The sequence below is a fragment of the Eucalyptus grandis genome, chromosome 2 (genome assembly GCF_016545825.1).
Source record: "Eucalyptus grandis isolate ANBG69807.140 chromosome 2, ASM1654582v1, whole genome shotgun sequence".
In the NCBI taxonomy this organism is placed as follows: Eukaryota; Viridiplantae; Streptophyta; class Magnoliopsida; order Myrtales; family Myrtaceae; genus Eucalyptus; species Eucalyptus grandis.
The window spans coordinates 48672322-48726453 of record NC_052613.1 but is presented as its reverse complement, the minus strand read 5'-3'; the positions used below and the strand labels follow the sequence as shown (position 1 = coordinate 48726453).

At 38.9% G+C, this 54132-nt stretch overlaps 3 protein-coding genes across 3 annotated transcripts; all 3 read left to right on the top strand.

The window, feature by feature from the left end:
- Positions 1-27693: 27693 nt before the first annotated feature.
- On the top strand, positions 27694-29714 carry LOC104433306 (probable galacturonosyltransferase-like 3). Its single transcript, XM_010045995.3, is given in 2 exon segments — positions 27694-28286; positions 28289-29714. Coding segments are annotated over 2 exon segments (1065 nt in total). The 5' UTR covers positions 27694-27922; the 3' UTR covers positions 28990-29714.
- A 4677-nt stretch (positions 29715-34391) lies between these two features.
- LOC104433305 lies at positions 34392-34538 on the top strand. The gene has a single exon (XM_010045994.1). It carries the CDS (start codon positions 34392-34394, stop codon positions 34536-34538), a length of 147 nt encoding a protein of 48 aa, XP_010044296.1.
- Positions 34539-41847: 7309 nt separating this feature from the next.
- Positions 41848-48357, top strand: LOC104433304 (receptor-like protein 4). The gene is given in 10 exon segments (XM_010045992.3): positions 41848-42119; positions 42122-42272; positions 42275-43006; positions 43591-43741; positions 44118-44189; positions 45107-45175; positions 45687-45755; positions 45888-45965; positions 47296-47501; positions 47815-48357. Coding segments are annotated over 10 exon segments (1884 nt in total). The 5' UTR covers positions 41848-41882; the 3' UTR covers positions 47934-48357.
- The last annotated feature ends 5775 nt before the right edge of the window (positions 48358-54132 follow it).

The following is a 54132-nucleotide window of genomic DNA, read 5'->3' as shown; positions in this document are numbered from 1 at the left end:
GAGGGCATCTGCCCGAAATCACAAGCCTCTTCTCCTTGGCACATAAAATGATAAAAACCCAACTCCAATCTCCAAACAGCAATAATGGTCTGCCTAAAGGCTCTCTATATTCACAGCTCATATCACGAAAAGTGGTCGCTCTCGGTTGGCCGACCAATCGGCACGTATATCTCCTTTCCTATAGAACGTTGAAAAAGATCAAATCAAGTACCTCTTAGAAACCCTCGGCCGACTGTCCCGTGCGTCCCGCTTGACTTTTCTTTCCGGGACCAGAAAACAACATGCGTAGCCTCCCCTCCCTAACGTCCAGGTGTTGATTCATTATTGAATAAGTTGTCATTGGACCGAGGAAGACAAAGAAGCCGTGTGGTTTCTGCTTGTCTCTCGTGTCGTGCATCATTCCATTTCGTTTTCCATACAAAATGAAGCAGCTCCCTTCTGTGCAAATATTGAATGTTAGTTTCACGTGGTCTTCTCCCTATGTTCTCAGGAAACAGATTAATAAGAAGTAATCTTTGTTAGATAGATAGATAGATATAAATGCGAACTCTTACCATGGACGCAAACCCTACGTGGATGTATCATACATCATGTATGTTAGATATGATAAATGAACTATATGATTCTAAATTCAAATGTATTTAACAAAAAAAAAAAAATTCAAACCAATCATTTGCTGAGGCATTTATTCATTTCCAACTTAAGGACATGACTCTTGAACAACTGAGTCGATCGAGACATGTAAGCAACTTGAACGGTAAAAGAGAAATTTGGCTCAATGAAAAATTTCGATTCTATGCATCATGATACTTTCAATACACAATTGTAAAACTAGATTTTGTATCAAATGCCGACATTAGGTACATTTGATCAAAATTTTGGGTCGGAGGTATCTAATCAAATTTCAACTTTGTCCATTGAGGGAATGAAGAAAACCAATTTCCATAAATAAAGTTGGATAAGATGATCTATGTAAACTTCACGTATTACCTACATAACTGAACTTTTCCATGTATTATCAACCATTTGTAAAACTTGTACAAATTATTCTAGATCGAAGACCGACCTAATATGTATGTTCTCTTTCGTGAATCATTTATCTGAAGCTGAAGCAACCATTTCGGGCCACTATAATCCACTTTCTATCCTGGCCCAATTTCAGGAGTGAAAATTCCATTTCATCATCCAAGCCCACTTGAAAAGCATCAAGGTCCAACTCTCATGATTTCTGTCTTTCACGACTCATCACATGACCATGGGTCGCGAATTCTCCTCTTTGATAATTCACGGTACGACCGTAATTACTAATTAGTAGGCTATTTAGAGTGAAAGTACCTCAGCACCGAACCGGGATTCCCGGCTCCTGAAACCTAGAATTGGTTGGTTTCCAGCCCCAAGGCAAAGACCTACCTGGGTTCCTAGAGTAGATGTCCCAACATTCATCGATTTAAAAATGCTTCACACATGACTGATGTTTTCTTCATGGTATTGAACCTAATTTGACACTACATGTTTCATCGATGTAGTAAGAGTCCTCGCTAAGTGCTAAATGTGTTCTTGAATAATATTGAAGGAATTAAAACATGAGTGACTTATCAATATTCTCATTTTCTCAATTTATCCATGAAATATCACCATCCCTCATCTCCAGTACTTTACAATAAATAGGCCTTGTGCTATATTGTCCAAATTTATCCATTTTCATGGTAAAGGTGTCCCAAATTTGGTAAAGGATTTTATTTGTTGCAAGTGTATATAACACGTGGTAAAAATGATATAAAAAAAAAAAGATTCATCATGCAGTAAATGTGTGTCAAATCATGCAAAAAACTCATTTTTATGGTAAAAATGTCCCAAAAATGGTGAAATGATTTTATTTGTGGTAAAATGTATAAACATGCTAATGCAAAAAAAACTTTAACACATATGGAGAATTGAATCATGGTTTTCAACTGAAGAAATAACAATATAACCACTAGGTCAACATACAGTTTTTTAGCGAAATGGTGCAACACAAATATTCTTTAAAGATAAAAAGTGATTTTTTTTTTTTTACAATGCAAAAATTGGACCTGAACTACCCAACTCTAGAACTGGCTCCAATTACGTATGGTCCAATTCTTGGTTCCAAAAAATCAGAATAGGGAACCGATCACCCCTACTAATTATCATAGCTCTTACTCATATATGAGTTCTTGGGATCTAAATCTAATCCGCAACCAGTGGTTTTTGAGCCGAAAGCATAGGAACATTGTCACCATAAGGTCAATCCCAATTAGGGGTATGGCTTATTGATCAAACTCATTCACCCAAAGACATAAGTCTCATTCCGAGAAGGCCTTTTCAAAATGGACTTGTAGTTAGGTGAAACAATAAGGAAAAACGAATCATTCCGATGACTTTACGAAGGAGGGATCCCATTTCATGACATTCCATAGTCCCATGTTGGATTAAAAGGCCTTATTGAATCATAATCTTGTATGATTGCTTAGAGTATTCCTTTTAAGAGGTTAAAAGCCGCTCTAATCGATCTTAAACCTAAAAGACCACGAAAGCTAACTTTCGCCTGCCTGCTTTAAGGTTTTTTTTTTTTTTTTTTGGTTCCCATTCTACTTTGAATCATTGTCCTCCAACGCAGCCTCGAACGCATGTTACCAAGATGTTCTATCGGCCCAACAAGTCAAACCGAACCACATCCGTATTGAAAATAACCAAGAGCCACAATTCACGCCGTAAATTCTATCCATGGCTAACGCACCTCGCTGACCGATTGCACGCAAGGACTTCTGGCCCCCAATAGCCAATAGATCACATGACAACAGGGATGATATTCGTCCTCGCATGTCCCGCTCCGCCCTAAATTTCAAAACGCCCGTCAATCCATTTACTACAACCAACGTCCACCGTTGACCCGGTGATCCAGGCACGTGTTGGGAGGAATGCGGGACCCAACTGCCTCGGGTCATCGTTTAGTACTACGAAAAGAAAAACAAGGGTATCTACATTACACTCGCGGCGAAAAAGTCGTGCCAGCTTTCATCTCGCCCCATTGCACCCGTCACGTCCGTTACATATAGCACTTCGCTTCTTAATCGGTGCATTGAAAGCGAAGATATTTCCTCATTAAGGGTGAACTTGCTTCGAAAAAATAAATAAACAATGTGGAAAATATTTTCTTAAGAAAAGTAGTTTGTGTTGTTTACAAAAATGAATAGACGGAGAGTATTTTTATTGTTTGCGAAAAGCGAAAAGCGAAAATGTTCAAATATAAAGCGTTATCAATAATGAAAATATTTTTTATTAACTAATTATTTCAAGTGATACATGCTACCATTTTAGGGAATTGTTTTCATAACATAAATATCTCAATTTTTTTGGTGATATATAAAAGGGGAAAGTTCTTAAAATGGTTAATACCCTAAAAAACTTACAATCGATACACTTGTAACAAATTTATCAAAAATTAATTTTTTGACTACTAAAAATCCCAAACTGGTATACCGTTAATAAATTTTTCCCAAATTAGTATACTTGTAACAAATTTACCATGAATATATAATTATGTTAGACTTTTTATGAGAAGTTTTAAATTGAAATTACTATTAGTGCTATTGATAGAGAATCTCAATATAATTAATCAAATTATTAATTTGAATAACACGTGACAATTGACCGGTGTATCGATTTATGATTTTACTCTCTGTTTGTAATGATTATACAATTTTTATGATTTTTTTATGATATTAATCCAATTTAACGGAGAGTATATTTGTCAAAAATGTATTGGTTTGGGGTTTTTGACAATTTTCCCCAAATGTTCCATAACCACAAAAATCTTCAGATCCAGTCTCCCCAACAAAGATTTAATCATTGGCTGAAACATCATGACTAAAATTTCTCAACTTCGTATCATTCATGAAAAAATGTTTTAAGTATAAAGACCAATTCTCTAAATACGTCAATATCCAAAGACCTTTTTCTATTCAAATGAGTCTATTAGATCTAATCATGCAAATGTTGTTAGAATCTTATTCAGAATCTCATTATGAATTTTCCCAAAAATGTCTTCATCCTTAATGGAAAAATCTAGAACTCTTTGTTCGCATTCCCTTAAAAAAAAAAAAAAAATGAAGATATCGATCTAACCAAGGCGAATCATATGAGTATGAAGCCAAAACACCTGGCTTCTGCTTAGAATAAATGCCTTATTGAAATCTCAAATTCTTAATGGTTGCAAAAAATTTTATGTCAACAAGCGTGCTAAGCAAAACAGATGAAATATGCAACTGGTAATAAACTATCAGTTTTTTAACATTTTCCTTCAAGATGACAAATTTCCTATGCCTTCGAGAAATTCCATAACTGGATTATCAAAAGCTCATATTTATTCCAAATTTGATCTTAAAGCCAGATTTTGGTAATTGGGCTCTTGAAGACAGGCCCAAGATTGGGTTTTGTATTAAAAACCAGCATTTTCATTGGAATGTTATTCCTTTTGGCTTAAAGGTGGCTCCATCTTTATTCCAAAAGACCATGTATCGAATTTTCCAACCAATCTTGTCAAGTGTAGCAATATACATTGATGACATCTTACTTTATAGCCTTGATGAAGAATCCTACTACCAACTCCTTGGGCAGTTTACAGACATTGTAAAGGAACATGAGATTATGCTTTCTTAGAGAAAGATAAATATTACCCAAATAGAATTCGAATTCCTTGGTATGCACCTTAATAAATGTACATACTATCCAGAGCCACACATTGCTTGGGGCTAAAGTTTTCAGAAGAGAATTTTACAATAAAGCAAGTTCAACAATTTCTTAGGATAATTAATTATTTCAGAGATTAGACTGATGATCCCACTATAATTAATGCTGAAGAAGAATCCCCCATGTCACGCCCCGATCCTCCAAGCACGTGCCCATCCCTCTTTGGTCGATTAAATAGTGACATCCCATGACCCATCGCCGACCCATTGATTTTTAAATACACATGCATAAGCAGATAAATAATCTCCATATAACAATTCAATGTGATAGAAAAGTAAGGTCACCATTCTTTGAAAATTTCAACACACATTTATACATATCATATTGATTTATGTACATTACTAGCCGATATTTACAAATTCTATAACAAGGTCGACTCTTCAAAACAAGCTATCCTACGATCAGCTAGTCCGACTTGTTTGTTGATTTGGCAGAGTCCACAGGGCTAGGGTAAGACAACGAGTCCTCTACTGCACCATCCAGAGGATCAATCGGATCCTCGTCTCGAGCAGCCTCAAGCACTACCAAGGGGACATCGAAAGATTTGAGATAGTCTAATACCGAAGGGATTGGTACGGAACCATGCGCTGAATCAGTTGGGTATCTCCTGAAATGGAACCTCTTCGATCCAGACCGTGGTTACAATTAGGTCGTACACCCAAAAACCTTCGGGATCGAGGTAACTGGAGACCTGCTTTGTAATTCTCACGGGATGACCATGTAGTTTGGGGGGAATCTCCATCTAAGGACTTGAAAGGTTATTCCACAATAGGGTGAGACAACGTCTTAGTGAGTTCTACCCTCTAAGCCCTAATTAGGAAGAAAATACGCCCTAAGGGCTACCTAGGCACAATCACGAGGTAAAGGACTTACTTGGGCCTCCATTTCTTTATGCAAATCAGTTCAATTCATAAACTCGCAATCATATCATCCAATTAATTCAATCAATGATCGACTCATCAATCAATTGACTCAGTCGATTACATGTCATCACGACTTTTTCTTGGTTAGCTCATCTTATACTATTTATAAGTCCGGTCATTTCAGGACTGCTCATTGCTAAGTTGATAAATATATAGTATAGCTTGCTTATGAGAAGATCGGGTATACTACTTTCTGCTAAGTTGTCATATCGTCCATAGGCTGATATAGTATACCAACAATACTCAATCTAAACTGATAAGGTATACTACTTTCTACTAAGCTGTCATATCGCATGTAGGCTGATATAGTATACCGGTATACTACTTTCTATTAAGCTGACATATTGCCCGTAGGCTAATATAATATACCATCCCAATTATACAACCAATTCAACATTTTTATCGTTCCCCATAATAATAGTCGTGTGTGGATACACAGTTGACCTTAGCCAAAATATAATAATTTCACTTTTTGAACATCCTACCAGTTTCACAGCCCATAATATATTTTTTGCACTGTAAACCGACACCCGGTGATTTTCTAATTAATTACTGAAATTAATTAATTTTGGGATAAAATATCCCTAACCACAAATCACCTTCAATTCTTACAAATTAGTAGTCAATTAAATAAACAGAATACACAATTGCAATCAACACAAAATTTCGATCACCGGCTATTCCAGTCTTATTTCCGGAAAATAATTAATTAATTAATTAATTACGGAAAATAATAAATAAATGCCAATAAATAGACTTAGAACTGGAAAAGCCTAATTGGAAGCCGAAACGAGCTCCGGAAAATTACTAAACCACTATAGTTAAATACTCAAGTTTGTCTAGGCTCTAACTACACTAATTATCCACCTAACATACATCGATAATTAATTAAATTCAATAAACAGTTCTAACTATCCACCTAATCATAGCTTAGTCTAAACTAATTAACCTTTAAGTATAACTAACTTACTAAATGAAGATTAGTGAGGTAAACTCACCTGATTAATGATCCGCTCGGATCAAAACGACGGGGTCGTGACAAGGAACGACAACCTCCAAAGCAGGCTTGTTAACTGGGGTCGGGAACAAGCCAAAACGGGCTTGCCAAGCTCACAAACCTTTGCTGGTTTGGCTTCAAAATTTAAGCCTAAGGAGCTGCAACGGGGTTGGTTCGGGCATGGCTCAGCTAGAATCAACTACCGCGGGTGCGAGTGCGGGCCGTGACTGAAACGGCCATGAACCGAGTCGAGTTAATTGCTAGTTTTGCTTGAACATGATTGCCATTTGAGTCACAAATGGGCTTGATGTTGTGGCCGAAAGGAGGAGATTTGGTGGGATAGAGTGCGCTGCAGGCGAGGACACGTGAGTGCTTTTCTTGGGCTGTAAAGGCGGGCCAACCTGGACGAATTATGGAGCGTTGGCAGCTGAAGACAACTTGATGGGGTTTCGGTGGGGGCAGGAACATGCGGCCAAATGAAAAAAACTAAAGAAGAAGAAAAAAGAGGCAGGGGAGTCGTCGAAGTCACGGCCAGCAAGAAGTCCAAGGGAAAAGCAAGAAAAAGAGATTAAAAGATAGTAATGCAAAATATGTCAACTGTGAGGGGGAGAAGAACCGTGAGAAAGAGAAGAAAACGTGCACCGAATGAACATATAAGGAGAAGGTGGGGGGGCCCATCGATCAAAATTCAACACAAATGAAATACCAAAGCAAAGGACCGTCAACTGAGGAAGAGAGAGATCGAAAAGGGAAAACATGTGGCCGAAGGGGGGGTATGCGTGAAGGGCGTGGGGCCAAAGAAAATGGAGAAAATAAAACCATGTCACGACCCGATCTCGCCGCCCCTCGAAATGTCGAAGGAGGGAAAATGTCGGATTTAGGGGTATTTGATCTCGAGAGTTTCCTCACAAGATCACGAGCTCTCCCAAGCTCATACCTCGCGTGACAGCGGATTTATTTATATGATATAGGTATTTAACAACCTAAAAAAATATATAGGAGTCGTCACTAGCCTCATTTTGGGGGTCGGCTAGAAACCCAATTGAGGGTCAGGAGTATTCATTCAATTCCTACGTAACCAGATATCTAGGTTCGGGGACTTGGGTTACGCTAATTTTGCTATTAGCACCCTTTCGGTACCTAAACAGTATGTTGTGTTTTTTCTAACATGTTAATGCATTTCTTTTTATATTTTCAGGATCATCAATTCTATACTAAATGATCATGCATGATGTATTACTTTCATTCTATTCTAATTCTATTCTATTCCTAAGAAATGAAAGGAAAACAATCGATGAAAATTAAATCACAAGACATGAAGTAAACAATCAAGGGAAAACAGTTAAACCTAATCATGCAATTCTAAAAATGTAAAAGAGAAAACAATTGGGAAAAAAAGAAAACCAGTAACTCGTCGGGTTTTATACAATACATGGAACCCGAGACATATGTTGGGAGAGAAATGAATATTACATAATAACGGTCGGAATGGACATCGACCTACACCATCTTCACGGATTCTCCACCTTCGGAATTCTAATCTAATCCTAGCCTAAAAAAAACTATAACTAGGTGCGTACAAATGAAAGAAACAATCAAACACATCAAGTAACCAAAAAAACAATACATCATATCAAAATTAATTGTTTAAAAGAAGTACAATGCGAAGTCAAGTTTCGAGTGATATCCTAAAGTTCAGCATTGATATGTGTCGCACCAAAACCATTTATCAAATGATCACATGCAAAACATATAATATGACAGACATCCAAGTCATATAACATTGGTTCTCAATTAATCAAACAAATGAATTAGCTGACAAAAGATCATTCACCAAACAATATGCATCATTGAACATGTTCATGCTACATGTATATCCATCTAATCTATGTTTAATCCACAACTTTCAGCATGTAATCAGAATTGTAACTGAGCACATGAGATTATAAATTGTGATTGTTTGATGACAAATCGCCATGAAATTGAAGCCATATCTTACCGCAGGCACGTATGAGTCTTCTTGATCAAAATGGCATCAGTTCACAACCAAACTAATCTCAAATTGGAATCAAATGCACACTCAATCATGGTAACAACTTTCATGGCAAAAGCTTTTTTTTTAACGTGAGCTACATGGAAATTAAAGAAAATTCAAGAATGCATAATACCACGTTGGAATTGCAGCAAAATATCAGGATGTCATGACACATTAATAATGATTTGATCTAAAAAGAAAATCTGAAGAATATGAAATTTTACCACAGCGCGAACAAAAGAGAGACAAACAACTTTTGTTAAGGATCCAATCTTAGAATTCCTTAACAAGAAAATCATAGAAAAATAACGAGGTCAGCTTTAACAAGGGAAAAACAGGGGTTATGAATTTCATTTTATGACAGATTTCTATCATGTGAATCACAAGAAAAGTTAAGTTCAATTGATATGCAATTCATGTGAAATCAGCATCATAGGAACAAATTTCACGAGGAAGCTTCTAAAAAAATTTTAACACGTGAGTTTCTAAAAATTCAAGAACATGAACAAGTCAATCAATAATAGAACATGATAGCATGTTGTTGGAGAAATCTTCTTGAAGTGTTTTGAAGTTGACAAATCGTTTCTATTAGTCTAGTCTAAAGGCTTGCAGACTCTGCTATGTAAAGTCTGAAGACCTTGGGACAGCCAGACTCAAGACTCAAAGTCTATCTTCATTGACAGTCTCTAATCCGTTGAAGAAAGGTTATCCGTAACTGGATGTTTCGTTAAGGATTTAACCTTATCAACTCGGAGAAGATCTCATGGCTGGAGAAGACATAAACGGAGTCCTTTGATTGATCGAAGATTGATTCGATAATTGAAGATCTGGTGATTGCCTAAATATTATTGGAAGGTTCTGCTTATGGAAACCGAAATCCTGATTGTGTGGGCGAACAGGATTGATGGGCTATCAACACGTTCCATTTATAGCTTGGACAATCTTCCTAATTGATTCCGTCCAACGGGTAGATTGGAAGAATTCCTTTGATAAGTGCCAACGGGTATGATGGCATAAAGGAGTATATAAGGAAGACTGTCTTAGTTGTTCAAGGAGTGCGCGATAGAAGAATTCCAAAGTCTGAAGCTCCTTTTTGTTTAGACAAATCCTTTGAGCGAATACTTGTATACGAAAGAGAGAGTCTATATTTGTGAGAAATCTTGAGGAGGTGTGGTAGAACATCTACACTGTAGAATCAAGGCAAAGCTGTGCTGTAACCTCTTTCTTGTTCATAGTGGAATCCAGCGAATAGGTTGTCAGTGAAGAAGAGTGGACGTAGGCTTGATATAAGCCGAACCACTATAAACCGCGTGTTCAATTTTCTCTTCTCTCAGTCTTACTTTGACTATCGTTTCATCCAACTGTCTAGTATTATGCAATTGCTTGAGAAAAATTCTTTATATACCTATTCACCCCCCTCTAGGTACTCATACTAGCAATATCAATTGGTATCAGAGCCCGTGTGCTTACTTTATTTGAAGTGTTTTACTTCATAGTAAAAGATCCATGGCTAGTATGCTAGCACCGTGGCCGATGGAAGGGCAAAGCAATACTAGACCACCCTACCTTGATGGAAAGGATTACAACATCCGGAAGAACAAGATGAAAGCTTTCCTTCGATCAAAGGATCCTCCGGAATGGGACGTTGTAGAAAAAGAAATTACTCCTACCACCGCATCGCCTCTAAAAGAGGAAAAGAAACCGATGAAACCAGCGGAATGTTTTAGGAAGAAATAATCAAGAGACAAACACTCGATGCAAAAGCAATTTACTCCTTATATTGTGCTTTATCACCAACTGAATATAATAGAATATCTTCTTGTGGTACAGCAAAAGAAGTTTGGGACAGATTGCATATCACCTATGAAGGAACAGATCGAGTGAAGGAAACTAGAATCAACATTCTTCTCGGTCAATACGAAGCCTTCAGAATGAAACCAGGAGAATCTATATCTGACATGTTTAGTCGTTTACGATATTGTGAATGGTCTTGAAAATCAAGGTCAACCAACTTCGATCCCATGAAGGTAAACAAGCTACTTTGCGTGGACTCTCCAGGATTGGAATCACATAAAGACTTCGATAAGAGAGACGCAAAGAATTATGCCACTATCTATCGACGAGCTAATTGGAACTCTTCGGTCTTATGAAGTGGAACGGATCAATGAAGATGAAGATCCAAAAGGTAAGAAATCCATTGCATTAAAATCAAATGATGATTCGATGATACAGATTCTCAAGAAGATATGGACGATGAGGAGCTTGCTCATGATAAGAAGATTCAAAAACTGAATAGAAAAGGAAGAAGGTTCAACTCAAAGAAACAAAGCTTTCAAAGACAGCAGACCAAGTCTGTTGATGATGAGGAACCAAACAAAGACATAGTCCGCTTTGAATGTAAGAAAAAGGGACACATCGGACTCCAACTGTCCTCTTCGAAGAAGAAGAAAGGAAAAGCTGAAAGATTTCGAAAAGCTCTCAAAGCCAAAAAACTGAGTGACACACGGTGTGAAGAAAGTGATAATGAATATGCCAATCTATGTCCGATGGCACAATCGACTCGAGACTGGATCGACTCGCACGGTGAATTTGAGGCAAGTGATATTAAAATTCTGTCAAAGTTTCTAAATATATTGATGAATTATATCTTAGTCTTAAGACTTCTCTCAAAAGAATTTCCGAACTGAAAAAGGAAAACTCAGCTCTAAAACAAAAGGAAAATGTTTTAGTAGAAAGAGTTAAAAGTCTAGACTTGACTATTTCCAATCTTAAAAAAAAATAGAGATAATCTTTCAAAAGAAAATGTCTTTTTAAAACAGACTTATCAAATATATCAAAGAAATTTTCAATAGGGTCCGAAAAACTTGAGAAAATTCTTTCAAAGACAAAGACCTTACTTCAATAAGTCCGGTCTAGGAATGTCGAAGAAACAATTCCCCGATTGATTTTCCTAAAGTAAAAGAAAGAATTAAGAAAAGACTCTCGAGAGAGGTTTACAAAAATCACTTCAAGAAAGTTTTTGTAAAATCTGTAGGAAGAAATGCTCTAAAATGTTCAAAATGCAACAGTCCGGATCACTTTGAAAAAGAGTGTCCTATGGTTTGGAAACCGTTAAGAGAATATGGGCTAATACCGCTTATGTTACTAACACAAAAGGACCCAAGAAAGTTTGGGTACCAAAGAAAGCTTGAGACTCTTTTTTAAATGCAGTCACCGTCAAGAAAATGTAAAGTGGTATCTTGACAAAGTGGATGCTCAAGACACATGACATGAGACTCAAATTGTTTTATAAAGATTGCTCAAGTAAATGGTGGAAAAGTTTCATTTGGAGGAAACAGCAAAGGGAGTATAATGGGATTTGGAACTGTGAAAATTGGAAATCTCACAATAAAAGGAATATGTTCTGGAATCAGTAAAGACTCTACTCAGTCTTTCATGGGTCGTAGACATGGAAACATTTATCTTCCGGATGTGAAACCAAATGAATCGCAATGTTTTATCTCAATTCAAGACGAAGCAATCTTATGGCACGAAAGCTTGGTCATGTCAACATGAAGCAATTAGCCAAAATCTCATCAAAGCAGCTTGTTCGAGGACTACCCAAATTACCTTATCAAAAGATCGATCCATGCACTCCATGTATTCGGGAAAGCGGTAAGAAATTCATTCAAGCCAATAAATCATGTCTCTACTAATCATGTACTACGCTTGCTGCATATGGATCTCTTCGGACCAACCGGAACACGTAGTATTGGAGATGAAGGTATCTTCCTTGGATATTCTACATCAAGCAAAGCCTTCGAGTCTATAACAAGAAGAGCCGCCTATGGAGGAATCAATGAATGTCAAATTCCAAGACTCAACGCAAGATGAATCAAGTCGACTCATCAAGAAGAGTCCGAACCGCTCCCATCTTCCAAAGCTTACATCTCAAGAAGCATCTCGACTGAAAACCAGCTTCAAGATGTTCGTGAAGATCCAAACAAAGAAAGAGATCATCAACCATGACAGATCAACAAGTAAGCGGAAGCATAAGTCCGGTCATCCCAAAGATCTTATAATCGGTGAAATGAATGAAGGAATTCGCACTGCATCCAAAAGGCGAGAAGAGTCTAGTCGTGGCTCTCGTTTCGAAATTGAACCAAAAAGCATAGAAGAAGCTTTATCGATGAAAGCTGGATTGAAGCTATGCAAGAAGAGCTCGACAGTTTAGCATTAATGATGTCCGGAAATTGACATCCAAACCAAAAGGTAAAACCGTTATTGGAGCTAAATGGGTGTTCAAACAAGATGAATGAGAAAGGAAAAGTCATACGAAACAAAGCAAGACTCGTGGCCAAGGAATATACGCAAGAAGAAGGAATAGACTATGATGAGACTTATGCTCCAAGAGCAAGGTTAGAAGCTATTCGACTATTACTTGCGTTTGCTTGTTATAAGAATTTCAGGTTATTCCAAATGGACGTCAAAAGCGCCTTCCTAAATGGAGTCATCCAAGAGGAAGTTTATGTGGAACAACCACCGGGGTTTGAAGACCCAAAGAAGCGGACTCGTCTTCGGATCAAGAAGGCTCTCAGTATGGTTTAAAGCAAGCACCTTGAGCTTGGTACGCAGATTAAGTAAGTTTTTAATACAAAATGGTTTTGTCAAAGGTAAAGTGGATACTACTTTATTTATCAAAAGGAGAACAAAAGTTTCTTACTTGTTCAAATATATGTGAACGACATTATTTTCGGATCTTCTAATGAAAATATGTGCAAGAAATTTTCTAAGTCTATGCAGGATGAATTTGAAATGAGTATGATGGGAGAGTTAACATTCTTTCTTGGTCTTCAAGTAAAACAATTGAAGGAAGGAACCTTTATTTATCAAGAAAATATGTTAATGATCTTGTCAAAAGATTTGGACTGGAAAAGTGCAAAAAGACCGACATACCGATGTCAAGTTCTTTGAAGATAGACAAAGATGAAGAAGGGAAGAAAGTTGATCAAAAGCTGTCATGTAAGCATCATTGGTTCACTCCTTTATCTTACCGCTTCTAGACGACATCTTGTTGAGTGTTTGCATCGTGCTAGGTTTCAATCGATCCTAGAGAATCCCATCTCGTCTTGCCGCGAAACGCATCATTAAATACGTTGCTTCATCATCAAGCATCGGTCTTTGGTATCCTAAGAAGGGAGACTTTAATCTTCCGGGGATATTCAGACGCAGATCCGCCGGTTGCGAGTTGATAGAAAGAGCACTTCGGGAACTTGCCGCTGCTTGAAGCAGACAAAGTGTCTTGGTTTTCAAGGAAACAAAGCACCGTGTCTCTTTCAACAATGAACGCAGTATGTAGCCTCGGGAAGCTGCTGTTCGCAAATTCTTTGGATAAAACAACAGTTAAGAGACTTTGAAATTGAAGACTCATGCACGGAGATTAATTGCGACAACACCAGCGCTATCAACCTCACCAAAAATCCAATTCTCCACTCAAGAGCAAAGCATATAGAGATTCGACATCATTTTATAAGAGACCATGTTCAAAATGGAGATGTTTCAATTCAATTTGTTGACTCAAAGAATCAACGGCGGATATATTCACAAAGCCTTTGAGAAAATCAATTTGAGTCTATACGCCGAGACTCAACATTTTGAGGTATGAGGATATCAAAGTCTAAAGACTTTCGGACTCGAGACTTACAAGACTTTATCCGAAAGACATCTTGGTACGTCCGTCGACCGTAAGTCTTTCTCTCTTGAATCTCAACTTGAAATGGTACGATTGTCGACCGTGTTTAAATTGTTGCTATATTTAATTGACGAAAATATTGCATCGTTTCATTTTCAAAAGGGAAGTTATTTTTGAAATGGCTATTTTTGCGAAAAAGACAGGTTATTTTGAAAAGGCATATTTTTATTTCCTTTATGACGGTTCGTTTATCCCTCTTTTAACCGATCTTGAACTGTCGATTCCTCTTCACTTTTCTCTCAAAACCCTAGAAAGCATCGATCCTCCATTCCCGTTTGTCTTCTTCGTTTAATCCTCAAAAAGTTGTCATCTTTCCTGAAAAGTCAAGCAAGGAATCTTCCAAAACGAGAAAGATGTCATCTTCAAGAAAGTCTTCGAGAATTGCAAGCGGGGACCACGGCGGATGAGTGAGGGGGCCTACGCACTTCAATCTTATCGAAGATGAAGTGACTCCAGATCGCAAGCGAGCCCACAACATTCTCAACGGCGTCATTCTCCTCCATCTAGTCCTCAAGGCGTTGATCATCAACAACGGGAAGAAATCATCGAGGATGCGAGACCGTAAGAGTTCAAAAGCCCGCTTATATTTACCAATTATATCGTGCCCTAAAAGGAATTCGTACTCCTTTGAACTACATTGATGATTTTCTTAAAGACAAAGGACATGGGAACGAATATATCTTTCGAAAAAATGGAAAGTTTGGGAATTGCTCGAAAAGGGGTGGCCGAGGAAACCCTTGCAAATATCCCAAGTGATCCTCGTGGATCGGGGGCCGAATCTGTAGATGGGAATGATGATGATAAATTGTACAGTCAATTCCAACCGAAAATGGGTGTTGCGGTTGATAATCAAGGAAAAAGGGGAGATTTGTTCAGATCAAAGGAGCAAAAGGATATGTACTCGAAATTGCTGAAGCGTGGGGTGATAAACCCTAGGAGTGTAGATTTTGATTTTCTGGATGCTGTGAATATGAACTTGAGGGAAAAGTTCAGTTATCTTCAACTTGAAAAGTTCTGCTCTGACTCTACAGAGGCCTATGCTGAATTAACTGCATATTTCTATTCAAATCTAAGCTTTTTGGATGCGAATAGATTCTCGTTCAGCGTTAAAGACCAAGATTACGATGTGAATATGAATATGCTGGCAGATGTGTTAGAAGTCGAAAGAGGAAGATATTAGTCAATCAAAGTTTCCATTGCTCGGGCCACTCTTGAATTGGTGAAGGACAAGAGAACAGATGAAAAGATCACCTACTTAAGGATGGGTGCATTCAACATCTTGCTTCACAAGATTGTGATTAATTGCCTCCGACCGAAATCGACTTCCAAGGCCCGATGTTTCAAGTTCGGATGCCAAGTTGATGTATGCCATTCTCTTTGGAAAAAGGTTTTCTCTCCCACACCGTGATGTTTCACATGTATAGAGCAATGATGAAGGACAGAGGTCAACTCCCTTACCCAAGCCTTGTTACGAAGTTATTCGTGACATCCGAATATTCAGCCTCTACAAATCTTTTGTGTTCGACCATGCGAACATATAGTGGTAGGTCTGAAAATGGTGACCAAAATGCGTCCAAGGAACCGAGCAAGGAGTTGGAGAAATTCAAGGAGAAGACTCGCAAAATTTCATCAAATATCTTCTCAGCCTAAAAGAAAAGGGAAGGAGCCCATGGGTGCTCCATCCAAGAGAAGAAGAGCTCTTCTTGTTGAGGATGAAGATGATGAGGAAGACATCACCATCTCTCGCATTGACTTTGAAGAATTTAAGTCGTCTGTTCCACGTAAAGAATCGGAGCAAATGACGAAAGAAGCAGAGGAGAAGGAAGAAGAAGAAATAGAAGCTGAAAAAGAAACAAAGAGGAGGAAAGACCTGAAGAAGAAAGAAGAGAAGAAGGAGAACCCGAAGAACACTCTTCTCCACCGTAGGCATGGAAATAGGGGAGATCGGGAGAAAGGAGTGAAGTTTTCATGTCCCGATGCAAGTGAAGGAATCATCGCTCACCACGGACGAGAGGATGTTTATGCATCTCAATTTCCGGAAGAAGGTCATGAAGTTTCATCGCCAAACCTGCAAGATTATGCGATCTACCATCATCCGCATTTACTCCATCGATCGAGCCGAAGCAAGTACTCAAACTGATAATGGAGCAGATTTTCGCAGAATCATGGATATTCTTTTGGAGATGCGAGGTCAGATTTATGCCTTGGGATGCAAAGTTTACAGCTTGAAGAATGAAGGTCAAGCTTCTTCCTGTTCATTGAATGATAAAATGCAAGTCATCTCTGCTCGAATCGTGCCAATGCCAAGTGTGAGGAGATTGCACAGCTAAAGGAAGACTTTAAAAGGCCGGAAGGCATCGTTCGATCTATGGAAGATTTCCGGCTTGTTCGCGTTCTCAAGCAATCTTAACTTCATCTCATCCTTTTTAATGATGACAAAAAGGGGGAGAGATGCAAGATTTGATCAAAAACCTTTCATTCAACTTTTAATTGTTTTTGTTGGATTATTTTGTGGTTTGAATCTCATTTGACTTTGGTTTGTGTCCGGATGAGAACCGAACTAGACTTGGACTTGACTGCTTCTATTAACTAATATTGATATCTTATGGATGGCTTCATCATATACTAGACTAACCTATTTTCTGTGGTTGCAGATTCTAGTGTTTTTCTGTTAAGACATTTACCTCTATAAGATATGCATATGTGTTTGAGAAATGTTTTGCGGGTCAAAGATATCCAAATCTGCGGGAAAGTTTTGTCACCATCAAAAAGGGGGAGATTGTTGGAGAAATCTTCTTGAAGTGTTTTGAAGTTGACAAATCGTTTTTATCGCCTAGTCTCGAAGGCTTGCGGACTCGCTATTTAAAGTCGAAGACCTTGGGATCGGACTCAAGACTCAAAGTCTATCTTCATTGACAGTCTCTAATCCGTTGAAGAAAGGTTATCCTTAACCTGGATGTTTCGTTAAGGATTTAACCTTATCAACTGGAGAAGATCTCATGGCTGGAGAAGACATAAACGGAGTCCTTTGATTGATCGAAGATTGATTCGATAATTGAAGATCCGGTGATTGCCTAAATATTATTGGAAGGTTCGCTTATGGAAACCGAGATCCCGATTGTGTGGGCGAACAGATTGATGGGCTATCAACACGTTCCATTTATAGCTTGGACAATCTTCCTAATTGATTCCGTCCAACGGATAGATTGGAGGAATTCCTTTGGTAAGTGCCAACGGGTATGATGGCATAAAGGAGTATATAAGGAAGACTGTCTTAGTTGTTCAAGGGGTGCGCGATAGAAGAATTCCAAAGTCGAAGCTCCTTTTTGTTTAGACAAATCCTTTGAGCGAATACTTGTATACGAAAGAGAGAGTCTATATTTGTGAGAAATCTTGAGGAGGTGTGGTAGAACATCTACACTGTAGAATCAAGGCAAAGCTGTGCTGTAACCTCTTTCTTGTTCATAGTGGAATCCAGCGAATAGGCTGTCGGTGAAAGAAGAGTGGACGTAGGCTTGATATAAGCCGAACCACTATAAACCGCGTGTTCAATTTTCTCTTCTCTCAGTCTTACTTTGACTATCGTTTCATCCAACTGTCTAGTATTGTGCAATTGCTTGAGAAAAATTCTTTATATACCTATTCACCCCCCTCTAGGTACTCATACTAGCAATATCACATGTAACATAGGTATTTTACAATATAGTGAATGCAATTGGACACATTTACTATCTCATTTCAAGACTAACAGCAACTATCCACAGAAAAGACAACAAGCAAAGAAAAACTGACACTAAAGAACAACAAATCAACCTAAAAAAAAACTAATGCAAAATCAACAGATTTTGTAAGTATTTTTCGGTGACCAAATGACATCCGTTATGGGCGTGCGACATATCAAATCGAAGCTCTAAAAGTTTATTTTATATGTTTAGAAGGGCTCAAGGCCAAAAAAACTCATCTAGCACCTCATTTCAGCCAAAACAGAAAGTGACATATCAGGCATACAAAATCGCGACACATCGACTATTCCATTTCAATACTAACAGCAGTTAGCCACAGGAAAAAAAAATGGCATATCACAAACAGCTTTAAGAAGACAACATTCTCAGATTCAGCATGCAATATTTTTTCTAAAGAGACTCCAAGAGCCATGATATATCAATCGGCTAAAACAATCTACACAAGAACAGAGTAGCAAAACAACAAAACAGAACCAAGTTAATCCACATGCTTCAATCATAAGCAGCAATTATAGCATACTGATATTCATGTATGGTGCGTGTCATGGAAAGTCAAATTTGCATTTGCAATAAACAGCAAACATCAAATGCACGTGACCCACCTTTGACCCACTAAAAGCACACATGATAACAACAAATCACAGCAGCTTAATAGTCAAGAATACTACCATCACTCTTAAGTAGTAAACAACTTCACTGATGGCTAAAGCGCTCTTTAATACTACTCATAGACAAACTAAGAGTAAAACTCATTTTCTTACTTCCCCAACTCAACATGAAAAGATTGTTTGTAAGAATTCTAAACCTCGGATGCTTTACAGCCTCACCTTCATGTACACAGGGCCTTGAAACAGCTCAATAACAAAGATGTGAATGGCTGTTTCAAGGCGGATAGAAAAGAAGAAACACAAGTAATGAAAACAACTAAATGCAAAGAGTCCATAGTCAATGATTGTAGCCTTGTCAACCACTGTTAGTAAACTCCTATTTGAAGAGGCAAGCTCTCACTCGATCGTCGGCCATACCACATACACAACGATGACACATCAGAGTGATACGGACAAGGGAAAAAGAGATATAATAGAGAAATCTAACATACAAGCAATGATTCCAACACCAATTTCCATCCCTGTATGAAACAACAATCGTTTGTCTTGATTACATAGCACAGAACACGGTTCAATCAAATATCTACTGAACTCAATACCAAATCGGAACCAGAGCTTAAACGGATTCTTTAAATCCATCAATCAACAACGAAGACAAAACGACAGCACTTGAACAAACGACATTTATCAGGAAAATCTCGATAAACTTGTTCTTCCTCACCTAATTGAGTTAGAGACAGAGAGTTGAGCCGAGGCTTCCAACTCGGCATGGACCCGAACCATTGTATCTCAAGCTCCGGAAGGGCGTGATTCGCAACAAGGCGTTAAATCCAACTGAGAGAGCGATTACCAAAGAAAACGAACGAGAGAGGGGAATGTCAGAATCCAAGACCCCAACGAATTGAGAGAGATAACGAAAATCGAAACCCTAACTGATCGAGAGGGATAGAAAGAAAACTCACCGATCGAGCGAGCTCGATCCAGAGAGAAAAAATCGGTCAAGCGTCGTTGTCGTCGCAACTGTCGCCAATCCTCACCGGGCGGTTTCAAATCAAGTTAAATCCAATGAACGGAACCGCGGGCGTCGTCGCCGATGTCACCAATCTTCGAAGGTCGGCTTCGGATTGAGCCTCACACCTTGCGCTCCTTGGCCGGTGATTGTTCGAGACGATTGAATGAGCGAATGTTCGATCTTCGAGAACGATCCGCCACCGTTGTCGTTTGTCGCCGCCATCGCCAGTTGGCTTCGGATTTGAGCCCTGCACCTCGAGTTCCTTAACCGGCAGTTGCTCTGTCTTCTCGGGCTCGATAATATCCGGAGGAGGAGGACTGAAAACGGAAACTAGCCGCTCTCTAATTCCGGGCGGCAAGTCCGACGAACTAAACCGGAAAGGCGTGATGACAGGAACGGTGGAGAAGGATTAGGGTTTCCAGATCTGCCATGGAAGCTTTATCGAGCAGTTATAGGAGAAAATTCAGAGAGAGTCTCTGTGAGCCCTAGTATCCCCCTGTGAACCGCTTTTTTTTTTTTTTTTTTTTTTTTTTTTCTCGAGAGACCTCCCCGACCTCTTTTTTTGAGAGAGCGAGCGTTCGTCTTTCCCAAAGAGAGAGCGTGAGAGAGTCCTTGGGCGCCGAGAGATTTCTTTTTCTTTTTAAAGAGCGAATCCCCCGTCCCCTTTTCTATTCTTTTTTTTTTCTTTTATTATTTCCTTTACTTTTTTTCTTGTTTTCTTTTCATTTTCATTTTTTTTATGTTTTCATTCATTCATTTTTTTTAATCTTCTTGGATCTTTTTATTCTTTCTTTTTTATTTTCGTTTTTCCCTTTTTCTATTTATATTTTTTCTTTTTCTTTTTTTGTTTTCTTTTTATTTATTATTATTTTTTGGCTCTTTATTTTTATTTTTATTTTTGCGAAATGGATGATTAAAATGTCGACGAAAATTTTGGGTATCAACAAACCAAGATTATAATTTTTGCTCAACTTTAAAACAACTTTGTCAATTAGTCATTGTAGGACAAATTAATTCACCAATTTGCACAATTGAAGTCCAAAAGAAGACCAAAATAAGACGGTCTCAATCAATCTCACGATTTTATTTCATTTTTTCGAATCCGATTTTCTGAACAAACTTCTATGATTGAGGTTTGATTTGTTGAGGAAAAAGCCCATGAAGTTCCCTATCACTAACTCACTCACACTAGATGCCAAAAACCCCTTCAAATTGGCCAATCCGAATTTTTGTTCGTTTTCCGAATCGTCCAAATCGATTTTCCATAAAAATCTCGAACTCGCCAAAAATTCCTTAGAAGATGAGTCGACGTTCCTAAAATAACTTGTGACATAACAGAATTTTCGATTTCTAAAATCGAATTCAAATCCGTTGTTAATTTCAATCAAATGCAGTTTTAGCGTAATCTAACCTACCGGGTAACTTTTAAAAAAAAATTGTGCAATTGACCCGTGGTCGATTTTCTTCGACCCACATGTACCTATTCGACACATTGGCAATTCTCGATGGTTGTGAAAATCTCGAGATTTCAAATACGGACACAGGGTACCCAAAACGAACAAAGATCAATATAGTGCTGATCGACAAAAATTTTGAAATCAAGTGGAATCACCTACACTTTGATCACACATCTCAATCGAATCGACATATCTCTAATCTCCGACCGATTTTTAATTGTATCGTACTGACCTTTGTAGACTAGCACGATTGAGCAGTCGATTCTTGATCGAATTATTAAGTCTATTGCATTAGAATCCCTTAACGGCTTCACTTAATAGGTCAGTTATCTCGTGAGTTGTCATCTCGAAAAAAAACACTATAGTCGCATCGATGAAATACCCAACTTATTCAATCAAAATCAGAATCTGAAATTCAAAATGGCGCACCCCACCTTAGGGAAAATCTTAGTCTAAAACAGTCGTTGAATTTAAGGAGATCATGCAGACTCTTCCTCCATTATAGATCCTATTAACAAGAAAGAGAATTTTCCAAACCGACGCCAGTGATAAATATTGGGCAACCATCTCATTCGAAGAAATTGATGGTAAGAGACATTTGTATACTTATAAAAGTGGAAAATTTTCCCAGGCTGAAATGCATTATCATTTAACTTTTAAAGAAATCTTAGCAGTAAAAATGGAATAAAAAAGTTCGAATTCCATCTTATCGACGACCATTTCTTGGTAGAATTGGACATGGCATCTTTTCCTTAGATGACCAAGTTCAAATAGAAACGGATTCCACATTCTCAACTACTTCGATAGGCTGAATGGTTTTCAAAATATTCTTTTAAAACCAAACACATTGCTAGGAAAAAGAATGTGCTTGCAAACTTCTTATCTAGACCAAGGCACCAGCAGAGATCAATATTCATATCATGAGACATGCCTTCCATACTTTTCATCACAATGAAAAGTATAAAATTGAAATGATATGAGATTGGTAAAGCTGGCAATATCCCCAAGAGATTGTTGAACAAATTCAGAATGACAGCTTCACTGAAAGTCTGGAAATCCTTATGTGACAATGCCATATAGATCTATTCAGACTCATGGAGGTTCAATTATTTATCCTTTTGGATTAAATTTCAGCGATCTGTTCATACACTCTCTAATCTGGAAGAAAGATGACTTCCCATATCAACTCTGATGGTTATTGTGGTACTTAACCAATAAGTATTTAATGGCTATCAAAATTCCAACGAGAAGGTTCATTGCCAACCTAACCAGGATATTCGAGTTTGATCGAAATACTGAAAAAGAAAGCGACGGAAACCTTTTGGTTTTCCTCAATTGATTTTATTCTCTCACTCATTAGAAGCACCTTCTATAGCAAGAACTGAGATCTGTCCGACCAGATCTAGAGATCCACATTGTTTTGTTCCTTTGACAACCATGAGCTTTTCTAAAAAACAATGGTATCATTACCAGTGCTCCACAAAGTATAGGAACTACGTCCTATAAACCTTAGCTGCACCTTAAGGAAGCTCGAATTTAAAGTCCTTTTCAAGCCTTGTTGGTTGCTGTGAACACTAGTACCGAGAAATTTAAAGAGTTTTATGCCAGGAGAACAAGACCATCCCTAAAGATGTATGGAATTACAGTGTACCCATTATATGGGATCATTATAGACTTGCACTAAAAACCAAAGAAGCACTCGAAGAATTCGGACATGTAAGGACAACCCCATTACATGAGCAAGAAATGACAAATACGGATTACCCTACACAATCATCACAAGACGCCTATGCCTAATGAGGGGTTTTTTTTCTCAACACCCCTATGATCAAGGACATTTGTCCTTATCCTTAGGGATGGACACATCCTATTATGTTCAACTATCAAATTGGCCTCAGCTAAATCTACCTGCCGACACTCTAGGATCCTTTAGTTTTCATGAAGAAGTATCTTCATCAAATGATGCAAACATGTGGAATACTCGAAGTCCCTCTGACATCTAATTTGTAGAACTTGAACAGAAATATGAAGAACATCTTCTAGCAAAAATGCATAGTTCTGATGACTAAGACTATGACTACAATACCCGTGACAGAAGAGATCGCTGACTAAAGCAAATCACCGTAATAAGTTACTGTAGCAAGTTACTATAGCAATAGGCTAAAGAAATCATTATTCATTGTCATTGTTCATATCGTTGAGAATAATTTCCAACCGGATTTTCTGGAACCCTGTTTGTTTTAGGACCCGTGAGTCTAGTCCTTGTTTGCTTATGACCTCTTAATGCTTATAAAAGACAAAGAAAATGTAATGTGTTGGGCAAAGTCCCTTAAAGTAAAGTGAGTATTTGTGAAAGTTTTTTATGTTGTTTAAAACACTTCTTCTTCTCCAGCCTGGTAGGATCCTCTGAGAAATGCAACTCGAATAGTTAGAAATTTTACCATCCTGGCATCTCTAAGTGTCTTTAGGCTCTAAACTAAAAGTCTGAGTAGTTTTTAGCTAAAAGGTTGTTCCTGAAAGGCTTGAACGAGAGGTTCGGGCATATATGCAAGAAACTGACTATGTCTTCCTTAATTCTAAGCATAGGCCCATTCATGAGTAAATTTGTCACAAGTGTACTGATTTGTGTAAATTTATCACATATGTACCAGTTTGGGGTTTTTATGGTAAAAAAATTAGTTTTGGGTAAATTTGTCACATGTGTACTTGTTTGAGGTTTTTCAAGGTATTAATCATTTTTAAAAAGGACCCCAAGAGCCCTCATTTTCTCAAAAAAGAGTCCGAAATAATTCTTGTTACAAATAAGGGCTTGAAGTGGCCATGGTTGTTTCAAATAAGGGTTTGAGTGGCTAGGATTGTTTTAAATAAGGGCCTTACCTCACTGATCACTGGTCGGTTAAATTTTGGAATTGATTAAAGGCGTTTTTGTCCAAATCTTCTTTTCTTTTCCAGCATTGGTTGTTGGCCACTGGTAAAAGCCAGTGAGGGCTTGGCAATCCTCACGAGTCGTTAAGAAAGGCTTGGTGAGGGCCTACAAGCACTTGTTGGTAGAAAGCAAGGACTTGAAAGCCCTCGCTGACCATGGGTGAGGCCACCCTCGCCAAATCTAGGGAGGGTTGGCCTTGCATGGAGCCAATGAGGGCTCAACAACCATCACCGGTAGCGGGTGAGGGCTGTTGAGCCCTCGTTAGTTGTAGGCGAGGGCTTGTGGGCCCTTACTAGCCCTTACCAGTAGTCGACGAGGTTGACGAGGCCTCGTCGACTGTGAGCAAGGCCACCTTTGCTAGATTTGGCTAGGATGAGCCTCGCTTGGGGTTAGTGAGGATCGACCTCGCTAATGGCCGCAAGGGGGCAACCTCCCCCAAGGCAAGGGTCACGTTGCTTATGGCCAGCAAGGGTGACCCTTGCCCAACCCTTTGTAGGCATCGCCGATGGCCAATCGGCCACCAGTGAAGAAAGAAGAAGAACCAAAAAAAAAAAAAGGGAAACTGATGAAAATATTGTTAATTGTCAAAAAGTTTGAGCGTTATTTGAAACAAACATAACCACTTTGGACTCTTATTTGAAACAAAATATAATTTATGCCCTTATTTGATAAAGCGATGATATTTCGACTCTTATTTTGAGATAAGATCTACTTTAGAAGCTTATTTGAGAAAATGATAGCACCTTTGGCCTTTTTTGGAATCTTCCCTATAAAATGTTAAACTTGCCATTTGCATCAAATACCTTTTTTTTTTTTTTTTTGGTGTCACAAAAATATTCACTTTTATATATATATCCAAAATATGTTTGTCATACTTATATAAGTTCAAGGTTTTTCAGAACATAAATTTTTTTTTTAGGGTATCTAATAATAATAATAAATTTGGGGTATTTTTGTGGTATTAACCTCTTTCAAAATCAAAACGGCATATTCACATCAAAAGTATCAACTATGCATGCTTAGAGCTTATAGAAATTACAGGTTTTCCCCATCTGCAAAATATCTACTTCATTTTCTTGAGAGCATTCAATTTACATTTCAAGTTAAGAAAATTAAACCTCCTAGCATTATGAAAAGTAGTCTATTGGTCTATCGGAATATGTGATATTTCCAAAAATATTTTTTAATAAGTCATTTTCCAGAAATAAAAAATGACAATATTTCTTGGCATTTGGTTGAAACCTAAAATCAATTGAAAAGTATTTTCCACTCTTTTATAGGAAAATTAGATTTTTTAGGAAATTTTTTATCAAAAATAAATTTTAAAATATTTTTTTTCTTTCCTTCTTTCTCGGCCAGTGTCTGGCCACAAGCCTCGCCAGAGGCTTGCAAGCTTGTCCCTTGCTCATGGCTGGTCACTTATCATCTCGGCTGGTGACTGACCACTAGCCAAAAGAAGGAAAAAGACAAAAAGGAAGGACAAAAAGAAAGTAAAAATAAAAATAATTAAAATTGGATTAATATCTTAAAAAGTTCCAAACTGATATACGTGTGACAAATTTATCAAAACTAATTTTTTGACTATTAAAAACATTAAACCGGTACACACTTGTGACAAATATACCCTCCATAAAATTGGATTAATACCATAATAAATCACAAAAATATTATAACTGTGACAAACGGAGAGTGAAATTGTAAATTGGTACGCCAGTCAACTGTCATGTGTCATTCAAATTAGTAATTTGATATAAGGTAAATTTGTCACAAGTGTATCAGTTTATGAAAAATTTATCAAAAGTATATCAATTTTGGGTTTTTGATGATCAAAAAATTAATTTGTGATAAATTTTTAGGGTATTAACTCCTTAAAATTTATATATATTTTTAAATATTTTCATAAGAACAAGCATTTCATTAACTAAGAATCTAAGCCCATGCACTACGGATTTGCACATGGCCTTTGTGGACTAGAGCTCAAGTACAATGGAGCTGAGCATGTTCTCTATAGACTCAAGCTTAGGTGTTAGGGAATCAAGCACAGACACCAGGGGTTTGAACCTAGTCTTAATGGACTTGAGCGTGGACATCGGGGACTAGGTCTGGCCACTAGAGACTAGTTTTGAATGCTGGGACTTGGGAATTGATGTTAAAGTTTTTGTGCCAATATGTAAAATCTTGGGTCTATACATCAATACTTAGCTATATTTTGAAACATATTTTTTGATTTTTTAAAGAGAATTATTTTCCTGATTTTAGTTATAGGTTTTTCGTTGATGCTGAAAAATGAGAATAATGTTTTTTGCGAAACAAAAAAAAGTCTTTAAGTAAACTCAAATTAGCTGGGACAAAAAAAATAAAATAAAAAATGAGTCAAAGTTATGGAGTCCTTGCCACACTTTAAGGGTTAGAATTCGAACGTCGGTTTTTCTTCTTCCGAACTGATTTATTTATGCACGTGAAACATTAAATATCTCCACTAAATTTTTTGGCCGGTCGTTTTTTTATTTCAGTCAAATAGCACGCCTTAGAAGGATAATGATAATTTTTTATAATTACATAAATTGACCAAAAGTTCAGCTTCATCCATAAAAAGCATGCAGCGATCATGGCTTCTGTCAAGGTTCATTTATTTTACGAAAAATCCACGTTTTTAGAAAACATTTTCCTAAAATAATTATTTACATTGCTAAAAAATTAGTCAATGAAAAATATATTCATTACAAATAACAATTTATATCTAAATAATTTCATGAACAATGAAGATATTTGTTGTTTGTTCATATTTATAAATAATACAATTGATCAACTTTAAAATATATATATATATATGTATATATATATATATATTTTTTTTTTTTTTTTTTCTAATGATTCATTTTTCACAATACGAACGATTCTAAGAGGAGTATCATACAAGATGGAAAATTTGTATCCTTCCAAATGTATAATTTCGTCAATTCTTGTCTACACTTACAAAAATAACTTTTCTCACCTTTCGTTTTCTCTTCAAATATTTGACAAGAAATATAAAGGAATTTGTAAAACTACATAACAATTACATAAATTTTTCATTGAACGTGTCAGTGTTTTTATATTTTTAATAAAAATTCATGTAATTCAAAAGCTGCAAAATTTAAGTAAAAAATTAAGGCTTCGTTTATTACATAAAAAATAAACGGGCAATAGTCTGTAGATTTTTGGGTTACTTGCTCTGTTGAGAATAAATGAAATTGGCAGCCAGAAGAGAGGTAACCCGTGGACCCGTGGGTACGGCACGTGCGTGCGGCTCCTCCAGTGACCAGTAGCCCGCGGGTGCATCGCGTAACCACCACCGTTCGATTAGATTTTCCTCTTTTTACTCTGTTCGTTTTACCATTTAATTTAAACACCCTCCTCCCACTTTAATGAAATGAAAACAGCAAGGAACAAAATGGAGAGAGAGAGAGAGAGAGAGAGCATCATGGTCAGATGCGGACATGAAGACGCGTCTGTCGTGTCCAGCCTGGCACGTCCCCATCTCATCCTCTCTCTCTCTCTTCCCCACCTCTTTATCTCCCCAAAAAACCACAAAAGGACAACCTCGCTCGCTTATTTCCCATAATACCCTCCTCCATCTTTCTCTCTCACTTGCTCACTCCCTCCATCAACACCAATCAACCACCTCCATCAATATCCCCTTTCTCGATTCCTCCTCCTCCGACCACCACCGCCGCCGCCATGCCTCCGCCTCCGCCTCCGCCTCCGCCGCCTCCCCTTCACCTCCATTTCCTCCCCATTCTCTTCTCGTCTCTCCTCCTCCTCATCTCCGCCGTCGTCGCCGACCTCCCGCAGTTCCGTGAAGCCCCCGCCTTCCGTAACGGCAGAGACTGCCCCGCGACGGCGTGGCCGGATCACCCCCGGCAGGGCGGCGCCGACGACGACACCATCCACATCGCGATGACCCTCGACACCACCTACCTCCGGGGCTCCGTCGCCGGCGTCTTCTCCGTCCTCCAGCACGCCTCCTGCCCCGAGAACATCGTCTTCCACTTCGTCGCCGCCTCCCGCCGCCGCCCCGACCTCCGCCGCACCGTCGCCTCCACCTTCCCTACCTCACCTTCCGCCTCTACCACTTCAACGCCGACCTCGTCCGCGGCAAGATCACCTACTCCATCCGCCGCGCCCTGGACCAGCCCCTCAACTACGCCCGGATGTACCTCGCGGACCTCCTCCCCACCTCCGTCCGCCGCATCATCTACTTCGACTCCGACCTCATCGTCGTGGACGACGTCGCCAAGCTCTGGTCCATCGACCTCCGCGACCGCGTCCTCGGGGCCCCCGAGTACTGCCACGCCAACTTCACCGCCTACTTCTCCCCGGGGTTCTGGTCCAGCCCGGCCCACGCGGCGGCGCTCCGGGGGCGGAGGCCGTGCTACTTCAACACGGGCGTGATGGTGATCGACCTGTGGAGATGGCGGGAGGGCCGGTACACGGAGAGGCTGGAGGGGTGGATGAAGATCCAGAAGAGGGAGAGGATCTACGAGCTGGGGTCGCTGCCGCCGTTCCTGCTGGTGTTCGCCGGCGAGGTGGAGGGGGTGGAGCACCGGTGGAACCAGCACGGGCTGGGAGGGGACAATGTGAGGGGCCAGTGCCGGAACCTGCACCCGGGGCCGGTGAGCCTCCTCCACTGGAGCGGCAAGGGGAAGCCGTGGCTGCGGCTCGACTCGCGGCGGCCGTGCCCGCTGGACTCCCTGTGGGCGCCGTACGACCTGCTGCGCCACCCCTCGCTGTTCTGCGACAGCTGAGCACGGCGGAAGGGGGAAGGGGGGGTTCGACGGAGCGACGGGAGGAGCGGGACGGCGACGGCGACGGCGACGGCGGGGGCGAAATCGTAATTAATGGGCCGGGGAGTGGAGTGGGAATTGGGGAGTGCGAATGGGGACAAGAGAGCGTCACCGTCAGGCGTAAAAGCTGCGAGAATTACGGTCATTGAAAGGTCGATTTTTCAGCGGGCTGCCTTGGATTCTCTTTCTCTAACGAAGGTGAAGGTAAAGGGGGAAAAATAAAAAAAGGAGAGGGCGTGATGATTTTCGTCCCGTCGAATTTTGGAAAAAGAAAAGTAAATACGAATAAAGCCGAGATAGAAAAGACGGGGCCATTTATTTTCGGGGGTATTATTAAATAACCCCGGGGGTGGCTATTTTATTTTGTATTATTTAGGGTAGGGAATCGGAGGATACGACGTCGCTTTCGGCGCAGTCCATCGTCATCGTCGCGGGGGTTGCTCTCTCTTTTCTCGTGTCGCGGGGGGAGGTAATGGTCTGTTTCCACTTTTCCAACTTTTTTTTTTTTTTTTTTTTTGGGGGTTCATTTTTCATTTCAGCTTTTGACGATATTTCGTTGAAAGCGTTGTATATAGTTTTGGGTATCGTGCATCATCATGGAATGGCTGTATGGTGAATCTGTTTCCGGACCAGGAGTGAATTGTGATTATTTATGATGGTGTTGAATGATATTTTATTCTTTCTTACGTCAGGTGATTCGTACGCACCGAATGGTTTGAATTGGGGTGGGGCCAACGCGGCCTTCAATGACAATTTCTGGTCTAATCTCTTTGCTTGAGGCAGAAAATGCCCAAAAAGTTATAAATTTATTACATTTATTTTCAATTGAGTTGTAAAGATATTCACACCTTTGGTAGAGTCAATTAACATCTAAGGATGTTAATAGAAATGTATATGAGGTTCAAAATATCCGTTGTTTCTAAACTTAAAGGGCGAAAAAAACTATCTAGTCTAATAATTTAATATGGTTTATATAATACCCCGATGTATGGCTAATAATCAATTATCAAGTGGGCAGAGGCTTGACTTGTGGCCAAATGAGGAGCATAGGCAAATTATGAACAGTCCTAACTAGTAGTTGTCCAAGTAAATCTAGAGTTTGGATCGTCAGCCTTTCAATTTCCTTTTTCTTTCCAAGTCAAGTTTTTCCTGATCCCTTGGATTAATCTCCTAAGTAATAGGTTATAGATATCAATATAACCTGTGTAAGTATATGTAAGTAACTACTATACTAAGGGTGTGTTTATAAATCATTATGTTTCTGAGATCAATTTTTGCTTAAAAATGATTTTTTATGATTCTTTTCGTTGAACGAGTTTTTGAGTATTTAAAGGCGTTTGGTAATTATATAAAATTTATATTATTGGAATATAAATGCATCGATACAACTCTCAAAATTTTTTTGACTTAGAATTTCTTTTAATTTTTAAATAATTTTATTACATTTTGCTTTCTTTTTTTTCTTTTTTCCTTTTGATTTGGCAAGGCCGAGCTCGCCCAACCACCAATGAGGCTCCGACCGATGAGGCTCAACCTCGTTGGCTAGAGGAAGAAGAAGAAGAAGAAGAAGAAGAAGAAGAAGAAAAGGAAAATAAGAAAATAAAAGAGAAAATAAAAATGGAAAAATGCTTGATTCTAAAGTTGTTTCAGGGAATAAAGAAGTAACTTTTTTTTTTTTTTACTTTTTGATTTTATTCCAAATTTACTCTTGGAAGCAAATTTGTTCTTGGGAACAAAAAAAGTTACCAAATAAATTTCTATTCATTTTATTTTTATTTTTTTTTGGTTCTAGGAAATAAAAGAATAGAATTAGACTTTATTTTGGCATGTTACCAAATAAACCCTAAAAAAACTGTTTTACAAAGTTTGAGTATGCAAGATTTTTAGTGGTTGTATAACATGATTCACTTAATTAAAAAAATCATTTACTGTATTTCATAAATCAATTGAATAGAGTAATCTTTGTATAGCCAATATTACTCGTCATATAATAACATTTCTTGATATTCTCTTTTATTAACTTAGGGCGCGCATGGCAAAATTTTTAGAATAGAAATTAATTTTTATTCCTCAGACAAGTTTCTGAAGAAAGAAATGCGTTTGATAACAACTCAGAATTTTTATTTTTTGAACAAAAATTTGCTTGATAACAAAATAAAGTTTATATTTCTAAGGGGATGACAGGGACAGGCGTCTTGCAGTTGGCGGCTGGCATCCAGCATCCCATAAGTGGTAGGTGGTGACGAGGATGAACAATGAGAAGAGTTTTCATTTTTCACTTTTATTTCAGAAATTGGAAAGCTAAATTTTTTACCTTTTGATTTCTGTTCCTAATTTATTTATGGAATAATTAACAAATGGATTTTTGTTTCGAGGAACAGAAAACAAAGAAATAGATAAACATAAATTTTGTCATGCATGCCCTTAGCTTGATCCTACTAACCTATTAGAGGTAATCGATGCCAAAATGGGTAAGAAACCTACCATGTTAGAACCGACTTTCAAGTTTTAGAACTTAGAACTTATCATGTTTGCTCTAAAACCTACTTTGGAAACTACCATATATTTTTGGTCCGCTTCCATGGTCTACTTGAGAATTATTTTTTCTTTTTTACGATAAATTAATATGGGCAATATAACGAATGAGCGAGGAGGAGGGTGAGTTGTGAAGTGTTTGAATGAGGTTTGGAGGGGGGGAGAGACGTCGAGAAAAACTATGATTTTTAATTTTTTGTTTGTAAAATTCTAGACGTAAGTGAACGTGTTGAACGAGTAGTATAATGATGAGAAAAGAATATCGTCCCATAGAGAGATTGATGAATAATAGCCGATTAAATATTAAAAATTGATTAATTCTAAAATTTGTCAAATAGATTAAAATAGAATCGAAAATAAGTTAAAATTAAAAATCTCAAATGCAAAATTTGGAAACTAAATGCAGTAAATCAATCTGATAAAATGTAAGAGAATCCAATTTCACCATAACTATTAGATATGAATTTTCTATTGTTATGCATACAAGAACAATATCAAACTACAATCCTATCTTTAGGTATAGCAAATCTACTTAATTTATTAATTCACTATATCTCTATGTGAATTTAAATAAAGATAAATGCATTGAAATCTATGAACAATCTTGGCTTATAATGAGTCTTTTGGATCACCTTATCACTGAACATGGTATATCTCTATCCATGTTTAATCATTGTTGCATATTATAAGGAACAATTGCATATTATCACTTTTGAGTCTCAAACGTGTGTATCAGTGGTGGCTAGTCACTTAAATTCATATTATCATGGTCAAGCTACATTGTAGTCTTAACAAAAAAGAATAGAATATAGCAAAAAAAGAAACAAAAATATATATGAAACCCAGCATCTTGACTCAAAGAACACGAATTATGTCACCATTTTTGTCTTCTTTCCAAAGTACTTAAAAGAAAACTCTAGAACAATGAAAAACGATCTAAAAGTAAAAACCTAGCAGTCTCTCCTAGCTCTCAATATTATCCTACTTATAGGATATATTTAAGAATCATAACACGAGACAATTGCTTATTTTTTTGGCATAAAATCATGGAATATAGCGCAGAATCCTTAATTTGGTATCCATCTTTCAACACTTTTTTATTTGAATTCCTAAATTACATAATTTTCCTTTCCTTCTTTTTGTCATTTTTTTCATTATTTTCTCTATATCTCATTATTCTGTAGAATATTTGAATAAATAGAAGGAAATCCAAATATTTCCTAACGAATATTGCATTATGAAGTACCATATTTATTGCCGAAAATAGGTAAAATAACTATATTATTATAGAATAGAAGAAGAAGAAGAAGAAGAAGAAAGCTACAACATAGAACAATCTCTTGCGGAAAAAAACTACGAAAAGCTACAACATAGAACAATCTCTGCGGAGCAATAGTAATACTTCTCCACTAGTTAAGGTCTAGTGGCGTTAAATCACTGGAAACTAGTCCACCATTAACAGAGCACATCGACTTTGGTCCTCAATTCAACCTTAAAACAATTTCAGAGCCAATGACACGTTCATTCCATATTTGTAATTGAAAAATGGCATTGGAGCGGAGAGAGACTTCACGTGCAACGCTGACCAACCTTGTTAAGCAAAACAACATTAGTTTTTTAGGTCATGAAAAGTACAAGAGCCCAGCGATTGAGAACTTAAAAATCAAGTCGAACCGACATTTCCAGTTTACGCACAACTCGGACTCAGAGATTTATATTATATTACTACTTAAATCAGTCCTCCTCGGTGCCATATAATTTTCTCACACCAAGGTCCAATCACCTAGGCCATTGTAATTCCCTATTTTCTCTTTGCTAACTCCACACATCATCAAACGTAATTTGATCGTAAGATACAAACCAGCTAAATAACTAATTGAGTGATCAAATGCTTGATTTGGATATGACAGATAACACTTAAAAATCAAATCTCCACTTAAATTTTCCTTATGAGCTACACACGACACACTCTGTGATTTCTTGATGCACATGTATGAGACAATTTATGGGCATTGGTAAAAAAGAAGAAGAAGAAGCTCTAGCTAAAGATTGAACATCATTTGGTTATTCACATCGGAATTATGGATCCACTATCTCAATATTGTTTATGCCAATTAAGAGTTGTACGTTGACTTGACATAATGTTTGACAAAATATAATTCTCAAGATGCAAAATGAAAACCTTTCTCAATATTTAGTTAACTCATTAATAGTAGGAATTTTTACTCGATACACACAGCCTGTGTACTCTTATAATTTTTACACAATCCTACATTCACCACCATTAAATGGGTATTCATAATTTTAAAAAATATACGACTATCCAAATCATTAACGAATGAAACGTGGAATGTGTAAAAAATAAGGAGGACACATATGGTCTAAAATTTCCCAAATAGTCTATAGTTAGATTAACAGGCCAACTAGAGAGAGAGATCATTCAATAAACTTCCATTTTCGTGCCCTTTGATAGTACTAATAATAATAATCAAAATGAGAAAACAACTTTGATTTTTGTGAATTAAGTAAGGGCGGGTGTGGATCCAGATGGTCCGGGCTGGAGGGCCTCGTGGGCACGGCACGCTCTCCCATGGCCCATCGCTGGCTTTTCCCTGAGTTTCTCGCACACAATTTCAGAAGTGGAATTGGGGGGAGGGGACCACAGCCTTCCTTCGCTTCCTCTCGACTATATATAAAGGGCCTCTCCACGATCCCTCCAATTCATCCCTATTCGCCCGCCGATTTCATCATCTCCCTCTCCCTCTCTAAAATCGTCACTTAACGCACCTGCGATTTCTCGTTGGGAGAATTTGAGGATGAAGACGATGATGATGATGATCGGCAGCCCCTCGTGCGGAGGAGCTCCCAAGAGGAGAGCGTCGAGCAGAGGAGTGGGGGGCGCCATCAGAGAGCGGAGAGCTCGGCTCTACATCATCAGGCGCTGCATAGTCATGCTATTGTGCTGGCACGACTGACAACTAATTAGAAATTAAAAATAAGAACTGGCTAGAGCTTCGGAATTTGTTCTTTTCTTAATTTTTTATTCTTTTCATTTCCTCCCTTCCCTTAATATTATTTTGGGCTTGCTTCGGGGAGTGGAGGCTGTACATAATATTGGCGAATTAACAAGTTTTGTATTGGTTGGCATGACGGATTGAATTACATTAGACTCAAACCAAATCAGCTTCCCCAGGTTTCTTGCGACTTTTAATGTCTCGTTTGATGAATCGAATCTACTTCAGATGAAAATGCTGTCATTCCCGAGAATCCGATCTCATCCGGCATACACAAATTTCAGCAGAATCATGGATTCCTCTAGCTAGATAAAATCTTTATTCCATCCATTAACCCAATAATTAGATTTATCAAATGGAGCATACACTCAATTTTTTAATTCATATTTGATAGGCCAAGTTGTTGTATGGATTAGTTATATTCAATATATGAATCATAAATGGATCAGGATGTGTCGCGATCTAAATTTTCAGGGTAATCCTAAAGTTTAGGTTAATGAATTACTAAGTCTAAAGACTTGGCGCGGACCCTCCCAAGTCCTACCAATCGCGACTTCATATAAAATTAATCGATTTAAATATGCAATTCTATCCAATTTGGAGCCGCCACTAACCAATTAGGGTTGGTTAGAAACCCAAGTAAAGCATGAGAGAATACTTTACTTTTGCGAACCAGAGATTCAATAAGTCCGGGGACATGGTTACGCTAGAAAAATCTAACGCCATTTCGGTACCTTTTATTTTAATTTCAAAAATACTTTGCAGGCAATGTTAATTAATTTTAAACCTAAGCTACTGACATGCAAATGGTGGTCATGCGGGTGCACAATCAATAAAATAACATTCAACAAAAAATGCTAATAAAAATGCATGCCTTGAACATGATTTCTAAATAACCGGACACCTAATTTTTCTTTTTCTTTTTTTGTTAAAAAAAATGTTAATTATATGCAATCTTTATCTAAATTTAATATGCATGGATTTTACTTTAATGATATGGAAATGCAATTCGTATGGCCTAACTAGAACTATCACTATATGTATGCAATCTTATTTATATAATCCTAAATACGCATGTGTTTCATGACATGAGATGAATGACATGATAATTCTATATGCATGTTCTTTTTGTGATTTTTTAATGATTTTTTTTTTATTATACATATGCAACCTATATTAAACAATGATGACATGACATTGGATTAATTATGAACTAACCTGTTAATTAACCGGGTAAAAGACTTTTATGTTTTCTTTTTTATTTGGAATGACCTAGTAATTTTTATTAAAAAAGGTGACATAATGATGCAATGCTAATTTTTGGCATTTTTTATTTTTATTATAAAAAAAAAAATACTACATGATGAGAATGTTAAAACATTAACCTATAACCTTCTAATTAAAACACAACATGTAATGTGTGCATTATAAAATCTATATAACCTAAATAACATTTTTTTTTGTTTTGGTTTTATTAAAGGAAAATCATCCTAATTCTACATGAATCTTAGAAAAAACATAGAATGCGAAGTTTTAAATATGAAATGCATATGGACCTAAATATCTAAATTCTTGATATGACATTTGATGCATGATATGTGATGAGCAAATAATAATAACACGCTAAAATAAAAATCCATCCATGTAAATCAGTGGCATTTTAATATGAATCAATGATGCAAAGCAAATCATGAATTTGCCATGAAAAGTCGAAATAATAAAAAATCTAACCCGCCGTCTCGCGGTTCAATATTTTTGATTATTATGGCTTAATATGACAAATTTCTTGATGGGAGTAATGATAAAATAAATCATAACAAATCAAGTCGAATTCATAGATTACGAAAACGAATATTTGATCTAAATTGAGTCTATAGGAATTACCTAACCTAGTCAAGGGTACGGCTTCGTGTCACTAATAACAACACCTGCACAAAGAGAAATTAGAGAACACCCCCAAGGAAAAATCACGTCTCGATGCGGGGGTGTAATTTAGCTGGGTATGAAGGATGGGAGAGAACCAGTATCGGAACAGCCACGTCAAACTCACAGCAACACTTGTTCCTCCGGAAAACAGCGGTGGCGAGCGGCGGAGGTGCAGGCACAGCGGAGGGCAGGTGTCGCGGTAGTCGGAGCGAGACGCCGGCGTTCGGACTCTCAGTGGTGCAGCGAGGTGCGGGGACGTGGGCTCGCAGGCAAGGGTTCCTGGCGAGATGGGACGGTGACGACTTCGCGGGTGTAGCTCTGGCGGAGGCGTGTCGACTAGCTCGGGATCTACTGGCGTCGGGGCAAGAGCGTCGGTCGAGTATTGCAGCAGCGGTGGATCGCGGTGAGGCAGGGCGCGACGGTGCTGGGTTGAGGCGGTGGCTTCGCAGCTGCGTGGAGGCAGAGGCGTCGCGGAGGTGCACGAGCAGGCGGCTAACGCGCAAGCTACTGGCGCGGGCGTCGGGGGTGGAGCGGCGAGGCGTCTGGCGGCTAGGTCGGCGAGGAGGGCTCGCGGGTCACCGGTGTGAGGCTTTGCTGTGTGGTCGTCGAGGGAGCAGAGGCGGTTGCAGAGGTGTCGAGCGGTGCTCACGGACGAGCGGCAAGGGTGGCGTCGGCGAGCGCGAGCAGCAGGTCGCGGCTGGCCTCGGGGCGGCGAGCGACACGGGTCGGCAGGACGTCGGGCGGCGCGGCGGTCGCGGCTGGCTTCGGGGTGGCGAGCGACGCGGGTCGGCAGCGGCGGAGGTCCGGATGACCGGTCGAGTGAATGCGGACGGGGCTCCGGAGAAGATGAACAGTAACTTTTTCTCTCTTTCTTTTTTTTTTTATTACCTTTTCTCTCTCTCCAGTCACTCACGTCTTCTCCTCCTGCTTTCTGTTCCTCTGACCTCTTTTTCCTTCTGCCACAAATCAGCAAAAGGAAAAAAGAAGACTCCTTTTTCTGACTTCCTACTTCCACCGAAGCCTCGGCTTCTCTTTTATAGAAGAAAAACTTGAAATCGTTGAATATCCGGCGATATTCACTCAACCTCTTCAACAAAAAAATGGCTCCAAAATCCGACCGTTGAATTATTTTGAATTCAAATTTTTTTTTCAGAATTTCTCTCTACAACCAAATGCTATATTATTATTTTCTAAAAATTAAATTTTAAAATAGGTGTCAACAGGATGGTAAAGTCGAAAATAAGATGAGTGTTAAATAACTCCATGACTCCCTTACATTCACTTGATCTTATGCTCTTACTTTAGTTTTGATATGAGTTTTACTAAATTGAGTTAAATATAAGTGTTTTAGCAAAATGAGTCAAGTCGAATATTGGTTTGATATGGATTGTGTTGGGTATTGGTTATTAAATTAGCATTATAAAGAAATAGGCCAAAACGGGTTAAATGATTAACTTGGGTCAATTCATTTTCGACCTAACCCACTTGTTTGATGGGTCTACCAATCAATGTTCTTTTTCTTTTTAAAATAAATTTGTCTTTTTGGACACAAAATTTAATAATCAAGTCTACATACTTCCTTAATGTCATAGTGTAGGGCTCATTTGATGAAACTGAAAATTAAGAAGTAAAAATTTCATTTGGTGATATAATTTTATTTTTCTATTTTTGAATAATTTTTTACTCTAGAAATAAGACTGGAATAGGAATGAGAAATAAAATTTTCTAGTTTTTTTTTTTTAATTTCTGAAATAAAAATAAGAAATATTTTTTTTTCTCATTACTTGAATTTGCTACTAGCTGGTTGCTCACTTGTCTCCGTTGGTCACTGCCGGTTGCCACCCACCTGCCATTAGTTGCTCGTTGCCGATTGTTGGCCACTGGTTGCCCACCATCTATTTACCATCACCTCCCATTGCTGCTCGGGAGAAAGAAAATTTGTGTAATTATCAAAAAAAAATCTATATAAGGAATATAATTTTTGTATGGTAATCAAATGTGTATTTTTGTTCTAAAAATCGTTCAAGAAATAGAATTAAAAAATCTAATTTTGCCTATAAATTGAGTTGTGAAATAGAATGATTCTTATTCACACCCAAATTAAGTGATGAAAATTAATGTTTCAGGGCCTAGGGCTTGCATGGTATCACTGAAGAAATAAGTGCTGAAAATTTAAATATTGAATTTTAAGTTTCAACAATCTTAATTGTTGAAAATAGAAATCAAAAGTGGTTTCATAATAAATCAAACTGGATCATTCCATTGGACTAAACTCTTTCAAAACATGGAATTACAAGTATTATCGATAATTTTCTATGATGCAGCTGGCAAGGTTCTGATTACTATCGATTGTATGAATGAGGTAACCATCACTTTCATGCCTTTTTTCTTTTTTTTTTATTGTTCGAAACTGAGTCGTTTAATTCAATGCTTATTATAACTATCAAATAAGCTAAATCTCATTATGTACTGAATTTCTAATTTTCGATACTTAATTGAGGTTGCCAAACAGGCCCTGTACTTGGTTACAAAAACACGATCGTATGATTCCATCTACGTCAATAACATTAGGTTTTATTTGGGTTTATATAATGTGAACATTACTTATGAAGGGGGGATAATTGCCCAAAAAGTCCTAAACTATAGTGCCGTGGCTGATTAGGTTCTAAAACTTTCAATTGTGCCAATTTAGTTATGACTTTTTGATAACTTACCGATTTAGTTATTTGGGCCAATTTTGACTAGAAATTGCTGATGTTGATGTTGGCCAATCATTTGCTATCCCACGTCGTGTGGCAACACTAACATAGACAGGTTTTTGCATATTTTAAAATTTCTCTCCTTTTTTTTTGTTCTTTTTCTTTCTCTTCGGTCCATGGTCAATACTTAGCCATTGTCGATGACCCACAAGCAAGGGCCAGTGAGGGCCACGACACCCTTGTTTGTGGATGATCCAAACTATTAGGGATGATTAGTTTATGATCTAGAATTGTTTGAAGGTAAAATTAAGAATTGGACCAGAAGGACTAGTTCCCAGTTTCTGGGACCAAGGATTGAATTGGCTTGTCTTGGAATTGAGAATCGCACCAACCGACCAGTTCGATTGAGTGGAACCAATTTCTATTGGACTTTTGTAGCGAATCATAAATATGTTTAAAAAAAAGAAAGCTTAACGAAACCCCTCCCTTGCCCCTCTTTTGCTTCTCTAAAGAGAAACCAAACCTACATGTTATCGGTTGTGGTCACATAAAATTCACGAAGAGGTCGGCATATGGAGACGTATGGTGTAATTCTGTAGCAGTAGATGTAATGGCGTCTACTTGAAAAGGCTTGTTTTAATGAATTGATTGTTGTCATTTCAAGGTCAAAAGGCACTTATAGAACCACCACTTTGCAGAGACTACAAAAGGATACTTGTTTCTACGCATAAAACTTGATTTACTCTTAACCGCGGTTTTATGTGTCGAATTCTAGCTGAAAATCTCGGCTCTTAGGAAAAACTACAAAAGGCTTTATATAGTTAGTCCAGTGGCTTACGTGGAAAATTGGGAACTGGACCGACCGGCCACTAGTTCCAAGAATAGGAATTAGGAATCGGATTGCCGCCCATGGGAACTATCCAAAACCCGCTGATGATTTCCATTGCACACCCCTACGAGTACGAACTATAAGTTTAGAAATTTTTGGGGCAATTTTCTTTTATGAAACATATCATTCCTTTTTGGGACAATGCTTTGTGATAATTTCATGGGACTGCAACCACCTGATCAAAAAGGTTTAAGCTACTAGATTGTGGTCGCCCTTAAGCCCGATTTGCTCGCATGTCATCTCCCAAAAGCCTTCCACCTTATTCCCGTCACTCTCCTACCAAAAGTAGAGGGGTGAAGACCTGGAAGAGAGAGAGAGAGAGAGAGAGACTCTCGTCTCCCAATACCAGATGGAGCAGGAGGAAGACAGGAAGAGAGCATTATCTCTGAGTCTCCTTTGCTAATCTGAGCGGAGCTGCGCATGTCGCGGACGGGAATGCGACCTAATCCGCTTACTTTCCACCCCGACAACAGCGGCAGAACATGCGAAATGCCGATGTTTCTTTAATTAAAATTCCATGTCGCGGGGCTTGACCTTGCCGCTGCGGGGCGTGAGAGAGACGGGGAGAACAACCGACTGCGAAGCCTTTGTTTTATTATTCACGTCATGCCCGGCACGTAGATGAACCTAACCCTTCTCCATCTCCACCATTTCTCTCATAAATTAGTATTCCCCATTATAAGAAATTAATAAGTGTACATTGCATCTCTTGAAAAAAGAAAGTTATTCGATCCCTTTTTTTTTTTTTAAATTAGAAAAAAAATCTCATATTTCACCTATCGCTTTTCCGCTTGATAGATGGCCATCTTCTCTGAGAATATATATTTTTTATTTTATAGATGACTTAGTATTGGGATGTCACTAATCAATGCGTAATCATTAAGGCGATCACCGAAGAAAACTTCACGATTTTGAGGATTTCGTGTTATATTCAATCAATATCTTAAGATAAAAACTATTTCATATAAAGTTTCCCTAATAAGTACCGAGAGCAGCTTATTAATACAGCCTTTCCTCTTATTGAAGGAAATCAAATTCATAACTCTGAGTAAAGTCATATGAATCAAATTTTAATACGAATACGTATTACATACTTTATCAGCATATAAATTTTCATTTTTTCAAGCAAATAATCTCTCATAGAAATCAACCCTTCTTACATAATCAATTCACATTCTAAAAGCAAAAACTCCGCATGTGTAATCGTCTCACGTCCTAAAGTGCACGCCTCCAATGCACGAAATAAAAGCTCAATATTATTCGATTCTGATGAACGAATATTCTCGCGTCACTTGTTAAGCATACTAAATAATTGTTCCAATGGCCACATTTTTAATATGAAAAGGGGAGGTGGAGATTTAAATCCCCAATTTCTCATGAATTAAGGTGGGGACGACTTAGTTTGAAGTGTGGGTTTCGACTTCCACGCCTTGCAAAGAGGCTGGACACAAATCTGAGGGTGAGAATTAAAATAAAAGTAGAGTGGGATTAATAAAAAAAAGAAGAAGAAGCGCCGAGTCTAAACACAGGAAGACAATAAAAAACCAAAAAAAGAAAGAAAAAGAAGTGGAAGGAGAGGGAAACCAAACTCCGTGGACCCCAGGCTAGGACGATGGAAGCAGCGTTCCCACCAAATCATACTGTCCCATTCTAACGACCCCAGTCTCGCTCCGCTAATCTCGCCCCCCTCTCTCCTCCGCCGTCCCAACCGCACTTTTTCCCTCCATATTTTCAACTTTTTCACTTTATAGTTCCAAGTCCTCTCCAGCTTCCACTCCCTCCGTCCCTTCAATGGCGTCCCTCCTCCCCCCTTTCCTCCTCCTCCTCCTCCTCCCTCTCGCCGCCTCCTCCTATCCGTACGGCAACGTCTCCCTCCACATCGACTGCGGCTCCGACCACACCTCCGCCGACGCCTTCAACACCACCTGGCTCTCCGACCGCTTCTTCACCGGCGGCTCCTCCTCCGTCGTCTCCGAGCCCCTCCTCTTCCCCTCCCGGCACGAGCAGAACCTCCGCTCCTTCCCCCGCCCTCCTCCGGCAAGAAGAACTGCTACGTCGTCCCCGGCCTCCCCTCCGGCCGCTACTACCTCCGCGCCTTCACCGTCTACGACGACTACGACGGCCGCTCCCACCCCCCCAGCTTCGACGCCTCCGTCCAGGGCACCCTCGTCTTCAGCTGGCGCTCCCCTGGCCCGAGGACTCCGCCCGCCGCGGCTCCTACTCCGATCTCCTCGCCTTCGTCCCCGACCCCCCCGCCGAAGTCTGCTTCTACAGCGTCGCCACCGACTCCCCCGTCGTCGGCTCCCTCTCCTTGGTTCAGGTCGACCCGCTGTCGTACGACGCGGCTACCGTCGGGCACGGCTTCGTCCTTGTCAATTACGGACGCCTGGACTGCGGTCCGGACAATTGGGGGCCCGGGTTCACCAACGACACCGATCATTTCGGCCGTTACTGGCAGTCGGGCTCCGATTTCCTGTCGCCCGACTCCAAGAACAATGTCGTGCTCCTCTCCACGATTACTACTATTTCAGGGGCTAATCAGCAACCGAATTATTTCCCGATGAAGTTGTATCAGACGGCTACGATGACAAGGGAAGGGCCTTTATACTACGAATTGGGGGTCGACGCGAAGACGGATTACTTGCTGTGGCTACATTTCGCGGAGATTGACTCCAAAGTGAGTGGACCTCGGCAGAGGGTCTTCGATGTGGTGGTGAATGGGAAGAATTTGACCAGGGTCGACATATTTAAGGAGGTCGGGCTTCTCGCGGTGTATGATTGGCATTGCATAGTGAGGAACTTGAGCAGTACGACTTTGAATGTGACGCTACAGCCGGTTGTAGGAGTACCCTTGATTAGTGGGCTGGAGAATTATGCACTGGTTCCTGTTGATCTTTCCACTGATCCTGAGCAAGGTATGAGCATCGCCGCCCACTGCAGAATTAAATTCCATCTGTTATTTGATTGCCCAATATATTTGATGATTGGATCTTGATCATCAAAGTTTGGCACGCTGGAGAAATTTACGAAAAAGAAATTTTAGGTGCTCTCTTGTTTTTTTTTTTTTTAATTTATTTTGAATCAATAAGGACACTGGTGTAGGATAGGTATTTCGATCATCTGTTCATTATCAGCAAAAGGGAAGCTGAATTTGCTCCTGCAAATCTTCCAATTGCTCACCGTAGTAGGCAGATTCTATGCACGGGATAGTGACTAAACATACCATGCAGTAAGCACAATGGCATGCTTTTGTTACATCTCTGGTGCAGAGCTGTGGTAGCCAAGTTGACACTTCAAACTTCTAGGAAAGGAGGAATGTCCTCAAGAAAACCTAATCCAGTCATGGCTGTCCTGAATAATTAAGGCTGAGCTTGGCATGATTCGTATACGAATTATTTCTATAGAAAGTATCTGGCATGAAATGTGAATCAGAATTATCAGCTTGCCGTGGCAGACAGAGTGTGCAAGAGAAACTAATGGGTCTTCATTTTTCATCCAGTGGTTGCTATGAGAGCATTGAAAGAGTCACTCGGAGTTCCCGAGAGAATGGGTTGGAATGGAGACCCTTGCGCTCCTACCAGTTGGGATGCTTGGGAGGGAGTTACATGTCATCCAAACAAGGATAAGACTTCCCTTATAATATATCAAATGTGAGCAATTTTACTTTTTTCATGTTTCATACTTAGCCATGAGTATAAAATGCATTGGAAGAGGTAACTGCATCGAATCTCATCACCAGATATTCAATTGTGACTTTTATTAGTTTCCATGATCTATGCAGCACAAGCAGTGTCTGTCACTCTAAGTTCATATAATACATCAGATTTTATGAAGGAAACTGGAAAGTACAAGATTCCTATGTCTTCAACAGTACTGGCCCCAAGATTTCTTCAATGGCAAAGAAAATTTAGTAGATTGTTGTTTCTCGTTCTTTAATGATATAAACTAACAAATTGTTGATATACTTATGACCAGGCCTTAAGTATGTGGCTTATGCTAAAATCAGCCTTTTCATTGGTTTTTCAGAGATCTTGGGAGTCAAGGCTTGAAAGGCTACATAAGTGACCAGATAAATCTTTTGTTGAACTTGGTAAGCTTGTAAGTATCGCCTTTCTGCTTCTAATTTCCTTTTATGACCTCCAGGATTTTAGATAATGGAAAAACTCTGACATTATTTCTTCTTGACATTCTCATATACTTCATCTAGAAAGTTGCAGCCACACCTCTAGTCCTTTATATTTTCCTCTGTCATAAAAAAGGAGGACTAGGTCATTCGAATGAGCTATGCTGCCACACGTCTTTGTTGCTCTGCCTTTGATAAGAACTTTCTCTCCTTATGTTACTACTTCCATCTAGCATAAGTCATCGCACCGACCATTTTTCTTCTGTTCCGTCTATTCATGGTTGAGGACCTGGATCCGGTGATAACCCTTGAACAAGATCCGCTCTTGGCCTCCAACAATGTCTCTGTTTTGCCTTGCATGGTTTTCAGGAATAATAGGACTGCCGAGTTTTCCCTTTAAGTTGTTTCAGTAGAATTGCTGCTAAAAGACTCTTAAAACTTGTGCTTGGTTCACCTATAGTTTATTTATATAAAGATCTCAATTCTTATTCACTAACAGCGTGTTATGGCCCTAAACTTGTCCAATTTCTATCCAACTGTTGACAACAGTCATGATTTTTAGCAGTTTTAAATGGGCGCTCACTCATTCTTCCCATGGAAATTGTTTAGTGGGTAATACAAGCTTTTTCACCTTTTTGTTGGTCTCCATATTCCTAAATACATGTCCATTTCTGGTTTAGACGATTGAAGTGGACTGGCCATTTCTCTTTTACATTTTTTTTTTTTTTTGGCTTCAATGTAGACGTAAAAATTACATAGTCCATCGTTTTCTGTTTCAAATCTGTTCTTCATTGGAGTAGTGAAGTTATATATTGGTAAAATCCAATTTCTGGAAATATTCACTTATTTTCACCTATTGTGCTTACTATCGTTTGACCTCACATGTCATCAGGAATTTAAGCTCAAATTCTTTACGGGGTACAGTTCCATCTGGACTTGGGGGAAATGTTCTTGCACGATTGTAAGTATCCGAAATTGCTTGTCACATCTGATGGGGAAATCATGAATTTTATTGGCTATTGGCTTATGCTCGACTGGTTCTTTAGCGGCATTCTGTATTAATGAAGCTAAGCTCGAAATGAGTATTGAAATGTTCATCTTCTTTGCTTTTTTTAATTTTAGAAGTGACCGTCCATAAAGGAGCTGAACTTGCAGATTTTTTTCTCTCTTCAGATCTTGTCTGGTTTACACTGATGGTCAGAAGCAAAATCTTTTCTCATGTTCATTTTATTTGAGTAGATTGATATTTTGAGTTTCATCTAACAATATCTTTGAAGTGTAATGGATATTTGTTATGGCTAGTAGTGTGGAGTTAGAGCATATCAGATAGACGACCAATCTCCTTAGCTGAATATGACTTCCCTCTCTTTCAAATATGATGTTTTTCTAAGTAATACCTTTGATCGATACTATTGCTAAGGACACCACGGTATTGTCTTCTAAAATACCCTGTTTAACACTGTTATATTTAGGGATTTGTCAGGCAATCAGCTCACTGGCTCTATACCAGACAGTCTAGCTTCTTCAAATATGCAACTTTTGTAAGTACTATTTCTCCAATGGTTCCACATCATATAATATATTGTGTGTCCTGCTTTTGTTGTGTGCAAGAGATAGTTTGAGCATTGCCCTTTAATCTGTCAAATCCTAATTTTCTTCTCTCTTTGTTCTAGGGTATTGAATGATAACTTATTGGAAGGGCAGGTCCCAGAGGGACTCTTTACAATTGGTGTCCATGGAGGATCTATAGAGTAGGTTATCCTCACTTTGAAGTCTTAAATCTTCTTGATTTTGCTTATTGAATGGCTATCTTACTGTGAAATGAAAGTGCTGTGCTAGTGTTCTCATCTGCTTATGTGAGAGCGCAGTCATCTTCCCATGTGCTTCCATCTTCTTTTTTGGTTGTAACGTGGTACAGCTTATGCAATAATTTTGTATTCCAATTGTTATGCTGTGACATTGATTAAATTCGTTGTCATGACGAGCCGTTGAGTGTCTAATCTTACACTAATCAAAAGGATTTTTATCTTAGTTTCCTTTAATCTTCTCTCTCTAAGTGACCTGTGAAATTTTGGCTCTGGATCTGCTGTCTTCTGAAGGACCTGTTGCTCTTTTTAATCGTCGAAAGTGGTTGGTTTTCATCCTTTACTTTTGCCTTCCCTATTTCTTCCTTTTCTTGGTGCATGTATGAACAAGTGCTTTAGATTCGGTTTGGGGCCCATGGATTGGGAAATGGGGTGTGAACAAAGTGCTCATGGAAAGATAGTGCATGCTTTCACAATGGTGGATCTTGACCAAGTCTAAATTTCCATTCCAACGGGCTTGTCAAATTTGTTTGTCGAGTCTCGAAGACTTGACTTTTCCTCAGGTTCTAAGTAATCTGCTTCCTAGATGAAAGCGAGTTATGATATCTCATGTCTTGGATCTTCATGATCTATCTGTTTACGCTTTGGTTTAGGTGAAGAGGAAATAGCTGCAATTCTGTGATGGAATATGCTCATGATGCCTTTGATATATTCATTCTCAAATTTTAGTCAACATCTATGTTGAATTCTCCTAAAGCTATCACCTTCCTATCTTTTTTCCCACTGCTGCATGAGTCTTGAATCTGAACAGCTAGCATTACCTTTAGAAGCCTTAAGTGCAGCCTCCTTGGACAAGTTCTCATTGAGAAATTCTACATTCAGGCCTTTTCTACTGGCGTGGGTTCCAGCACGTTCCATGAAGCTAAAATTACTGCTTGAGTTACCAAATATGATTCATACTTGTGAAACTTGATGAGAGCGAATGCTGCTCGTTGTGAAGGGATGTACTTTGCTGTGTTGCTCTCAAGGAATCTTTGTAGGGGAAAAAGAATTAGGATAGACATGGTTTAATATCAATTAGAGATGTCTGCTAGGACCTGAATTCACTAATTCCAGACATGGCAATGTAGCCTGAGCATTGAGTACTCATATTTGGCTATCACATTATTTACAAAGATCAGAATTTTGCTTACCCTCGTTTTCTTCTAAATTATTTTGATATTAATTGTCTTGGTTCTGAGCTTAAACCCGTCACTTTAATCTCTCTTCCTCTCAGCCTCTCTGCTAATAAAGCTCTATGTGGAGCACCATCTCTGCCTGTCTGCTCTATTTGGGAAAATGGTGGATTGTCCTCCGGTGCTAAAATTGCCATTGGCCTATCGTGTGCTGTTGCCTTCATCATGCTGCTACTGGTGCTATACATTTTCTGCATCAGAAGAAGACGCAATGACTATGACTTTGGTTTACCTCACGAGCTGATCTGTGAGTATTATCTTTAAACACTCCTTACCTGCACAAATAAGGTTAATAGTTTGATACACCTCACTATCAGGTTCAGACCTGGTGCTGCAGTTCACTATAATCAAGAAGGTTTTGATATCCCAGGATTTTGTTGGCCTTATTCTGCAACAGCGAATTAACACCAACTTTTGCTCCAAAAAATTTGATAATTACCATTTCTGCAATTCAAAACAAAATCCACACTGAGCTCTTTATTAATATTTTATGCAGTCTCACACAAAATTGGATTTTCTGTTGACTATTAGTTTTGTTCTCACCAAAATTTCTTTTACAGCGCTTGCCGCTAAGAGAAACCGATACCAGAGGCAGAAGTCACTGATGCTCCTTGAAATGGAAAGCCAACATGCCAAAGGATTGCCTTCACCTTTCAGTCCTAACTATCAGAAATCTTGAAAAGTGAAGAGCGATGATGATTGACCATGTCCTCTCCTCAAAAGGGAGTCTGCCGGATTCAATTATATCACAGGCCTAAAACTGACGCAAGTGGCTTTGCTGCTTTAGAAAGATGAGTTGCATCCGTTCAACTTTTGAGCAATTCCCTAGAAAATGGGGTCATAAAATGTCAAATTGCTCGTGAGATACACTCCATCTCAATCTCACATTGGTGATCACTTGGCATAGTTCACTCTACCATGTATACTGTGATTTTTGGCATTATAGGAGAAATATTGAAATGACTCAAACCAGATGGATCAATTGATACAGTTGTAAATGTTGTATTTTCAATTACAAGTGGTCATGAAATGCTTGAAGAAAAGCTTTGGCAACTACACTACATACTGTCTCATTGAATAGGGCATTTTTTATTGGCAGATAATTGTGCTCTGACTTTGATGTGCTTAAGAAAGTTTCATGCTTGAGTTCTGTTGAAGATTGCTTTCTTATGCAAAAAGGGGTCTACTTTGCGAGTTCTCTTTCAAACTCCAGTTACGATGGGGTCGAATCGACGTGGTTCTTACTCTGGATGTGGTGCTCTATATACATTTTTTTTTTTTTTTTGGGATATTTATGTTCAAGAACCTTTAAGCTTCCTAGAGGCTGAACGACATTTTCCTATAAGATGTGGAGGAGTCATTTATGTTGAATGTCTATACAACAGTTCTGTAGATTGTTGTTCGTATAACGAACATTACTCGCTTTGTAAAACGAAGTTCTCTACGGTCCGCCTTTGTCACATGGGTATAGGGTCTGAAGGTTTTCGGCCTTACAATGTTCAATACGTTCGACTTAGCCCAACTTATTGGTCTCTCTCTGTGTGTGTCAAACTTGATAATCAAGCAATGCCAGGAACTTTACTGCAAGTTCGCCTAGTTAACATGAGACCGAGCTCAGACATATGGATCCAACTCACAAACTTCACTCATTTGAGCACTCTACGAGCATGAGGAGAACTATCATTATGCGATACTCATCATTTCTCTCGTTCCATATTTGGCAGATGGAACTATTCCAGGAACAGGAAAGCATGAGCAAAGTCTCAACAAAAAGACCCTACTAAATGATAAAAAGCCGTCACCGAGTCAACTTTTAACCGTGCCTCTAGGAGAAATGCCAACCCTATGACCGTTCTTTACCAATTCATGGTCTAAAAGAACATTGTGTGAGATATTCCATCCTTCCGCAGAAACTGACTGCTTATTACTTATGAAAGCAGGCAGAATTTCCTTCAATCCGTTTGCCAACACTTCGGTTTTGCACTTGAAAGCAATATTGCAACAAGAGATAAATCGAAAATCAGGCATTTCAACCTTCCTCAGCAACTGAGATTTGCTAAAAGAATCCAAGAGAGTGGAGGTAAAAATCTTGCCCCACAATTGACAAAGCGTCCTTGCGAAACTGAGTTGAAAACCGTGAGGGCCAGGCCATTCATTCCCATTCATTAAATACAAACACCTCTTCAACCTCCTAATTCAATGACAGGTTGAGTTAAAAAAATTTCTCTATTGCTCAAGCAACCTGAAATCTAGTATTTTGTAAACAGTCTATGGCTACAGTCGTAAATATTTCTGCGCCCCACAACTTCTGTTGACCTGAATGAACTGGAACAGGTAGGTCAAGCAAACTGGGCTGAACAAAAACATGCCCGTCCTAATGTTTCTCACCAATCTATCTAATAATCGTCAAGCTAGGACGAGAGATTAGACCTTGGAGAGCCGGTGTTGTTTTCGAAGTGTCCCGCCTAATGTCCGGACACATGACTAAACAGTTTTCAAAAGAGTGCCATTTTAATATCGTTCACCAGAGCCTAGTTTGGGAAGAGAACGAAAGTCGTGCAATTGCCCAGTGGAAGAGCGAAAATTATCACTGATTTTCCACTTCCCGTGGAAACTACAAAAAGATCGAATCCGTGGCCGGCTCCGACGGTTTTCATTCGTCACATCGTCATCAAATGTTCAAATAATTAGCCCCAACTTGATGTACGGTACCTGCAAGTGGAAGCTCGCTCTGGGATAAGGTCGAAAACTAGATTGGGACCAGAAAGATTCCTACATGCTAAGAAGGTGGGCGGCACGCATCTACATATTGCTGAAATCGAATTTTGTTTTCGTTCATAACAAGTGTACATCTTTAGGGGGGGAAAATAGTCCTTTGTCTCGCTTTTTATCATTTAAAAATTACCATTGCATTAAGAATTGAAACTCCTCGTCGGCAACTACTCAATTAACACGTCTTTAACAAGGGAGAAGTCAACTCAAATGATCACTCAAGTTTTTTAAAATTCCATCCCTTTCTATTCATACCTAACCTAGCCATGACCTGCGTGCATGTGATGTCTACCTCAACACTAGTATATTCTAATGCGATGATGCTTATTATCTATTTTATTGGACAAATTAATGACATGTTCATCATGAAGTCATCACTAGAAAATACCAGCCATCTATAAATCATTTTATGATGGTTATGAACTAGGGAAAAGAGATATCATATGTAAAACATGATAAGCTCATTGTATAATTTTCTTGACTAGTTAGAGACCCGTACTTTGGGGGCACCAAAATAATTTTTTCACATGATAATACGACTATGGAGTCTTAGACTTGCGTTAGAAAATAATTTTCCATGCCCCAACAAAACGCATAACATCGAGAATTTGCCGACTTGGGAAATTTGTTGATCGACGCATGTGTAAAAGATCTCAAAGTACGGTCTATTCTGATTCCTAACTACACGGTTTGTGCATAAATACATACAAGTCCACATGAATGCACATATACCTGCAGGTACACAGTGTTTTCTGATACATAGGAATTTCATAATATACCCGTAGTTGGCAACAACGGCGCCGACGTTTGACCGAGAAAGATAGGTTGCATTCCGGAGCAGAAGACAACAAAAAACGACCGATCTCAAATGGGATATTGGCAGACATCGGAAAAGACTCCATAGTGGCCAAATTATATTGACTGCTCGTCTCCCATGGTGGCTACGGAAGCAGCCATGTTGACACCAAAGAACTCCCAAGTCGTTTTTGATGTCTGCTTCATCTTTGTTTGTGCATGTGGAAAAGTGGACGGACCCCCTTTTACGGGAGATGGAAAAGTCTCGTTTCGAGAATGGAAATGGAAACGAGCGCGGAACTTACGTACCAAACTAAATTGCTTCGCCTGGCATCTTCATTTATTGTTTTGTCCTTCAAAAAACGTGTGCTTATAGTTCAGCAGCCCCTCCCAAATACTTCTTCCAAGTCAGTTCCTTCTGGGAATCTTCCTGATGTTTGTGACGTTCCATAATGAATGGAAATGTACGTGTGAAAAGATGCACAACCTAGGTTTAATATCTTGAACCGCCTAAGTACAGACATTAATCCCATGTTGAGGCCACACATCTATGTTTTGGATCGCACATTACCTGATTCCTTAAAGTGGCATATCTCTTTGTTTTTTCGATCTTACAAGACACATCATCTTGAGGCCAAAATGCACCTACCTAAGATGGGTTGCCATCATAGAATTAAATAACCCTTTGATGAAAAATAATATAAGTATTTTCATGTAATTTTGTAAATAAGTCACCCAGGAGCACAAAAAGCCTTTCTCCTATCAATTTTCGAACTCATTACCAGGGTTTTGAGAATTTTTCTCAAACTCACCATAAACAGTAATAACAAATAAACACTGGGAAAAGTACTAAAAAAAAAGTTATAAACCTATCATATTGTTATCGATTCAGTCTTAAACTTTTTAATTGGATCAATTTAGTTTTAAATCTTTTCATATTAGTATCAATTTAATTTGAAATCGCTAACCTGGAACGCTGACTGTCTTATGTGGCATGATTGGGGTTGATATAACTCACACGTGCATCACAATTTCTTTACTTAATACCTAATAAAATATTACAAAAGATGGCTCCATTTATCAAGCATGAGAAATACTAATAAAACTATTTTATTTATGACCGCCGTAGCTATTGACTTATATTCATTGACGTACTTTGGATTCTCTCCTCAACTTGGAGCCTCTACCTTGCATAGGACAAGTGAAATTTTCTCTTAAAATTTGCGACCTAAGTATCGTGTACTTTGGGCCTTACACTAGATAAGGGACGTGGATACATTGAATCGGATTTTAGATAAGCACTGAAGAAACACATGACCAGAAGGTTGACACCTGTTTTCTCACAAAATCTTAATAAAATCATGTGGAAACTCGAGTGAAATCGCATCAAATAAAATTGCATCACCCCATGGCGCTCAACTTTGGTTGCTGGATGAAGATGTGCATGACTCCAGTGTTTACAGTTGCCTAGACACTCGATTGCGACTTTGCTTGTCAAGGACACCCGCGATTGAAAAGTAGTATCACTACAAACAACGTTCATGGAAGGCGGTGGGGAGTGTTGTCCACAAGTGGGGACATCTCTGAAGATGAGATGCTCAGATTGGAGCACTAACTAGAAAATTATTTTTTTCTTCCTTGGGGAATTCGAAAGGACAAAGTCACAAACGAGGACAGTAATCTGATTTTGACGGGCAAGCAAAACTATGGCCGCGATGGAGAACGAAAATATAAGGATGCCGGAAACAAGAGGGCTCGACAAGACCTATGAGGCCGCAGTGAACGACTACTCCTGCTGAATCGAAGCTTTCTGAAAATATTATTCTTCAGAAAATGTCAAATGGAGGTGGACATCACGTCGAAATGTACATCAGCACTAGAGACGTAGTAGGGTCCATATTGGATGATGAGAGTTGGCAATTTAATTTCTTTCTTTGCTTGGCCCATCCCCAAAAATGGAAAAAGAAGAAGAAAACACTCTGTTCATGCCTTTCCCCATCGAAAGGATGGCATCATTTCGTTCTAGTGCAGTACCAGGACGATGCCCCTCCACAAAAATTCCTCACTAGAATTGTTTGCCAGTCCATAATTGATGCCCACAAAGATTAATTATCATTACTGATTGACATGTAAATGAGAAGGATGAGGATAGGTGGGAAATCTACTCGTGTGGTTGCCTCTTTTGATCAAAATCAGGAACATCAGAAAACCATTGAACCCAATAGAGAACCCGCCGACTCGAGCTCTCGGTTTTTATCAACCTGACAAATGAGGGTCCCCCGCTCAGATCGAGAAGATTTTCCACATTGTCACCCCTCAAATTTCCATAGTTCCTCTTCAACTCCTCTCTTTTCTCCACTAACCAGAAAGTGAACTAGTAAAAGTAACTTGGATTCGATGTAGAAGTAGAGGTGATGTGTGAAAACGTTGCCCCTTAGATTCATAAAAAAAGAAAATCACGTAAAAAACCGGATCAAATCGATAACAACAAAGCCTGTTCTATCATACGAGCTCTTTTTATTTTTTACTAGTGGCATCGAGATAAACCCGAGTAATGCATATCGCTCCAAAATCCGGCACCACGATCAGCATGGGATTCTCGACTCGATCACCGAGTGGCCCGTGAATAAAAGCACACCTTTTTAGCGATCCCTTCAGCATCTTGTTCCTACTTCCTGTACTTCCATCTTTTCTAAACTAAATTTTTGTCTTCCTTTATTCACCGTGTGCGATCATGGACGGATGACACGGACGCATGATACTTTTTCTTGCGCTAGGCCATTCGAATATTCGACTAAGTACATGATCGGATCAAACTGCGAGTCCAACGACCCCAAAATTGATGGTCGAGGTTGCATTGTGGGTGAGAAAAATGTTAGAAATAAGGAAACAACCGAGGCGAAACCCCCGCCAAGCGTTGGCCCAAATAAAAAGTCAGTGTTGGTCGGATCTTATGAAGGGATAGAACTTTATTTGCCAAGATTGACACAAAACAAAAGTGAACCTAGCTAATAAGAACAAAAGGGACTTAGATTGAGAAGAATAAATCAATTCACGCCCCATAAGACTTCGCGATGAAGAAGGGAAGAAATAGTTGTCTCAATCCATTTTATTGGCTATGCATTACAATCACAACAACACCAGGTTCATCGAGAAATTTGGTTAGAAATATAGAATTCTCTGCATTACAATACAAAATGAGCATATATATTATTTTCCGTTAGTGTCTAATCTCAATCCTCAATGATCAAAGTTGTGGTCTAGGGCTTGCGAGGGTTCCTAGTTGAAGCTAAAGGACTGAATGATAGTAA

Bases quoted from the DNA above. Each gene is read 5' to 3' on its own strand.
- LOC104433305 (XM_010045994.1), top strand. From the start codon at position 34,392: ATGATGATGATCGGCAGCCCCTCGTGCGGAGGAGCTCCCAAGAGGAGA.